Source organism: Pan paniscus, chromosome 18 (assembly GCF_029289425.2).
Source record: "Pan paniscus chromosome 18, NHGRI_mPanPan1-v2.0_pri, whole genome shotgun sequence".
Taxonomy (NCBI): Eukaryota; Metazoa; Chordata; class Mammalia; order Primates; family Hominidae; genus Pan; species Pan paniscus.
The window spans coordinates 75847857-75908804 of record NC_073267.2 but is presented as its reverse complement, the minus strand read 5'-3'; the positions used below and the strand labels follow the sequence as shown (position 1 = coordinate 75908804).

At 49.9% G+C, this 60948-nt stretch overlaps 1 protein-coding gene across 1 annotated transcript; it reads right to left on the bottom strand.

The window, feature by feature from the left end:
• Window positions 1-1565: 1565 nt before the first annotated feature.
• On the bottom strand, window positions 1566-39809 carry CDH5 (cadherin 5). Its single transcript, XM_003823693.6, has 12 exons — window positions 39517-39809; window positions 26747-26975; window positions 19312-19600; window positions 17873-17989; window positions 16791-16955; window positions 15722-15909; window positions 13929-14176; window positions 10120-10262; window positions 8215-8339; window positions 7768-7873; window positions 5321-5566; window positions 1566-3691 (listed from the first exon to the last, which is right to left on the bottom strand). The coding sequence occupies exons 2-12, from the start codon at window positions 26954-26956 to the stop codon at window positions 3174-3176; spliced, it is 2355 nt and encodes a 784-aa protein (XP_003823741.4). The 5' UTR covers window positions 26957-26975; window positions 39517-39809; the 3' UTR covers window positions 1566-3173.
• Window positions 39810-60948: the final 21139 nt, after the last annotated feature.

The window sequence follows — 60948 nt, the reverse complement described above, 5'->3', positions numbered from 1 at the left end:
CCTCTGCTCCCCTTGCCCACTTTCGGTAGGCTTGGGACCCAGGGTTGGCTGGAGCAGGCATGTGCAGTGTGGTGAGAAGATTCCAGGCCACTGGGTTTGGGGTACGATAAAATGTACAAATTCAGAGGCAGGCCCTCCTCCACTACGAAGATCACTCTTCCTACCTTAGGGTAAACAGGTTCCAAGCAGAGGAGGTGACCAGGGTGGCCAAGAGCTCAGAGCCAGGCCCCCTTGAAGGTTGGAGTGACAGAGATTGTCTCATCTGGAGGTGTCTTGGGGATGGGGAGGCTTCTTGGAGAAGAAAGTAGTGAACAGATCTCATGGGCTCCAGGGATTGGACAACCGTGAGTTCAGGGAGCAGGTACTTCAGACAGGTGGGAAAACAGCTTAAAAACCAGCTGGAAGGGGTGACATTGGCAGGAATGGCTGAGTAAGGAGCACTTCTCCCCGAGAAAAGCAATGAGAATACTGGCCAAAATTGTCAAAACCAACTTTTTCAGAACTCTGAAAACTAATTCAATCCAGGGTGTACCTATTTTTTTTTTTAAAAACAGCTAAATATTGGTAAGAACAGTGAGCTTGATGGCATTGTCCTTTTTTTTTTTTTTTTTTTTTTTTTTAAATAGAGACTAGGTCTCACTATGTTGCCCAGGCTGGTCTCAAACTCCTATATTCAAGCAATCCTCCCTCCTCAGCCTCCTAAAGTGTTGGGATTACAGGCATGAGCCACCACACCTGGCAGAGCTTGATGGCATTTTAACTTGCCCTAGTCCCATCCCCTTCTCCTGAGACCTATGGTAGCCTTGAACCCAGTGGATTCATAATCATGGTGAAAACCAGCAGCCTAGAGACAAACAGATCAGAACAGGGTTGGAGCTTCTGCAAAGTCTAATTCCCAGATAACTGTCATTATTCAACTTGTCTGGTAGTTCCCTGGAAGAAACTCCACTTGCAAGGCTGTGTTCTTTTGATCTGACTTGATACCCATTCAATACACACAGCCTTTTCTCTGAGGTTATTTGTTGAAAGTAATCAGTGGCAATTGTTTAACGTTGCAGCTGCCTGAGGCAGTGATAGTGGCTGGGGCAAATAAGAAGCTAAAAAAAATTTTAAAAGGAAAAGTTAAGGAATGAGCTGTCCATAGAGGCTTTGAAAAGCTTTGGCATATTCCTAGGAATCTATAATGTCCCCTTTTCTGTAAGTTCCTCTGATGATGGTGGTGGTGGTGTGTGTGCATGTGTGTGTGTATGTGTATTTGTGCATGCATGTGCATGCTTGTATGCATGTTTATATGTTTGTGCATGTGTGTGTGTTTCACAAGTGCTCTCTCAGCTCTAGAAATGGAAGAATCTCAAAGGTTTTCTTTCTCTTTTTTTGAGACAGGATCTCACTCTGTCACCCAGGCTGGAGTGTAGTGGTGCGTTCAGAGCTCAGTGAAGCCTTGATCTCCCAGGCTGAAGTGATTCTCCTATCTCAGCCTCCCAAGTAGCTGGGACCACAGGTGCCTGCCACCATGCCTGGCTAATTAATTTTTTTTTGGTAGAGATAGGGTCTGCCTATGTTGCCCAGGCTAAAGATTTTTCTTTATTTAGGTATAAAAAAATACAGTACTTGTCATGCACCAGTTTGGCCAATATATAGACATTATCTGTAGAGCAATTACTACAATTATAGAAAATAGAAGGTTACAGGAATTATTTTTCCAACTAAAAAACCTGAATTAATATTGTTAGCCTAAATAACAACCTGCTTATTATGCAAAAACCCTTCATCTATATGTCTGTGAGAGCTAGAAACTTGTAAGTATCATTAGTAAAAAAATCATTATAAGAAGCTAGTTATCGGTTAAAACAAACAAGTCAGTGTTATCTACAATCCCTTGCAGTGTGAGGGGCTTTGCCCAGAGGGAACCTCGGTCCATGATGAAGGGTGAGCTGGGTGTCTCCTTCCCTGCCCCTCTCTGTTGACTGATGCCACTTCTCCAAGGTGTGTTTGCAGTGAAACGTTCCAGTGGAAGATGCATGGGTGACCACAGAGGTTGGGCAGGGCAGGGCCTTGCCTTCTGCAAGGTGTGCCTGAGGGTCAGTTCCCTGAGATGTGACAACAGCGAGGTGTAAAGGCACATGGCTCGGCTCCGTCATGCAGTCATGAGTGGGTTTGGACATTGTCCAGTCTTGCTAAAGGCCACATCTTGGGTTCCTCTAAACCAAGGGATAAGGAGTAGACAGAGAAAAGAAAGAGAGCATGGACTGGCGACCAGGTGAGGCAGAGAAGGGGAGAGGTCTTCTGCTCTGGGAACATCTGCCCCTTCTCAGGCAAAACTGGAGGGGTGCTGAGGAGTCTCAAAGCAAGGTCTCAGCTCTTCCAGGCCTTCTCCAGAGGGGGTGGGTGTGGAGGTGGCCCTCACCCTGTGATCTGTCACTCCTGATCTCCACTGCCCCTCCAGAATGAATTCACAGTTGCTTCAAAGTTTAATAAGCCATTTCCCTGAATGTGGTTCAGTGCTCAGTACAGCACAGTTACTGGCATGGCAGGCCAGTGAGGTCACTTCAGGATCCAAGGTCAGGAGCTGCCATGGGGCCCCTTCCTCCCTCTTGACAGGCTGGAGAGGGGTTGGGGAGTGGTGGGGCACTTGGAGTGGAGTATGGAGTTGGAGCAGGGCTAGGGCTCCCGAGAGAGGGCATGATGGTCAGTCTCCCTTGGGAATGGGCTGCAGAGAATCCTGCCCCACAAGTCAAGCTGTCCAGGCCTTTGCCTCCAGGCAGATAGGCACCAGGACCTCACCAGCCTTACCAGGGCGTTCAGGGACCCTAGAAAAAGACCCTGCAGCAGTTAAACACAGTCTGTTTTGCTTTGCAGCCTTGGGGAGCCAGAGGAAGTCTTTGAGTTAGACGGCGGTCTGTGGGTGACAGGGTTATGTGGATGTCTGAGCCCAGACAGAACACCAGCCTGGATTTGCCAGCATTTGAGAATAGTCATCACTGACATATATTCCTGGATATTTCAGGAACCTGGAGTTTGCTATCCCAAGGCTGATGAGGTCTCTGGGACCCACGAGGAAGGGGTGCTGGGCTGGGGAGTCACTGCCATTTTTGGAGGCTGTGGTGCCTGGCGTCTGACTGGCCTGGGCTGCAGGGGGTTTGGGCCCCCAGGCCCAGAGTGACCTCGGCCGCCTAATACAGCAGCTCCTCCCGGGGGTCCGAGCCATACAGCTCAGCCAGCATCTTAAACCTGGGTCCCCAGTCGTTAAGGAAGTCGTAATCCACGTCAGAGTCGGATGAGTCGGTGCCCAGGGAGCTGAGGGACTCGGCTATGGACTCGGAGCCCTCGTAGCCGTAGATGTGCAGCGTGTCGTAGGGGGGGCCGTCGCCGTCGTGGTCCGCCTCGTCCTTCTTCACCTCGATCATGGCTGCCATCTCCCCGGGCCCTCCGTGTGCCCCAGGCGCGTGCCTCGGTGGCTTCTGCACCTGCGCATAGAGGGAAGGCCGGGCGTCCAGCGCGGGCCGCGGGGGCTTGGCCCCGCCGCGGCGCACCGAGTTGAGCACCGACACATCGTAGCTGGTGGTGTCCATCTCGCCGCCGCCCTCCTCGTCGTAGGTGACGAGCTGCTCGTGGATCTCCGGCACGCTCTTGCCGTGCGCGCGGGCCTGCTTCCGGAGCCGCCGCCGCAGGAAGATGAGCAGGGTGATCACTGCAGCCAGGGAGCCGAGCGGCAGAGTCAGACAAGGCTGGGGGCCTGGGCGGCCCCCCATGCCCCCATCCCCACTGCCCCCTGCAACCCCACCCCCACGCCCTCCCAGCATGCCCATCCCTTTGACCCCCCCCTTCCCCTGCAACCCCATCCTTTTGGCCCCCCTTCCCCTGCAACCCCATCCCCGCCGTTCCCCCATACCCCCATCCCCGCCATCCCCCTACACCCCGTCCCTGCCGCTCCCCCGCACACTCATCCCCACCTCGCCCGACACTCCCACCGCTGCCGTTCCCCCACACCCATGGGCAGGTGCGGATGCTCAGCCTGTGGGAATCTCTGAGGGGTGTGGCTATGTGAGGGTCTTGGATCCCTAAGGAGGGGTAGACCTTGAAGTGCAGAGAGCTTCTAAAATTAGGCTCAGGCCTTCTAGCTTTGAGTTACTGAACAAACTACTATATACATAAGTAAAGCTGGGATGCCCTGGAAGGCAGCCCTGCCCCCCAGCCTCAGTTTCCTTGTCTGTAAAATGGAAATGATGACCTCCCTGCTCTGTTTATATTTGGGAGGATGGTTGTGAGGTCAAATGCAATTCTATTTGTGGTGGGGATGCCATCATCATCATTAATTATTAATAAAGGAGAAATCTCTGCTGGAGAAGTCCCAGAAGTGGGGCATACCGAGGCCACTCTCAGGAGGGCTACAGGCAGGAGAGGCCTGGAATCTGTATTGCAGGTGCCCCGTGGCTGTATCCAGGCCTTGCCATGAGTGCCAGGGTGATCTCTAATCACCTGAGGGCTTCCTCTGGAGGATCAGCCCCTGCTGCGTCTCATGGCAAGTGAAATGCAGGATACAGTACATCACTGTGCTCCCTCGGTGGGATGATGCTGGGGGGTGGCCCCACGCTGCCTCCCGGCAACCCTATGGGAGGAGGCTCCAGTTCCTCACGATGGGAACATTCCACCTTCGCTGGCCTCCTCCCTTCCCAGCTTCACTCCCCCTCTGCCTTAGGAGGTATCCAGGGAAATAAACCACCTCCCAAATAAACCACTTCCACCCCAATCCTCATCCCAGGGCTGCTCCCTGGGAAATCCAAACTAAGGCCTACAATGCTCCTAACATTTCTGAGGCCCAAACAAGAAAAAAAATATGTATCAAGGCCGGAGGAATTCTATAAAAAGAAAGAAAGCACGTGGAGACAATCTAAACTAGAAGTTTTTAAACTTTCCATTTTAGAACTGGATCCTTTTTCCTTTTTCAAAAATAGGTTTTATGTAAATACATGCCCAGAACAATGCCTGGCACACAGTAAATGCTGAAAATATCTAAGTGGAAGGAGTGACTGTTATGTATAAGTTATTTTAAAGTGATACTGGCCTGATGCATGGGGGAGGAGTCCTGAGTCCCACCCCCTCCTCCTCCCTGGCTCATCCCCCACCGTGAGCACCCAGGTGGTTGGAGCTCACATCCTGCATCCTGCACATGAACTGGCTAAGGGCTGCATTGCAGATTGGAGGCAGGGTTGGGCCTGAACCTCTGGCCTCTACTTTTCCTGTGAAGCTTCCCCGCCTCCCAACACCTTCCATCCCCTTCCACCCACTGTGTCTTCTCCCCACCCTGCCCAGCACTGACCTGTGATGGTGAGGATGCAGAGTAAGATGGCTACCACTGCCTGGATGCTCACGCCCACCTGGGCGGCCATATCCTCGCAGAAGGTGAACTCGCCCTGCTCGTTGCACTTGCACACGGCCACGGTCAGCGTGCTGGTGCCCGTGCGACTTGGCATCCCATTGTCTGAGATGACCACGGGTAGGAAGTGGACCTTGGTATGCTCCCGGTCAAACTGCCCATACTTGACTGTGATGTTGGCCGTGTTATCTGGAAACACCAAGGCCTCGGAGTCAGGCTTTGCCATCTGCACAGATGGGGAAACCTGGCTCCTCCAGGAAGCCCTCCCTGACTGCACCAGCCTGCGTGCTCCCTGGGCTGCTTTTCTGCCCTTTGCACCCAGCGCCTCTTGTTTCAGCCATCTGAGTGCAGGTCTGTTCCTCCACAGAGGGGATATTTTGGGGCAGCTGCTTTGACCCAATCTCCAAGAATGCCTTGGTGAAAGAAGGTCAAATCCTTTGCCTTCTGTATTTGTGGGCAACTGATGCCTCTCCCCTTCCTCTTCCCTAACCCCACTCCAGTAACAGGAGGTTTTCTCTTTCAGCTCAATTAATTAATGCTCCGTTTCAAGCTTTGACAAGCAGTGGGGAAAAATAAAGTTTTAAAAAGTCTTTTAGCATTAGGCTAATTTCTAAGGCAGCTTCTGCTCTCTCTGAAAATCCATTGTTACATTGTTGAAAACAGTAAAAACAATGGGCATGTCCCTTGGGGCACAGAGAAAATGATTACATATAGAATTGCGGGTTTCCCAGGCAGTTTGGAACTGGGAAATGCTTTTGTCCAAATATTGGCCCCGCCCACCTTCCCAGATCCAATCAGTGGTTTCCTGTACCCAAGAATCCCCCAGGGAGCTTTAAAAACATGCTGATTTTCAGACCCCTATGCTCACACACACTTCTTATTCAGTGGTTCTGGGCAGAGGCCAGATAATCTGCCTTTTGCAGGGTCCCAGGAGGTTGTAATGTCAACGATCAGAGAAGGATCCAGGAACTCCCTACTCCAGGATTTACTTAGCTACACAGGCTCCACACACTGGATTGAAAAACCCAGGAATCCATCTTTTCGATTTTGAATGAAAGCCAATTATATTTCATTATTCATAATTACATTTCAGCATTAAGTCTATTATATTTCAAAATAAACTATATGTCACTGACACTTATGGGAGAAACTAGAGATTTTGACATGCAGGATGTTCATGATATAAGTGAATTTGACACCAACAGACTTGTCTCCTATTGTATATGGGTGTCTTTGGGGTGGCACTGAATCTTTCTACTGTATTGCAGATCCCCACTCTGAGATGGGACTGAGGTGGACATTGGAGAGGGGGTGACATTTTTGCCACATTATTTACTTCTAATGACAACTGGGTGTTGAATGGTCTGTCATTGACTGTCAACACATCAGGGCCACCTTCTCCATCCCACAGGAGTCTCCTTAAGGACTGGTCTGTGGTTGATCCCTCAAGTCTGCCTCCAACTTTCAGGGACCCCACTCCCCAGTCTTCCTTAAATGTAGTAATGGGCTGCTGCAATACAGCCATCCTCATCCACCATAGTTTTGCCCATTAGGGACAGGCAGGAATTCCATCCCATGCTAGGTGAAGGATCACTCTATTTAAACCCAAGGGGAATTTTCTCTATTTTTTTGAGGAAATTTCAGAGGCCATGGAAGCTTGCCTACTTGTGGCTGGAATGAAGTCAACTCAGCATCATCACTCAAGTCAGCACCTACTCCTCAGAAGCTCTGATTGGCTGCTAATGACATCACACGGGCCACCCTGCTAATTGTGAGTAATCATTGTAGCTGAATTAAAACAAAGCTCACTGGATCCTTGGGATTTAGGATTTCACATTTCCAGTTTTGACTCTTTGGGAATGACCTCAAAGTTCCATGTTTAATGTGCAGTTTTGCTGACCCATAGAGCCTCCAGTATGGGAGGGGACTCCTTGGCTAGTTCTTGAACTGAGCTGACTGCCTGCATCCTCACATCTGTTCTGTACTCCTCCTTGCAGGCGATGTGGACTTGGGAGTTTGGATGGAGTGTCTCTGACCATTGCATAGACCAATTGTACAATGTATGTGGCAGAAATTGTACAAAATATCTAATGATTTGAAAATCCCAGTGGGAGCCTGCCCTCAGTTTGTTGGCCTGGTCTTTGACCTTGGTGCCTCAAGACTCAAATAACCTCACCCCGACCCTGTTAGAGCCAACTGACTGCATTTGTTCTTTTTTTGGAGACAGGGTCTCGCTCTGTCGCCCGGGCTGGAGTGCAGTGATGTGATCATAGCTCACTGCAGCCTCAAACTCCTGGGCTCAAGCGATCTTCCTGCCTCAGCCTCCTGAGTAGCTGAGACTACAGGTGTGGGTCATCACGCCCAGCTGAACTGATTACTTTGATGCCTACCGTGATTATCCGTGAGGGTAAAGTTGTTCTCAGTATTCAAGGTGAATGTGAACTTCACGTTTCGTGGTGTTATGTCCTTGTCTATTGCGGAGATCTGCAGGACCAGCTGGAGTGTGGAAGACAGGAGATAGTCAGTGATGGTGGTGGGGTGGTCTGAGGTTTAGCGATGGAGCCTTTGGGTTTAAGTCCTGACCATGGCTGTTTCCCACCTGCAACACTCACCTATTTAGTTCTTCATAAAGCCACTCTTTCTACTTCCCTGCCCCGCCAATCTACTCCCCATATATTCCCTCTGAGCCTCAGTTTCTCCATCTGTAAAATGGGCATAATGTTATTTTCCTCAAGGCTATTGTACAGGGGAACTCCTGTTGACTCTGTTGAGCAGTTCTGCCCCCCAGCCTGCCCCAGGGTGGTGCTGCCTTCCCCTCCCGCCTGAACCAGACTCACCTGGCCATGGGCAGCGTTCTCACACACTTTGGGCTGGTAGGGCTTGGCAAACTCCGGGGCATTGTCATTCTCATCCAAAACTTCAATGTGGACTTGCACAATGGATTCTTTTCCTGTGGGGGTTCCTGCAGGGGAGAAGACTGTCACCATTATGGGCTCAGCTGATGCTGGCCTTGGGGGGTGGAAGATGTGTGGAAGGAGGGCTGCCCTATGGAGGCCACTTTTTGCAGGAGGAGGCTATGGAACAGAGGCCCAGGATGGTGTTCTGGATAAAAGGAGTTTGGTGGGGGGAGGTGTTAAATCTCATCCATAAGGTTTACTGAGGTATTACTTTGATTATGAGAATCAAAAAGGTAAACCACCTAAGTGCATTAAAAAAAATTGTAATTAAATTCCTAAAATTAAAAATTTAATTATTTGATTAAATACATAAAACATAATAAATTAATCATAAAAGAATTGAAAAGGTAAACAACCTAAGTGAGATTGGGTCAGTAAACTAGGCTACTGGAAAAGACTGAAATGGATGGCCACTGACAATGCCTATGTCACTTACATCTTAAACATATAATTAAAAAAAATTTGAAGGCCGGGTGCTGTGGCTCACCCCTGTAATTTCCTACTTTGAAAGGCCTAGAAGGGAGGATTGCTTGGGGCCCAGAGTTGGAGACAAGCCTGGGAAACATGGTGAGACCCCATCTCTACAAAAAAAATTAAGACATTTGCTGGGCAATGTGGTGCACGCCTGTAGTCCCAACTGCTCAGGAGGCTGAAGTGGGAGGATCATTTGAACTCAGGAATTAGAGGCTGCAGTGAGCTGTGATCGTGCCACTGCACTTCATCCTGGACAACAGAGTGAGACCCTGTCTCTCTCTTAAAAAAAAAATTAGTACCATGAGAAAGTGGTTCTGGAATAAGGTTAAGTAAAGGTTAAGTAAAAATGTGGAATATAATATCTTACACAAACATTACAATCTCATGTAAGTATAAAAATATGTATAAAAATAAAAATACATGAATGTGCTAATAGTAACTGTCTCTGCATGGTGGCATTGGTGGGAGGAGTATTTTCTTCTCTTTTTCTGTATTTTCTGTATTTTAAACCATTTAAATGTAAAGAGTCTATGAATGGGATTATGTGGAGGAGAAAGAAGCAAAGACTGATCTGGCCAAACATGCAGGAGTCCATTACAGTTTGGGGCAGCAGCTGTGCTGGCAGAAGTGAGTCTGGGTGGGCCCGGCAGGCGCCAGGGATCCTTGGCCTAGCGGGCTCCTGGGTAAAGTGGGAGTATTAATAGTTCTCCTGGAGGGTGATTGTGATTTTCTAATATAGATAAAGGATGCAAAACTCCAACTCTTGCCCCTCCCTCTGGCAAAAATTACACAACTTCTAGAGAACCTCACAATCTCAAAGTTGGAAGCTGCTTCACATTTTGAATTCTACCTATTAACTGGTGCATAAACACCCTCTGAAGGAACATTTCCCAAACAGCCATGATACTAAGAATCATGGGACCCTTGTTAAATGCACATCTCTGGCTCACTGGACCAGAACCTGCAGGGTGGAGTAGAGCTTTATGCTTAATAGGTGACTTGGGTGATTCTCGTCACAGAGACATCTGCGCAGCCTGTTTCATGACAGTGGTTTTCAAACTGTGACATGCATGAGATTCCGATTCAGTGTGGGGGTGAGGCCCGAGATGCAACAAGGTCTCAGGGGATGTTGATACTGCTGGGTTCAAGGACCACACTTGGGCATGGAAGCTCTATAGCATCCCAACCAGCGGGTGCTTCAGCAGGCACTTCTAATACGTCTAGAGACCCCAAATTATTGATTATGCCAGTTTTGGAAGAATGAGGGAAAAGGAAAAGAATCCAGGTGCCCTGGCAGATGTGGCCACTCACCAGTGGAATCCAGTTCTTTGGCCTCCACAGTCAGGTTATACCAGGGGTAGACTTCTCTGTCCAGTTCTTTCTCATTGTAAATGTCCCCCTTTTTTGTGACTCGGAAGAATTGGCCCTTGTCACTGGTCCTGCGGATGGAGTATCTGCCCAGGGGAGAGAGTTTCATGGCTTTCCATTGTTCTTTGCTGAGTCTACACTCCTCAGCATGATGGACAAGGCCCTTCTGCATCTGTCCCCTGCATCCCACTCCATGCCCCTCTCTCACTGCTCATTGCACTCTGCCACTCAGACAAGAGCGGACCTACACAGAGGGATTCAGGATAGCAAGATAATGTCTTTGATCTTAGTTACATTGCCATCACTGGACTGGAGGTGGTACCTGAGACCATCAGATGCACTTTCAGAGCTGAACAGGTGACATCACACCATAGCTGGGACTTGTTTTAGTGATTAATGAAAAGATCATTGGGCAAGAGCCAGGAAGGAATACAAAAAGAGCTGGAAGAGATAAGAAGTAATTACAAAGAAATTAACTTTGTGAAATAAAAAACTTAAAAAGTTCTTTCAGAAATCAGGAAAAATCTATGGAAAGATAAATATATATGTTTTGTGTACATAGGAATAATAGTTGCTATTAATGAGGAAAATCCCAGAACAAACAGAACAGAAGAAATAACAAAAAAAAAAAAAAAGAAAAGAAAAGAAAAGAAAACTTTCCTGATCTGAAGAAAGGCTTGAGTCTACAGATTATAAGATGTCATTGACATCAGGCATCATTGAAAAAAACCCCAATATTTAGGCATATCCTGATGACACTTACAAATTTCAAGGCTGTGTGAAGAAACTGAAAAGAGTCCAGACAGAAAGAAATAATTTCCTTATGAAGAAAGAAAAATCAGATTTGCCTCAGATGCCCCCACAAAATTAAATACTAGAATACATTGATAGTATTTTTGAAGGGAAGTGTTTATAATCTGAGGATTATATGAATACATCTAGATGTTATTAGAAGGCAAGGTTGGGCATGGTGGCTCACATCTGTAATTTGAGTGCTTTGGGAGGGGCTGAAGCTGGAGGTTTGCTTGAGGCCAGGAGTTCAAGACCAGCCCAGGTGACAGAGTGAGACCCTGTCTCACCAAAAAAAAAAAAAAAAAAAAAATTAGCCTGGTGTGGTGGTGTGTGCCTGTAGTCCCAGATACTCAGAGGCTGAGGTGGGAGGGTTGCTTCAGCCTAGATGTTCAAGGCTGTAGTGAGCTATGGTTGTGCCACTGCACTCTAGCCTGGGTGACAGAGGAAGAACCTGTCCCCCCCACCCCCCAAAAAAGGCAAAGAACTAAGATATTTGTGTCCTGAATTTTTTTTTGAAAACTTACTGTATCTAACTAAACATCTCAATATAAAGTAAAACCTGGCATGGGAAGAATTAAAACAAAACTATTGATTTGTTTATCATACATAGAAAAGCAACGGGTGTGTGTATGTGTATAATAGTTTTAACTAGAAAATATAGGTCCAAGAAAACATTTTAAATTTTGCAGACAGAAGTAAATCTCAGTGGTAGAAATAAAAATGGATGCACCTCATCCAAATATCTAGGAGAAAAAAAAATAAAGAAACATAGACTGTATAGCAAAGATGAGGAAAAAGAAAAAAGCCATTAAGTTTGATAAATGAGAAATGTAAAACAAGATAAAAGAAGTAACATCAAACATATCAATTATGATGAAAAATGTAAATAGGTTAAACACAAAGCATTTCAGTTTAGATTAAAAAGCAAAGCCAAATGCATTCTTGTTTTCAAGAGACAACTTAATGCCAAATGACCTGGAAAAGTTAAAAGTAAAGGTTGGAAAATTTGCATTAGGCGAATATGAATAACAGGAAAACAGGACTAACAAATGTAACATCAAGAAACAGAATTAAAGGCAAAATATTTAAGCAGAACAAATTGGCTAATTACATTCGGATGAAAGTTACAAACCATAATGAAGATAAAATAGTTGCAAACCTTTGTTAACTGAATAGAAAAATTTAAATACATAAAGTCAAAACTTAGATATTCTAGGAAGAAGTGGACACAAATACAATTGTATCACATCACAGAACAAGCTAAAGCAAAACAAAAAAAAAACACCCTATGACTTGTAAATGAAAATAATCAAGTCAATCTCTTAAATAAACCCTTGGATCAAAGGAGAAACAAAAATTATAATTACAGGCTATTTAGAAAAGAATGGCAATGAAGAGTAGTCCCAAAACTTAGGATATGAGGCCAAAATGGAAGAACATATTTTGTCCTTAATAAGAAGACTTAATACCCTTGAAACATTAGCTATACCAAAATTAATATATAAACACTAATGTTTATAATATACAAACACTAGAATTCTAATGTTTAAAAAAACCTGGATACAAAATTTTAAATTTCACAAAAGAAAAAATGAGAGTTGACAAAAAGTTATATCAAATAAAAAAGCAACATGGGAAGGACTTTTATGTATATCTAAGATCTAGTGTAAAGCTATATGGTTTGGATCTGTGTCCCCACTGAATCTCATGTCGAAATGTAATCCCCAGTGTTGGAGGTGGGCCCTGGTGGGAGGTGGATAGACCATGGGACAGAGTTCTCATGAATGGGTTAGCACCATCCCCCAGGTTCTATTCTCAAGATAGTGAGTTATCATGAGACCAGGTTGTTGAAAAGTGTGTAACAACTCTCTTCCCACTCCTGTTCTGGCCGTGTAAGACGTGCCTGCTTCCCCAGGACTGTAAGTTTCCTGAGGCCTCCCCAGAAGGAGAAGCCACTATACTTCCTGTTAAACCTCTTTTCTTTACAAATTACCCAGTCTTAACTATTTCTTTATAGGAGAATGAACTTATACAAGCTAGTAGAATAAAACAGAATAGCTTTGCTATAGAATGATGGATAGGACAGAGAATTAGAAGTAGATACAGGTATATACAGAAAACTTAGCATATAATGAAGGTGGGAAAACGATGACTTATCATTATAATATTTAGTAAATGGTGCTGGCAAAATCAGCTATGCATCTACAATAAAATAAGATTGAATTGAATTTATACTTACTATTGCATATTATATGGCTCTAAAAAGTATCTGTTGGAACTATATCATTTTTTTCTAAAGATTGTAAAAGAGAAATTTAGTTAAGATGGAGAGCAAATATCGATGAAACGAGCATGGCATGATCCAAAAAAATTTTAAAACAATCAAACATCAAAAGCAAACAGACAACAACAAACCCACCATAAATGCATCCACATGTTTGTGTGGACACGAAAAGAAAGGAGCAATAGGACCAGGTTAGGCCACGAACATGAGTTATCTGAGAGTGGGGGTTATCAGTGTTTTCTTGGTAGATCTCTGTGCTGTTTCACTGTATAAAATGAACACTTCTTACTTTTGTGGTTTGGGAAAGATAGATTCAAGAATACAGTTTTAGTGAAGGGGCCTCTGGTGTGTCGTCTGATTGGTTGCTTTCTTGACTGTCAGATCTTACCACATAGGACTGGTGAGAGCTGTGGTGCAGAGAATAAGCCTTCAAGGCCGGACAGAGGACAAGTAGCTCTGGATGCCCAGGACCATGCTAGGTGGGGGAGCCCGGGCAGGTCAAGATGCCAGGCTGCCAAGTGCAAGAGCTTGGGCTTCTGGTCTTGCCTCTGTCACTTTCCCTGTAAGTGCTAGGAGAAGCCAGTTCCCCTCTCTGAGTCCTGGCCTCAGACCAGCAGGCATAGGAACATCCAGGCCGGATTGTCCTTATCATCCTCATGGACACACGCCCCCTTACCCAATGCTATGCCTAGCCGCATCAGGGTCCATGGCCAGCACTGTGCCAATCAGAGGCTTCTTCTGGTTTTCCTTCAGCTGGAAGTGGTAGAAAGGCTGCTGGAAAATGGGGGGCTCGTCCACATCTGTGATGTTGATAATGACCTGGGCTCTGTTTCCCGCGGGAGGGCTCATGTATCGGAGGTCGATGGTGGGGTCTGTGGCCTCGACGATGAAGCTGTATTGCTGGATGTATTCATAATCCAGAGGCTGCGTAAGAAAAAAGGATGGTGAGTGCCTGCTCTGGGCCAAGCATGTGTGTGGCATATGATCTGCACAGCAACCATGCAAGGTAGTACCAGGATGACACCCATTTTATAGATGAGGGGCCCATGGCCTTGACAAGTGATATTTCTGAGGTCATCAAGACAGCGGCTGGGCCTGGTGTCTGTCTTCAGCTGCTCCCCATTTCATCTCAGCAGCCTCATGGCCATACCCACAACCCTGGCTGTGTGCCTGGCCCTATTTCCAGCGTTTGGGACATGGAATGGATCAACTATGGTCCTGCTCTTAAGGGCGTCACTAGTGGTTCTACCCACAGGTCCTTAAGGACAGGCTTTTTCTTTGTTCTTGAGACAGAATATTGCTCTTGGTGCCCAGATTGGAGTGCAATGGCACGATCTCCGCTCACTGCAACTTCCACCTCCCAGGTTCAAGTGATTCTCCTGCCTCAGCCTTCCAAGTAGCTGGGATTACAGGCACCTGCCACCATGCCCGGCTAATTTTGGTATTTTTAGTAGAGATGGGATTTCACCATATTGGCCAGGCTGGTCTCAAACTCCTGACCTCAGGTGATCCACCTGCCTCGTCCTCCCAAAGTGCTGGGATTAGAGGCGTGAACCACCCGGCCCGGCCGGACATGCTTTTTCTTTATGCCTTTGCTCAAGATCCTTCTCCTGCCCTTGCCTGCCTAGAAAACTCCTACTCATCCCTCAGGAAGCCAAGCAGAAGGTAATCAGATGCTCTCTCAGAAACCCCTCCCAGCAGAGGTAATTGCTCCCTGTTCAGAGCTGCTGTGTATCACTTACACCTGGCTGTACTTTTTTTGTTCATGCATATGTCTTCCCCATTCGCTGAGACCTTTGCTGACACTGGAGGCTGTGTCTGCCTCTCCTTGGTGTTTCCAAGCCCCAGCATGGGGCTGGTTCAGAGAAGGACTCAGGCCCAGGACTTGCAATCCTCTGCATGGCCATTCCAGAGGCATTTTTTATGCCCCTCACAGGACCTCTCCCTCCTCTTCCAGATTCAGTTAATCTGGCTTCTCTGGCTGTCAGCAGCATCCAGTGTCAGTGGCCATCCATGTCACCACAATTATTCACTGTTTTCTTCATGCTGATGGATTTCTACTGGCCAGGACACATGGCAGGCCAGAAAGTGCCAGAGAGGTAATAACTCCGGGGGCAGCCCCCAGTCAACACCACAGACAGCGGGTATATAAATACCCCAGCTCCTTCACCCTCAGCTTCTCCAACTCTGGGATGTGTTCCACACTTACCCCTCAATGGGTCATTGCTCCTGGGGCTTCTTGGGATCACCTCCCAGATAAACAATTTACATCCAGTCATGGCCTTAAGATTTGCTTCCCAAGTAACTTGGCCTAAGACACTGGATCACAGTCTCCATGAACACATGACCACCTTGGAGCTTTGATGGTCCTTTGATGGTCTCTGGCCCAGGAGCAATGCCAAAGCAGGACCTGTGGGTGCCAAGAGCCCCAAGCCTCACGTTTGACATTGTTGCCATTGGCCTACAAACCTTCATGGGCTTGATGATGCCCTCGTTGTGGGCGGGGTTTGTTTCAATGGTGAAGGCGTCCTGGTAGTCGCCCCGCAAGATGCTGTACTTGGTCATCCGGTTCTGGGGCTCATCTGGGTCCTCAACAAACAGAGAGCCCACAGAGGTGCCCACACGGGTGTCTTCAGGCACGACAAATGTGTACTTGGCTGATGCAAACAGAGCACCCCAAAGGGCCTTGGGTTAATGAGATAGACAAGGCGATTGCCTCTTTCAGCTATTCTAACATATTTTGATAAAAGAAATGGGCATAATAAAATAATCATAAATAATAATACCCCTGGGATTCTCAAGGTAAAGAGGTTCTTCCCTATCTGTATGTCCATCCATCCATCCCTCCATCCAATAAATAGCTATTGAGCACCTATTGTATGCCAAGCACTTTGCTAGGGGACCTATCAATGGAGAAGAGAGACAAGTCCTGCCTTCAGGGAGCTGATGCCATGTACCAGGAAGCCACTTCAGGACAACTGGCCTGTCTCTAGGGTGGCTGAACAACTGAATGACAGTATCAGCACTGGGAGTTGCAAGTGGACAGCCATCTGCCCCAGGGCATGGGAAAAGCTCTCATTAGACATTCTTTGTGGGGTGGGTCAGTGTGTAGGTGGGGTCAGGGCCCAGCCCTGGCTCTGGATATAGAACTTTGCTGTCCCCATGTTCACTGGCTTGTGGGAATTTCTAGCTGGGACCTGAGTCTCAGGGCTTTGATTTTCCCAAACCCATGGGATCTGGGTGAAACTGCTTGTGTCTCATGGTGGGACACAGTACAGTGGTGGCACCCAGCAGGGAGTGGGATTTCCCTCTGGCCTATGAGGGGATTGTGGCAGGGGGCAGCAGGATGGCCTTGGGAATGTGGTATTGGGATGGAAGCAGGGCCCCTCCCTTCACCCAAAGGACTCCTTTGGGCATTAGGCCTACCCTGGGATAGAGGGAGAGGTAAAGGGATTTGTAACTCTTTTCCCAGAGCCCCAAGTCACTGAGTCTGGGGTATCCCAGCCCCCCTTCCCAGGGCCCTAGAGGAGGGGCTCACTCTGGGTGAAGAAGGGGAAGTTGTCATTGATGTCTTGCAGAGTGACCAGCACGGTGGCCGTGCCCGAGTCCCCCCGGAGGCCCTGGGCATCTCGCGCTTCCACCACGATCTCATACCTGGCCTGCTTCTCTCGGTCCAAGCTTTTCGTTATTGTGATAATACGTCCTGCAAAAAGATTCCCAGCAGGAGCCATGTTACCAGCTTCTAGAAAATACCCATGCCTAGGGCCTGCCCAGAGAGAACCTGACTTAAGAGCTTCCCAGGTGGTTCCACTGTGCAACTGGGGCTGAGAACTCTGAGTCTACAACCCACTACCTCCATAGCCTATACTGTGAGGCCAAAGCTGGCCCAATAGTTGGGTTCGGTATTGGTCCTCGCCACCTGAAATATTGTGTTGACAAAGACCATGAGGCCATATCTAGGCTCAGACGGAAAGAGTGCTGTGATAGATTAGTGATGTCTGCCTTGGTGCACTGTAGCATAGTAGTGGCATCTGTGCTATGTATTTGCCATCTCTCTGAAAGACAGTTCCACTGGACTTCTTTCTTGCTCCCAAGAGTCAGTCCTTATATTTTTTGTTAAGTCACCACATAAGCAATTACTATGGGCCTTGCTGCCTTTATACATGATCTAACTCAAACTTTACAGCTACCATACGATATAAATATAAGCATTCCTACCTCCTAGATGAGGGAACTAAGGCTTGCAGAAGTTAGTTGATTTGTCCAAGGTCTCTAGAGGGGGTGAGTGGCAGAGCTGGCTTTGGAAACCAGGTCTGTCTGAACCTGCACCCAGAGCGGCTAGCCAGCATCCTCTGCTGCCCCTTGGCCACTTCTTGGGTAACAAGATCCTGATTTTGTTCCCTGGACTTGAGTCCACGTCTTGGGCACCTGCCTGCTTCCTTCTCCCTTGACCAGCCGCCTTGTCTTTACATATGATACTGACTACTTCCATGGTACAGTGTGGTTCAGTAGCTAGTGACACCTGTGAGACTGGACTTCCCTTAGCACATGCACCTGGAGTATCCACCTCCCCTTGTCCCTCCAAGTCAGTGACTGTCCAGGAGTGTTAGTCACACAGACCAGAATTATCGATGGCAAAATACTCTTTCCCCTTCAGGATTTGGTACATGACAGAGGCGTGGTCTCCCACAGTGGGGTCGTCTGCATCCACTGCTGTCACAGAGATGACCGAGGTCCCTGCAGAGAGAGAATCCTGGGGTTGCTGACTTGTGACTGCAAGGCCCCTTACCCCATTCCTGGAACAGAGCAGATGGGGCTCAGGCTGTGCTCTGTCCCCGCCTCCCCCAGGTCCTGGGAATAAAAGGCTGTTTTGTTTTCTGAGGAGCCTGCATGGGGGCAAAGTGCTGGTGGCAGTGGGGGCCCAGCCAGGTCAACCTTGAAGGGGTCAAAGAGATCAAGTGGTTTGTGTGCTTCCTGGGGAAATGAGGGAGGGGGCGGAGGGTTGGGGTCAGGGAGAGAAACCGAGGACAGCAATGAGCTGCTTCTCCCTCTCCTGGAAAGGTGCCCCCAAAGGGGTGGTGTCATTTCTTGCATCCCCTTGAACTCCAGGATCTCACACTCAACCCAAAGGTCTGGTCCCAGGGCCCTGGCTGGAGACTCTGGACTGAAGAGAGAAGCTCTTTTCTGGCACCCTCTGGAGTCTGAGGGGTACTGAAGAGGTGGAGTAGTAACCTCCTGAGCCCAGAGCCCAGGCTGGTGACATACCTTGGGGCTAGTGCTCTGTCCCCCACACCACTCCTGCATGGCCCCTAGAGATGAATCCTTTTGCCTTAGTGGCAGGCCATGACAGTCTTCACGTGTAAAGGCTACACTCTTGGTGTGCTAGTCCTGACAGTCAGAGGAAGTGAGTGGAGTTTGTTCCAAAGAGTAGTGAGATATGCCTCTGATGGCCAGGGGTGAGTTCATGATCAAAATCAGGGCACAGTCTATGACTAGGGGCAGGACTCAGTCCATGATCAGAATCAGGGCTCAGTCTTAGACTAGGGTCAGGGCTCATTCAATGATCAGGATCAGGGCTTGGTCTATGACTAGGGTCAGGGCTCAGTCCATGATCAGAATCAGGGCTCAGTCTATGACTAGGGGCAGGGCTCAGTCCATGATCAGGATCAGGGCTAAGTTTATGACTAGGGTCAGGGCTCAGTCCACGATCAGGATCAGGGCTTGGTCTGTGACCAGTGTCAGGGTTCAACCCATGATCAGGATCAGGGCTCAGTCCAGGATCAGGATCAGGGCCAAGTTTATGACTGTAGTCAGGGCTCAGTCCATGATTAGGATCAGGGCTTGGTCTATGACTAGGGTCAGAGCTCAGCCTGTGGCCAGATCAGAGCTTGTTAGGAACTAGAGTTTCTTTCAAATCATGTAAAGTGGCAACATAGGCATTGCAATCACTGCCCTGAACTCACTGGATTCCTACCCCAGGCAGTGAAGTGGCTGATGTGAGAGGTGCCCCCAGGCTGGGGATAAGGGAGGGAGGAGGACAGAGTGGGCATGCAACGTACCCACAGCCGACGACTCAGGCACGGACGCATTGAACAACCGATGCGTGAACACAGGCCAGTTGTCGTTCACGTCATGAACTTTGATGGTGAAGCTGGAAGGAGTCTCCAGGTTTTCGCCGGTGTCCTTGTCCACAATGACAGCAGTGAGGTGGTACTCTGAGATATTCTCCCGGTCCAGCCTCTCAATGGCGAACACGTCTCCTGTCTCTGCGTCGACCCGGAAGACCTTGCCCACATATTCTCCTTTGAGCAGGTACTTGGCATTCTTGCGACTCACACTTGACTTGATCTAGAAAAGAAGAGGTGACGTGAGCTGGGAATGGGCGGCGGTGGCTGTGTGTGAGTGTGTGAGTGAGAATGTGTGTACACAAGTGTGCATGTGCATGTGTGTGCATGTGTGTATGTGGTGTGTGTGGTGCTGGCCAGGGTCCCTAAATATGACACTGAGATTTTTTATCAAGAACCTCTGGCAGCCATAAAAAAGAATAAAATCATGTCCTTTGCAGCAACATGGATAGAGCTGCAGGCCGTAATCCTAAATGAACCTAAGCGAACTAACCCAGAAGCAACAAATCCAATACCACATATTCTCACTTATAAGTAGGAGCTAAACAATTGGTACATATGGCCATAAAAATGGAAATAATAGACACTGGAGACTCCAAAAGAGGGGAGGTTGGGATGAGGGCGAGGGTGGACAAATAACCTATTGGCCATAATTCACTATTTGGGTAATGGGTATGCTAGAAGCCCAATCCCCACCAATATGCAATATACATGTAACAAACATGGACATGTACCCCTGAAAATAAAATTTTTAAAAAGCCAAAAAAAAAAAAAAAAGAACCTCTGACTAGTCACCAATGAGTTGTTCTCATGGTGTGAGTTGCCTGGCAGAGCCCCAGCATGCCTAGAATGGTGCCTGAACAGAGTAGGTGCTTAGAAAACATTTTTTGAGTGGAAAAAATATACCTGGTGCCATTGGAAGGCAAAGGATATTTTTGCCCCATAGAAGTCACTTAACCTCTCTAAGTTTTAGTTGCCTCATTTGTAAAATGGAAATATTGCTTCTGATGTTGCTTTGCTCTGAGGAGTAGAACAGCACTTTTGAAGATGAGTTCTGGGAAACACTGAACTCTTCTGCTGTTCCACACAAAGATGGGGTCCTAGCCAGTGGTGTGCTGGCGCTGGATTGTATCAGCTTGGCTTTCAAGAACCAGCTTAAATTTTCAGGAATATTTGTGAGCTGATTGTTAAATACAGCCATTATTACAAATTAAATTATATGAACTTACAATTAAATAAATCACGAAAAACAACGAATTCTCAGAATTCATCGCTTCCTAATTGTTTTGCTACCTTTGACTGTGTTTTGAGGTTATCTGTGTTTATGGTATCTGTATGATGGAAATGCTACATAATGATGTGCTCATGAGGATCTTCTCCTGTCTTGTCTTGGCCTTCGATGACATCACATTGATAGCTTGAAATGAGACATGGTGAGAATATTTACACCATGGAAATTGGCAAGTGCTACGAATCAGAACTTTTCCCCTGGACAGCCAGTTGTCAAACATTTATCAGCACACCCCTGGGCCCAGTACAGAAAATGGTGCATAAAATATTCTCTTCTTGGAGATTTACAATGTACAGCTCTGCAGAAAAGAACTCCAGTGAGCTTTGTGTAACTCAGGATTTTCCATACTTCTTAGACCACAGAACCATTTTTCTGTGTAACATGTACTGTTCATGTCCCAAGGAGTAAGATTTGGAAAATAATATATGTAAAGCATCTTACACCAAACAGGGTTCTATAAATGCTAGTTAATAATTATCAATAATAGAGCCACAGGTTAGAGGATCTCCATTTAAAGAATCATAGAAACAGAAAATATTAGGAACGGTATAGTTCCTATAGAATAGTATTCTATGCATATACAATGATACTCTCATAGAAGGTTAGTATGTCCCCAAAATAGAATTCTATTCAATTAAAAAATATAACTTGGTGCCTGGGAGGCGCCAGGCCCCCACTAGGAGTACAGAGGGTACAGATCCCATTGTGGCTCTCAGGATCTAGGTTTGCAGCCTCAGAGGCTGGCATGCTGAGGAAGTGCAACATTGCTTTTTTTGTTTGTTTGTTTGTTTGTTTTTTGAGACAAGAGTTTAGCTCTGTTGCCCAGGCTGGAGTGCAGTGGCACGATCTTGGCTCACTGCAACCTCCGCCTCCTGGGTTCAAGCGATTATTCTGCCTCAGCCTCCTGAGTAGCTGGGATTATAGGCATGTGCCACCGTGCCTGGCTAATTTTTCTATTTTTAGTAGAGACACGGTTTCACCATGTTGGCCAGGCTGGTCTCAAACTCCTGACCTCAAGTGATCTGCCTGCCTTGGCCTCCCAAAGTGCTGTGATAACAGGTGTGAGCCACCACGCCCAGACTTTTTTTTTTTTTTTTTTTTTTTTTGAGACAGGGTCTCGCTCTGTAGCCCAGGTTGGAGTACAGTGGCTCAGTGTTGGCTCACTACAACCTCCCCGTCCTGAGCTCAATCAATCCTTCTGCCTCAGCCTCCGGAGTAGCTGGGACTCCAAGTGTGCACCACCAAGCTCGGCTAATTTTTGTATTTTTTTGTAGAGATGGGGTCTCGCTATGTTGTCCAGGCTGTTGTCAAACTCCTGGGCTCAAGCAATTCTCCTGCCTTGGCCTCTCAGAATGCTGGGATTACAGGCATGAGCTACTGAGTCTGCCTCACATCATTTAAAGTCAAATAGAGCAAGGGCTTTTGTGTGAAGGCATCTGGTGAGGACTCTTTAGAAAGGCTGGACTCGGGGTGGGGGCATGGTGGCTCATGCCTGTAATCCCAGCACTTTGGGAGTCCAAGGTGGGTGGATCACTTGAGGTCAGAAGTTTGAGACCAGCCTGGCCAACATGGTGAAACCCCATCTCTATTAAAAAAAAAAAAAATTAGCTGGGTGTGGTGGCACGTGCCTGTAGTCTCAGCTACTTGGGAGGCTGAGGGAGGAGGGTCATTTGAGCCTGGGAGGCAGAGGTTGCAGTGAGCCAAGATCACGCCACTGCACTCCAGCCTGGGTGACAGAGCGAGACTCTGACTCAAAAAAAAAAAAAAAAAAAAGGCTGGACTCCTCCAGAGAACTCAGAGAGGCTGAGGTCTCAAGAAAGAAGAGGGAGATTCCAGAGGGTATGGCCACATCCCATGAAGTCTGGAAAGTGTCCCCAGGGTTTAGCAGCAGTGCAGTCATTGGAGCCCTCAGTGAGGGCACTGACAGGGGTTGATAGGGTGGGAAGTTAGATGATGCAGCCTAGGGAAGAGTCTAGAAGGGGAGGAAGTGGAGACAGGGAGTGAGGATCGCCCCCTTGGTCGGGCAGGGTGGGAGAGAGGTGGGCAGCAACAAGCATCTTGGAGCAAGGCTGTGGCGTGCAGGGGGCAGGTGGGTTCATGAGGAGGTACTAAGGCCCAGTGGCCAGGATGCATGATGAACAGCTGGACTAGAGGCAAGAAGCCATGCCTCAGCTCTGTAACCTGTGACCTGCGAGGACAGTGGAGACTCAAAGAGAAGGGGACAGTTTGGGGCCCTGTGTGAGTTGCTCAAGGTGAGGATAAGATGGTGGCCTTCCAACTGGGCTCTCAGTGAGTGTGTTAGGACCCACCAGGGCAGGGAGGATGGAGGGAGGAAATCAGCTTGGATCTGTGTGATTGGAGTTCTGCATACAATTTCATGTGAATATCCAGTTTCTGTTTTCCTTCCCTTCAATTTTTCTTCCCTAGACTTTATTTTTTAGAACAGTTCCAGATTTACAGAAAAATTGAGAAACTAGGGCAGAGAGTTTCCAGATGCCTGCTCCTCTTTTTCCCGGAGTATGAACATCTTACATGAATGTGGTGCATTTGTTATAATTAATGGACCAATACAGATGCATTATTATTTACCAGAGGGCATAGTTTATGCAGAGTTCCTTAGTTTTTTTTTACCTAATGTCTTTTTTCTATTCCAGGATCCCACACTGGATACCACATTCCACAGAGATGTCATGTTTCTTTAAGTGCCTCATGGCTGTGATAGTTTCTTAGACTTTCATTGGTTTCTGATGACCTTGACAGGTTTGAGGAGTATGAGTCACGTATTTTGCAGGATGCCCCTCTGTTGGAATTTGTCTGATGTTTCTCTCATGATTAGATGAGGGTTATGGGTTTCTGGGAGCCTCCACTCTCCCTACTCCTGTTTTCTAAGATCACTGTATTTAAACATAACATCTTAATGCCAAAAACCCATATTTGTGGGTTCAGAAGGCGGCTCAGGACTTGCTCCCATTGTCCAGCCAGGTCTGTAAACAAAGGCTCCAGGCTCTGACCTTGATAAACAGGGACTTCCTTCCCTCAGATTACATCCTCAGGAGCCGGAGGTGATCCTTGGAGCCCTGTCCTTGTCTTTTCCAGGCACCTTGTTTCTTCCCAGCGTGACGACCCCTTGTGGTTCCTCGGAGACCCAGCCCCATGCCAGGGGCCAAGTGAATGCTGTTGGCAAATGACAGCAGGCCTGGCGTTCTTCCTGCTGCTAGAGACCCTTGGGCGAGCCCTTGAAAGGTAGCCCCCACTTTCTACGGACTTTCCCTGACTCACTCCATAGATTTTCCTTGAGGTCAGACATTCTTTTTAGAGGCTGATTCAAGGCACAATTATCCCACTGGGAAGGATGCAGGTGGATTGACGACATTTTCCTGTATGACACAGAGCTCGCATTTGTGTTGAGAGTCAGGAATGCTGGTTTTCCTAGGGCGGCATTCTCCTGGGGCTCTGTCCTGGTCTCCTAGTGTGACCCTGGGCAAGTGTCTTCCCCTATGAGTGGCCATGCTGGAGGACTTCAAGATCCCAGTTATTGTTGGGAGCCATGGGCACAGCCAGCTGGTTGTGGGTGGGGCTCCGAGTGGAGATTCCCCAGCTGGCCCCATTCCCATCCAATTTTGTCAGATGCTACACAGATCTTTCCTAATTTCCCAAATGGGAAAATTTCATGGCAGCCATGGTTGGCCCTGCCCTAAACCCTGAACCCTGGGGCCACACCGGCCTTCTCAGTCTGAGCATGGGATGGCCCTATAGCCGGTCCACAGACCAAGGTCTGCTGGGGCATTTCTGGTGCCATGGCCAGACTGGGCCTTCCCATCAAAAGTTCCTCTCCAGCCTGTTTCTCTACAGCCAGAGGGCACCCCCACACCATTTGTGGGGTTCTTTGTCTGACATATGCTGCCCCTCTAGACCAGGATGGGTAAACTGTTTCTGTAAAGAGCAGGGAGCAAATATTTGTAGCCTTATGGTCATTTGGTCTTTGTCACCACCACTCAACTTTGCCATTGTAGCATGAAAGCAGCTGCGGGCAATCTGTAGATGAATGAGTGTGGCTGTGTTCAAATAAAACTTTATTTGCAAGTCCAGGCAGTGGGCTGGATTGGGCCTGCAGGGGGTAGTTTGCTGATCCTTGCTCTAGACCACCCTCTCCATGAGGGTGGGGACCATGTCTGTCTTAGCCCACTGTTGTTATCTTTCCGGCACCCAGTCCGGTGCTTGGAATGGTCCTTCCTTTCTCTAGCACATTGACATGTTCTTTTTTGCACCTGTCATTTAGATTCCAAGAAGCTGACAAAGTGAGATTTTAACGCGCTCAAAATAAACTTTCTTCCTCATTGAAAACTCTGAAAGCACACGGTCCATCTACCTGTCATTGTGTGTGAAATTCCACTACTAGGGCCATTCCTTTCAATTAGACTGGACAGCTTTGACATCAATGACAATTTGACATGGTAAGGCAATTCAGCAGTTACTCAGATATGCTCTGAGCTCTAGGAGGATGGGCTTAGGATAGACATGTTTTAAAGGAGGACAAAGTGAGGGTCAGAGTCTGAGGTCCTGCCCTGGAGGGCAGGCTTGGGTCAGGTACCTCATTACGGGTGTTGTGGAATATGGGGAGCTGTGTGGGGTCACAGGGAACCAGGGATAGCCTGAGAGAAGGGGTTTTTGAGGAGGTTCAAAGGCCTAGACTGGAGTTGGCAAAAATATGGCCTGGATGATTAACTTCATCTTCAGCACAATTTTGTGGAAGGCTGCACAGTTCTTTTCCGATCTTTCAAATGGGAAAATTTCACGGCAGGTTTGGCTGGTCCTGTCCTAAACCTTGAACCCCCAGGTGAGCATCATCAGCTTGGGCACTGGATGGCCCTTCTGTTAGTGATATCTAGTTTACAGACCAAGGTCTGGGAGAAATTGAACCATAGAGTTCACCACCACCTCCACCACCATCATCATCACCTCCATTATTACCACTATCAACACTTATCTTTCATCACTACCATCATCACCACCACCATCTCCATCAACACTTATCCTTCACCATTACCACCACCATCATCACCACCATCACAACCACTATCACAACCACCACCTTCCCCTTTACCATCACTACCACCACCACCACCACCTTGTCCTTCCCCATCCTCACCACCATCACCATCACTATCATCATCACTTCCATCATCACCACCATCAACATTTATCTTTCACCATCATCATCATTTATCTTTCATCACCACCATCATCATCACCATTACAACCACCACCTACCCCTTTATCATCACCACCATCACCATGATCACCACCATCACAGCCACCACCTACCCCTTTATCATCACCGCCATCACCATGATCACCACCATCACAACCACTACCCATCCCTTTATCATCACCATCATCACCATCATCACAACCACCACCTACCCTTTATCAGCACCACCATCATCACCATCGTCAGACCACCGCCTACCCCTTTATCATCACCACCATCACCCACCATCACAATCACCACCTACCCCTTTATCATCACCACCATCACCATGATCACCACCACCACCTACCCCTTTATCATCACCACCATCACCATGATCACCACCACCACCTACCCCTTTATCGTCACCACCATCACTGTGATCACCACCAACACCTACCCCTTTATCATCACCACCATCACCGTGATCACCACCATCACAACCACTACCCATCCCTTTATTATCACCACCATCACCATGATCACCACCATCACAGCCACCACCACCATCACCACCATCACAACCACCACCTACCCCTTTATCATCACTACCACCACCACCATTCTCACCACTCCCACCATCACCTTGGCCTTTCCCATCCTCACCACCATCACTATCACTACCACCACCATTGCTACCATTACCACCACTACTTCTACCACCACGACCTCTACCACTATTGCTACCACCTTCACCCTTATCATCTCCACTCCTACAACCACCACAATATCTATTACCACCTTTGCCACCATCGCCATCACCACCACCACTTGTCACTATGGGCCAGCTGCTGATGGCTTCTCCTGTCCTGGGGCTTGAGCCTTACCTTGCCTACATGATGGGGCAGTGAGGTGTTTTTCTCTTCATCAATGTGCATCTGGTTCCAAATCCAATCTCTCTTTTGGCGCCGGTGGGTGGGCAGCAGGCTGTGGGTGTCCCGTTGGGCAGGGTTAGCACCTGCTGCTGCCACTGCTGCCACTGCCAGCAGGCCCAGGCAGGCGCCCGATGTGGCGAGGAGCATCATGAGCCTCTGCATCTTCCCAGGAGGAACAGATCTGGGGAAAGAGGAGACACATTCAGACTCTGGCCAGTGACGATGAAAGGAGTACTTAGGCACAGGTATTTTGCATAAGAGCAGCTAGATATAATGTCAAAAGCCTGGGGCAAACACAATCTGCGGGTAATTAACATTATTGTTCCCCCTTTCAGGGAGCAGTCATGCACTCGGATGAAAGGTCGGTTTTAGGACAACATGAATAAACAAGCACATTTAAGATAAATTTCCCTACACTTCCTTGTACCTACTCCTCACCTTCTGCCTCAGGGTAGAACAGCTGCCTTCTGCTTATTCTTCCCCGAAGCTATGCAAAACCTTCTGACCTTTCAAGAAGGTTTGCGTCCTTTCCCTAAAATTTCTTCCACCACTCTGACCGATCGCCCATATATGGTGGCCACTGCCTAAGGGTGTGAGCAGCTTCCATAGGGAACCAAACTCCCTTTATCTGTTCACTCCTTCATCCTTCACTGTCTGCTGACACCACAGAACCAGACCCCCTTCATGCCTTGATGAACTCCGAACTGGGGAGGGTGAAAATAGACATGGAAACCATTTCTACTTGCGAGTCACATGTGCTAGGATGGAAGCAAGTGCAGGGGATATGGGAGCCCAGAGGAGGGCCTGTGGGGAAGGTCTCCAGGAAGAGGGTGTGAGGCTGATGCCAATGGCAGCTCCTAAGTCCCCAGGCATTGGGTGCTCAGGTTATCCTCATTGTTCAAATGAGGAAACTGAGGCACACAGATGTTAAGTTCACATTGGAGTAAGTGGTGGGACTCAGACAGGAACCCAAGTGTCTGATAGCTAATCTTTATCAAGCATTTATTTTTTGCCTGGCACTGTTTCAAGCACTTTATATATCTTATCTATTTAATCTTCCCTATCATCTTCCAGGTTGGTGTAATTATAACCCTCATTTTGCAGAAGAGGAACAGAGAGGTTTCAGAACATTCCTGAAATCACCCAAACTGTAAGGAGCACAGCCAGGATTTGAACCAAGGTTGTCTGGCCCGGAAGTTCAAATCCTTTCCTCCTGACTTCCCTTGTCCCAGCAGCTGCTATGGGGTAAGATTTAAAGCCTTCTCTCGGGAAACATCCTCCTGCCTGAAAGCCCCTTTGACAACTTTGCATTGATTCTGTCTTCAGAAGGCTCTTAGGAAAATCCAACTGTCTTAACCCTGAGGGCCAGCCCTTCACTCCAGATCTTACAGTGAGTGGTCAGCTTTGCTGTCAGAAGAGCAGGGGTGGGTGGGGTGGTGAGTTGAGGGTCTGGGTTCATAGGAATGGCTTCATAATTTGTGTGGCCCGGTGCAAAAGAATTTTAAGAAGGCGACAGAACATTAAACCAAGCATGATGCCCTTTGAAGTGCAAGCCCTGTACAGTTGCACAGGTTGCACACTCTTGAAGGCAGGTCTGTGGGGTAGGGATGTGGATCACCCAGAGATCAAGGCCTGGCTTCATTCTGAATTCCAGGAAATGGGGTTTTCTCTACAGCCCCACGAGGAGTGCAGGCTGTGACCTTGGCCATTAGCATGTTCTCTCAGCCCTGACTCTATCTCTCCACCCTCTGGGGTCCCTGTGTTACTGACCTGCAACTCCTGGGATGATGTAGAGGAAGAACAGGTGGGTGGGAGAGGGAACCAGGACTCACGTATGGAGACAGACAAGGATCTACAAGGTGCTGGATGGGATGGCCTCCTCCCTTGACTGTCCCCTGTCTGGCCAGAGGGAGAGGCTGGACTCTGTACATCACAAGAGGTTTGTAAACTCTAGTAACATTTCCCCTGATTTGCTGGCGCCGGGCTGACCTCAGGGAGGGCTGAGGGTGTCTGTGCTGGGCCAGCTGACCTCTGGGCCCACGGATTTTAGTATCGACGGCCCCTGCCTTCTGGTTCCTGCCTCTGGCCCTGGAGGAAGTGGACTCCCAGGGTGGGGATAGGCCCCAGAATGCAAGTGCCATATGCCTGGGAGAGGCCCTGACCCCTCTGGGCCTCAGTTTCCTCAGCCATAAATGAGGGGGTCAACCTGGAAGAGACTTGAGGCCCTTGAAGGGATGCTCTAGGCAGGAGGAAGGTGGTGAGGAAAGGCTTGGAGAAGAAAGGGGGCAGGTTAGGAGTCCTGGCCAGGAAGCTGGTCCCTGACTCAGGGGAGGTGGCAGGCATGACCCCTGCCCCAGCCTCACTGGGCCCAGACCCTGTGGCTCATTTCCTTCTTTGTCCAGAAAGGAAGTGCAAGTCTTGATTCTTTCTTCCTGCCTCAAGTGAGAAGTGACTCAAAGATGACAAAGTAAAATGGACAGAAGTGAAAACGAGAAACAGGGAGAGGGAGAGTTCTCAGGGCTCTGGGCAGGACAGGGTGAGCGCCCAGGCTCTGAGCTGATAGATAGGTGCTGGGTGCCTACTGCATGATGGGCTCCATGCTAGGCAATGGGGGTGCCGCAGTAAGTAAGACACACTCCCTTGGGGAGTGTGCAGTAATGGGAACAACAGGAAAATAAATAAGTCAATGAGGAAACGTATCAGCTGGCGATCAGAGATGTTCAGGGAATTACAATGGGAGGTGCTGCAGAGAGTGAGGGGGCAGCTGGCTGAGCCTGTGAGGCCAGGAAGGCCTCTGGGAGAGTGGACGTTTCAGCCCACATCTGAGTGCCAGCCACAGGACTGACAGGAGAGGGAAGAGAATTCCAGGCAGAAGTGCCGTTGCTGGTCTCTGGGTACCTCAACATCCGAGCCCACCTCTGTGCAGGCAGTGGTTGGTTTCCTTAAAGGAGCCCACCTCTCTGAAGCAGTCCCTTCATAAAATCTCTTCAATTGGCCTCCCAGGGTTCGCTCTGTTTCCTGCTGGGAACCCCATCTCTAATACAGTGAGCAGGAATGTGGTTTTCTCTTTCCTGGGGCCTATTGGGATGGGTTAGTGATCCCTGGGGCTGACCGCAGCCAGCAGTCAAATGGATAAATAGAGTCATGTGCTGCAAAATGACTTTTTGGTCAACAATGGACTGCACATACGAATGTGGTCCCCTAAGGTTTTAATGGAGCTAAAAATTCCTCTGCCCTAGTAACACTGTGATGTCACAGCACAAGCCATTACTCGTGTGTTTGGGGTGACGGTAGTGTAGACCAACTTTATAAAAAATGTTATATTAGGTTGGTGCAAAAGTAATTGTGTTTATTTATTTATTTATTTATTTATTTATTATTTTTTCCTTTGAGACAGAGTTTCGTTCTGGAGTGCAGCGGTGTGATCTCAGCTCACTGCAACCTCCGCCTCCCAGGTTCAAGTCATTCTCCTGGCTCAGCCTCCCAAGTAGCTGGGATTACAGGCGCGTGACACCATGCCCGGCCAATTTTTTTTTTTGTATTTTTAGTAGAGACGGGGTTTCACCTTGTTGGCCAGGTTGGTCTCAAACTCCTGACCTCAGGCGATCCGCCGCATCAGCCTCCCAAAGTGCTGGGATTGCAGGCGTGAGCCACCGTAGCCGGTGGCTTTTTTTTTTTTTTAGACGGCAACAACAGCAATTACTTTTGCACTACCCTAATAGTAAACTAATTTCTTATTGACGAAAGAAAAATATTTTTAAGTAAATTTAGTGAAGCTAAGTGTACGGTGTTTATTAAGTCTACAGTAGGGTACAGTGACGTCCTAGGCCACTCACCACTCACTCCCTGACTCACCCAGACCAATTACTAGTCCTGGAAGCTCCACTCATGGTATGTACCATAGAGAGGTGTACCATTTTTTATTTTTTTATTTTTATTTTTATTTTTTACTTTTTAATTTTTTTGAGATTGAGTCTCCCTCTGTCGCCCAGGCTGGAGTGTGGTGTGAATGCGGCTCACTGCAGCCTCAAACTCCTGGGCTCAAGCAATCCTCCCACCTCAGCCCCACAAGGAGGTATGTGCCAGCACATCTGGCTAATTTTTAAATTTTTTTGAAGAGATAGTTGGGGTGGAGGGGTTTGACTATGTCGCCCAAGCTGGTCTTGAACTCCTGCCTCAAGTGATCCTCCTGCATTGGCCTCCCAAAGTGCTGGGATTACAGGCTCCTTTTTTATCTTTTACATGGGAATTTTATTGTATCTTGTCTGTATTTAGATATGTTTAGATACATCAATACTTGCTGTCATGTTAAAATTGGCTACAGCATTCAGTACAGTACCATGCTGCACAGGTATGGAGCCTAAGAGCAATAGACTGTACCGTACAGCCTAGGTGTGCGGCAGGCTATACGATCCAGATTTGTTTGTGTAAGCACACTCTCTGATGTTTGCACAACAGCGAAATCACCTGAACTCGTTTTTCAGAATGTGTCCCAGTCATTAAGATGCACATCACACACCGGGGCCTGTCGTGGGGTGGGGGGAGGGGGGAGGGATAGCATTAGGAGATACACCTAATGTAAATGACGAGTTAATGGGTGCAGCACACCAACATGGCACATGTGTACATATGTAACAAACCTGCACGTTGTGCACATGTACCCTAGAACTTAAAGTATACTAATAAAAAATAAATAAATAAAATTAAACAAAGAGAAAATTTCAGGGTGAAGAGGGTCAAAACTAACACATTCAGAATAAAATGAGGTTCCTTCCTTGATTTGAAAAAAAAAAAAAAAAAGATGCACGGCTGTACCTACACCAGACTTCAGCAAAGCAGAGTCCACCAGTCACAGGCTCGGACCACGTGGCTCCTGGGGGGACATTAACTCCTCAGTGGGCTTTGCCTGGCCCACATAACAAAGTGTTCTCTGAAGGTGCAGAAAAGCCCCTTGGATTCTGTTCTGTGTCCAGCAGGGGCCCTGCTGCTAGCTCTGGAGAGAAGTCCCTTGGAGCACATGGGCCACCCTCAAGCTCCTGCCCTCTGACAGGGCTGGGACTGGCTCTCGCAGAGTCACCCCACAGCACCTGTGTGTCATTTGCCAGGGCAGAGGGAGGTCTGGGTGCTCAGCTCTCATCAGTCAGCTGTTGGTGAGGGGCAGGACCTTGGGTTGGGGGCATTTGGGAGCTGGGGATCACATAATCCCATTTGCACCCCCATGCCAGAGCCTTGAGCACCCTCCCAAGACAGCTTTTTCTCGCCTGGGATGGTGGAGGAGGGCTGACATCCCTGAACACTCCCCCGAGGCACACGTTATTTTATTTAAACCTTGCCACAACCCTTCTAGGTAGTTGTCTGTGTTCCCATTTTGCAGGTAAAGAAATAGGGGCTCAGAGAGGTAGCGTAAGTCATCTCAGGTCACATAGCCGGAGGAAGTGGAGCCAGGATTTGAACTTAGGCTGTCTTTCCCCCAAATTAGTGCTTTTTGCATCATGCCACTCTCTCTATCTCTGTGGTGACATTCACATGTAATAATAATGAACTATTCTCAGTGCTTGGTCTTCATCCATGCCAGCGCATTTAATTTTCACACTATCCCCAGGATGTAAGACTTATCATTCCCATTTCACAGATTAGGAAACTGAGGCTCAGAGACAAACAACTCATGAATAGTTGTCACCAGATCGATCTTTTTCTAAATCCTAGGCTCCTTCTATACTCAATCTCAGAGACACCTGTGGGACCTTCCCATCTGAAAAGCCACATTTATTTGTGTCTTTTGCCCTTTAGGTTAGAAATTTGGCCACTAACTTTGGGAAACTGTGGCGGGTGGATCACTTGAGGTCAGGAGTTCGAGACCAGCCTGGGAAACATGGTGAAATCCTGTCTCTACTAAAAAATACAAAAATTAGCCTGGCATGGTGGCGCATGCCTATAGTCCCAGCTACTCGGGAGGCTGAGGCACGAGAATCGCTTGAACCTGGGAGGCGGGGGTTGCAGTGAGTTGAGATCCTGCCACTGCACTCCAGCCTGGGCAACAGGTGACAGAGCAAGACTTCGTCTCAAAAAAAAAAAAAAAAAAATTGGCTAACCAAAATGGGGGCTGCAGGGAAGGGTCTTCTTGGACAGATGTTCCTCCCCATCATGATGCAGAGGAAACCGGGCCAGTCAGATCTGCTGCAGCCACAGCTGAAAACTGAATTTCTCTTGGCTGCAGCCTCTGGAGATGTGGTCATAGCCCTTTTTTCATTTTAGCCTGTTTCCTTTCGGCAGGTAAGAGTCACATCTCTCGGTCGTTCTCAGCAGTTTCCAGAGAGACTCAAGCTGTTGCCAGGGAGATTTGGGGCACCCCAGACATTCAGAGGGTCTGAGGATTTTGGAAGTGATTTCCATGTTCAGAAATTCCCAGCTGAGCAGCCCAGCAACTGCCTGATCACAGTGGTGAGCAGGGAGGGGCCACACTTGGCAACTCAGATGTAGGTTCTGAGCACGCCGAGGCCAGGTACCTGCCATGTCCCAGGCATCCAGGATGCTTGTCAATGCTGCTGTCCCCAGAGCCATGTGAGAGGGTTTGGGGGCAGTTCCAAATGGAGGAGGATGGGCCCTCTGTACCCTCCCTCAGTCTGGGGAGGTCTGGAGGACCTAAAATGAGAGGACGGAGTCAGTGGCCCGAATCCCCTGGTGAGTGGGCGTGGAGCCCAGGATAAACAGCAGGGGAGCCTTGGAAAATAAGGGGGACGACTGGGCTCCACCATGCTCCCATGGGAGGTTGGGACCGCAGAGGCCTCTGGGGTCCAGGTCTCTATCTACCGTGGGTGGGGCCACTGGGATCAGAACCTAGACACCTAGGCCAAGCCTGGTGACCAAGGGGTCCTCCGAAGGCTGAGTCACCTGGGCAGCCTGAGAAAAGGTTGGGGCTCCTGCGGCTCTTTCTGCTCCTCTCCAGCTGCCTGTCTGGGTCTGCAGGTGCCTGGTGAGCCTCCAGGCATAGCTCCGGCCCACAGGACGTTAACTCTCTGGGAAGCTCCCCACCCCACCAGGTTTGGTCGCATCCTCCCTGCCCGTGCACTCGCTGTCCTCTCTCCTCTGCCTGGATTTAGGACACATGTCACCACTTCTCTGAAGCTCTCTCTAGAGTCCTGGGGTTATACAGTCATGCAGCAAACATTTATTGAGCATCTACTATGTGCCAGGCACTTAATTCCATGCAGGAATAAACACAGGCTCCACTTCCATGGGAGAGAGGGATGCCGGTCATGTGGTGAAAAATGCAGTTTGAAATTGTGACATGCGCTTTGATGGACAAATCGAGGAGGCTGTGGGAGCATACAGACTGGGAGGGCCCTGATGGGTCTGAGGACCACAGTCCTAGGAGTGAGTCCTGCCTCTCACTGAGGCACTGTGGGACATCACACAAAGCTCCCTTTGGTCCCTTTCCCTTTGTGGGCATCCATCTCTCTGGGGTTCTGCCTCCAAGGGGCTGTGAGATGGGCTCAGCTCTGTGCTGAGTTACAGTGTCAAAAAGAGAGGCTAGGGATACAAGAGAAGAGGAAGGGAAGGGAAGGGTGGGGAGGGGAAGGGCTAGAGCTGCTCTTCTTGGGACTGCCTGGGACCCCTGGCTTCATAGCTAAATAAGACATAGGAAGTCTGGACCCAGCTGGGGGCCCCTCAGTGGGCTGGTCCAGCCCCTCAGCCCCTGGGCTGGTCCTGCCCCTGAGCACCAGGAAGACATCCTGCCCCTCGACCTGACCAGAGCCCCACTCAAGCCTTAGATTCCAGGGGCCAAGTCTGGGCTTTGCAGTATAGGGGGTTTTCAATAGGCTGGAGGGCCTCAGGGGTGGGGCAGAGGAAGGCTCCAGGTCCAGGACACACACATGACATCTGCAGGCCTCATGGACCTGTGACACCCTCAAACATGCCTTCACAAGTGCACACCCCTGACCACAGGCACCTGCCCAGGCCAACTCCTGCAGGGCTCCTCTTTGCAGGCCTGGCTGCTCTCCTCCCTGACCCCCAGCACACCCACTTTCAGCTAGGATCCCAGCCCAGCCTCCTGCAGGCTCTGGACTCCAGCCCAGAGGCCTGGGGTCAGGGATGAGGGGCAGGGCGCTGGGAGGAGCCGGCCTAGAACATGCAGGAGGTGTGCCTGCTGGAGTGGGGGCACTGAAGACCCAGCTCCGTGTGTGGCCCTGGGCAGCTCTCCCCACCGCCTTCCTATTCCACAGCTCAAATCTCAGTCCAGGATGGGGCTGGGACCCAGTGACCCCCAAACTCTGTGGGGACTCTCAAATGGTCTACTTGAGCTCAGGCATTTAAAGCTGCATATTGGCGGCCACAGACTTTGGGAGGATGAAGGGTGAGGCCCTGGGAGCTCGGGAATGGGGTTTGGCCAGGCAGCTATGACCTGGCCCCTTCTGCTTCCTCCTGGTTTGTGGCTCAGTTTGGCCCTGGGATAGGCTCCTGTGGGTTCCAGACCTGTTCCTCTCCCTGCAGGTTCTGCCAACAGCCTCCCCACTCCCTGCAGGAGGAAGTCTAGCTCCTCAGCCAGCCCTTAAGGCCTAGCATGGTTGTCCCCTGCCCACCCTGCCAGCTCTCCTCTCCTCCACTTCCCTGCCCCTTCCAGCCTCGAGGAGAGCTAGGAGTTTCTGAAATGCACAATGCCCTTCCTCTCAGCGCAGGCTTTTTGCCCAGGCTGTTCCTTCTGCCTGGAATGCCCTTCTTTGCTGTGTTTCCTGGGTTAACGCTTTACTTCTTCTCAAGGCCCACACTGCTTACTCCATGAGGTCTTCTGATTGCCACCTGCCACCAGCACAGCCTCTGCCTCCTGGTCTATCTGCCCAGGCAGGTTCTGGGCCTAAGAGTTCACTTCATGCCATACCTGGGTGCATGAACTCAAGGCCCTAGACCTGGACGTGCTGCCTGTCAGCCTGGTGCCAGCTCCAGTTCTGGTCTTGCCACCCACTCCTTCCCCACTCACAGGATTTAGAAACAAATCTGTATATTTTCAGACAACACGTAGGGTGGTCAGAGTAGGTACAATTGTTGGTATAACTTAAAGAAGCTCCTCCTTGTTCCCAAATAGCTCCTCTGATGGCTCATGGGATAGGCTGCCATGGGACTGCCCAAAAGACCACCGATAGGATTTTGATCCTTTACTGACAACAAAATTATCCTTCTTAAGAGTCCCTGGCCAGGCGTGGTGGCTCACACCTGTAAATCCCAGCACTTTGGGAGGCCGAGACCAGTGGATCACCTGAGGTCAGGAGTTCGAAACCAGCCTGGCCAACATGGTGAAACCCCGTGTCTACTAAAAATACAAAATTAGCTAGGCATGGTAGCACATGCCTGTAATCCTAGCTACTTGGGAGACTGAGGCAGGAGAATCACTTGAATCTGGGAGGTAGAGGTTGCAGTGAGCCAAGATTGCGCCATTGCACTCCAGCCTGGACAACAAGAGCAAAACTCTGTCTCAAAAACAAAAAACAAACGAACAAAAAAAGAGTCTCCAATGAATATGCAAACACCCCTGATCAGGGCACCTCTTAAGACAGGGCTGGCAAAACAGAACTCAGCTTGCCACATGTCCCTTTCCACACCTATGGCAGACATCACGAATCAATCACTCAAAGACTGTATTGAGGATCCTCATAGACTGTATTGAGGATTCAGGGGCTGAGTTCAAGTTCATTCCCACTGAATGAAGGTAGAGGGTATCAACTGGCCAGACCTATTTTGTGATGTGAAACAAATTTGTGCTGGAATCTCTGGGCTCCGGGTCATCTAGTCTATCCCCTTGCCTTCTAAAGGGACAGCTCCAAACTTCAAGGAGAGAACACCCATGCTAAGGAGGCTTCCAGACTCCTCTGGGCTTCCTGACTTTGTCTGGGACTGTCAGGGCAGTGCGGGGAACAGAATGAGGCCCTTGCACCTGCCTATTTGAACCTGCCCAGCTGCTCGGGAGCTGTGTGACCTTGGGTTCATCTCTTGCTTGCTGAGCCTCAGCTTCCTTATCTGTAATGGAGGCAACAATAGCTGCCTCCCTGGGCAGGAGGATTAAATGAGATCATGGGTGCAAAGCCTGGCACACAGTAGGTGCTCAGTAAGGGTGCAGGTGTCTTGACTCCTATCTACCCGCCCTCTCCAGCCTGGTGGGTGTGGCTTTGACTGGCCAACTTACGCTTGACCTCATTTCCCGGCTTACTCTGGGCCCACCTCCTACTCTTTCTGTTCCTCTGCAGAAGGAAATCTTATTCACCACCAGCCCGGCCTGCCCCTGAGTCCCACTTCCTCCTCCTTCTAGTATCTGGACGTGCCAGGATCTGACTGTTTTGCTATGGTCCAAGGTAGACAACCTGGAAATCCCTGAATTAGTTTAGGGACCATCCCCTACTCTCAAGAGATGGGAAGACTGAGGTGCAGGCTGCAGAGGGGCTGCCCAAGGCCTCCTAGCATCTGGGATTCCCACTCTTCCTCCAGCAAGCCCTCCATGATTTACCCACTTAACACCAGCTTGAACCTGGATCAGGACAGAATTTTTAGTATCTCCTCAGCCAGAGGTGAAGCTCCTGAGGCCCTGCCTCCTAGAACATTCCTTCCCCTGGTATCACTGGGCTCCTGGCTTGTCCCTGTGCCTACCTCTGTGGCCTGGACTGCTCTGCTTTCCCCCTCTCTGAGCTTCACTGTGGAGTGTGGCATGGACGGTGGGTCAGAAGGGACCGCACTCACACCCTGCTTCTACCTTGCGTTGGTTGTGTGACCTTGGACTGGCTGCACAGCTTCCCTCATTCCTTGATGGTCCCATCTGTCAAATGGGAATTCTCACAGTCACTTCAGTGTGACTGAGGGGGTGCAGGGAGAGGATGCAGGGAACAGTCATGGGTCCATGTGGGCAAAATGGGCCTAAGATTCTTCCTGGGACGGTGTCCCCTCTGTCCCCTGGGTGTCCCCAAGTCAGCAGTGAATCATCCAACTTTGCAGAAAATGTGTGGCCCCCTCTGGCTTCCTGCCCTCATGTCCGGCCCTTGTTTGGCAACACAATAGCTCGGGCTGAGGTGGCAGGCGGGCAGCTTAACCCCTTCCAGGCCAGTATACACCTCCCCTACCCCTCACCACCATAAGCTGAAATTGGTATGGCTGCTCAGGGGCTCAGCAGCTCTTGGGCCCCTTGGTGGATACCTGCTGCTCTCTAGGGCAGGCAGAGGAGAGTCCCAGGCTTCCCACCACCTGAGGATGGACCAGGGCTTCTGGCCCTGGCTCCAGTGGCCTGTGGCAAAAGAGCCTTCCAGGTATACCCTCGACTCCTCAAAGCTGCCTCCCTGGGAATGCCCTTCCTCTCTTGTCAGAATCCTATCTGCCCATCACACATGAGAAACGTCCACGCTGGGGAGGGAGCCTGACATGGAGCAGGGGCCCAGAGGTGCTCGTGATGTCCTCTCACTTGCACCCCCTTCCTCGTACCTGCTGGGCACCTGAGGACCCCTCCATGATGGGGTTTGACCATACCTCAAGGGTCAAAATCTTTATGACATTCACAGCCAGGATCGGCTGTGTGCTAGCTGGTAAATCCAGCCACTATTCCTTAAAGATCTCATGTTATGTGCCATTCCCAGCACCAGGGATGTAGCTCACCTCACTCAATTGACTGAGGAAACACTGTTTCCCCATTTCACAGACGACACACTTGAGACCTGGGGAGAGCTGGGGCTTTGGAGTACGAGATCCTGGTTCAAATCCCCACACCAGCTCATATGTTTCCAAAGCTCAGTTGCTTTCACTGAGATGTAAAGAAAGAATGTATCTACCTTGTGGAGTTGTTAATGGTAAAATAATGAGCCCCACACCATCCCTTGTTCCCCACTGTGGTTTGGAAACTCTGGGTAACTTTCCCAAGGTCACCCCAGAGCAAATGGGAGAGCTGGGATCTGTACCCAGGGCAGCTGTCTCCAGGCCAGGCTCTTGGCCCAGACCTCCTGCTTCTGGGGGACTTCATGGGCTGTGGGGGTCTTGGGGCTCTTATGCTCTAGCCTTTGAAAGGGTGCTGGCGGGAGGAATGGTGGACCACTGTCCAGACTACAGCTCCCTTGACACATAGTGGGCCCCGATGGTGTTTGGGCAGGGAAAGGCCCAGAGGGAAAGGCAAGACCTCAAGTGCTCAGAGCCAAGCCTCAGCTTGCCTATCCTGAAATGGGGGCACTGGCTGACCGAGAGGGGCCAAGGCTCGGAGCTCCCTTTTCAGGGCCCCTCCCCAGATCCCAGCATAGAGCTTTAGTGGCGTATGGGTAGGGGGCTGAGGAGGCTGGTGTCAGGCCTTGGTAAATCCTCTCCAGTAAGGGTAAGGCACTGAGGGGAGGCCAAGGCCTGGGTGCCAGTCCTCTGCCCCGGCATGCTGGGCAACTGGGGCAGAATCCTGCCCTCTCTGAGCCTGGCACTGATGAAGGCCAGTGGGCCTTTTTGAGTTGAAGAATACACTTCTGGGAGAGCCAAGCCCTTGCCCTGCCCCCCTCAGCCCCGAGATGCCCATTTGTGCCCTTGGCACTACCTCTGGGTGCACCTTCCCTGACTCTGCTCTGAGCCACGAGGAGGCCCAGCGTGCCCTCGAGGAGCCTCTCTGTCATGGGAGTGGGACGATGCCCATTCTACAGATGGGGAAGCTGAGGACTCTCCCATCTTGGGCGCAGGGTGGCGGGTTTGGGGTGGAGGGGAGTGTGGGAGCCCCCACTCACCGTGCCTGTGGGCTGAGGGATGTTTCTGTTCCGTTGGACTGCCTGTCCGTCCAGGGCTGAGCGTGAGTGGAGCTCTGTGGAGCCTGTCAGCCGACCGTCTCTGGAGGGGAGCCACACCCCGCTGGCGAGGGAGGCCTGGCTGCCTCCCCTTCAGGTTTTCCAGCTGGCCCTGGCCCACTTCCCCCCGGGATGGTTTCCTGTTATTGTTCCTTTGTGAGGGCTGGGCTGGCTGCAGATAGGCAGGCCCCGCGGTGGGCGGCTGCCTCGGCCCCAGATGGCTGTCTCCACAGAGGGCTGGCACTGGACCCTGCCTGGGGCACCCCACTTGAACCCCTACTCCCGGCCTCAGCTCTGGGACTCTGAACCCAGCACCTGCAAAGAGCCTGGCTGTGGGGACCCTTGGCTGCAGCATCACATTTAACCCTCCTTGGAATGCTACAGGCAGGTGTCATCACCCCCATTTTATAGCCCGGGAAGCTGAGGCTCAGCGGGTTTAAGGTGCTTGTCCACCCAGCTGGGGTATAACAGAGCCAAAAATCTAGCTGGGGTCAGCCTAGCCCCAGAGCTTGATTTTCTGTGGTGATCCCATGATGTCTTTGTGGGAATGGACTTTAAAGGTGATAGGGAGGCTTCAGGAGATGGGAAAGGGACAGCAGCTCTTGGCTCTGGAGGACCAGGTTGGCTTCTCCTGGTCGGAGCGGGCATGGACTCCAGCTCTAAGGCGCCAGCCTCGCTCTGTAGGGGATGTTTGCATTTAGGGATATTGGTTGGAGTCAAGTGACGCAGCTCTGCTTCTGATGTGACCTCTGGCCCGTTGTGTCATCCTGGAGCCACAGTTTCCTCATCTGTAAAATGGGGATAATCACAGCCTCATCCTCACAAGGCTTTTGACATAAGCGAGAATCAAAGAGGGGTGTGGAAGACAGTGACGCTGAGGCTGGATCAGAGCCCAGAAGAACCAAGAGGCTGGGGGGAAGGGAGGGGCCAAGATTCTGCTGACCAGGGGAGACATAGGAGGAGCTTCTAAAAACTACAGAGGACTGGGCTCACCCCAGATCAACTGATTTGGAATCTCCCAGGGCAGATCCTGGGAATCTGTCCTTTGAAGAGTTGCTTCTGTTTTTCCATGGGTGAATGGTTGGGAAGTCCCAAACTTGTTTTATTATATAGCTGGGCAAGCAGAGACCCTGAGAAAGAGAGGGCCCAGGGCCGTTTAGTAAATCAGAGCACGAGATGGGGAGTGAGATGGAAGGATATTTTTGGAGGAGGAGGGGATAGTGATTCCTCTGTCTCAGGCAGGTTGAGTTTGAGATGCTCATTAGATACCCAGGTAGAGGTGTCAGGCTGGTGGGGGAGACAGGGGTGAGTCCAGCCTGGAGTCGAGGTTTGGAACCCATCAGCTTATGGCTGGCATCTGAGGCCATGGGCATGGATGAGCTTGGAGGGAGGGAGGACTCAGACCCTCTGACATTTGGGGATCCATTAGAAGAGGGTCCCACGATGAAGGAGGAATGCCAGGAGAGGGCAGAGGAGGAGGGCAGGGGAGTAGTCAGTGGGTCAGCCTGGGGAGCATGAGGACTGAGACTTGACTTTGGATTTGGAAGATGAGGTCATCAATGACTGTGACCAGAACAGGTTAAACAGGAAAAGGTAGACAAGACAGATTGGAGGGGCTAGAGAAAGGGGGACGGGGACGTGGAGTCACGTGTGACTGTAGCTCCTTCCCCAAGTCTTACAGTGAATGGGAGCAGAGAAGTGGGAGGGTTTTTTTTTTTTTTTTTTAACTATGGCAGCACGCTCATGTCCCCAGGGAGCATCCAGCAGACGGGAAGACAGATGATGCTGGAGACTGAGGAGCGACCTGCTGGAAGGAGAACAGTCCTTGGGGCGGAATTCTGAGTGGGATCCAACACATTCAACAGCCGATTGTGGAATGAACAAACAACAGCTCAGCGCTTCCTTCTCCAACGGGATTAACTCTGCTTTCTCCTGCCCAGAGGGTGGGTTGGCCGCAGAGGAGCCAGGACAGTGCTCTGTCCCCTGTGTTCCAGTCCACATCCCCCTCACCCCCGCCTGTCCTCATAGTCTACGTGCCCATGGGGACACACTGGCCTGCGCATTGCTTCCTGCTGGGTCTCAGACTCGGGGCTGTGGCAGATGGGGATGGGGCCTGTCCTGGCACCATCTGCCAATTCCCTTTGTACTCCCAGTCCATGAGGAAGTTGACTCTGCCCTGAAAACGACTGTTCCTGTGGTCCATAAACAAAGGAATGGTGAGCCAGGCATGAGCTGTGGGCCCCAGGGTGGGGCTGGGGGTCACCATAGCAGAGGTAGCTGAGACTGTGGGAGGGAGGCTGGTGCCTCCTTGGTCCCCCTGAGGATTTCATGCCTGATTTCTGGCACTGCCCAGCCTCTGCTCCAACCTCTCTGGAGGCAAAGGAGGTAACAGGAGGGCACAAGGCCAGGAAGTGCCATTGGGAGCAAGGAAGGCGGCCGGTGGGCTAGCAGGAAATGGGATGGTCTGTGAGACCAGATTAGTAGCAGAGGAGGAAGCAACAGTGGAGGCAGTGGGGGTGGGATGGCGGGTGGGACGACAAGGCCTGGGGACGCCCACCTGGCCTCTGCCAGGAGGAAGCCTGACCCTACAGGGAGCGCTGCTCGGGGAGGTACAGGTGTGGGGGTTGCAGACCCAGGTTTGGATCCTAGCATGACCCGTTGCTGCCTGCATGACCTGGGCAGCCGACTTGCCTCTCTGAGCTTCTTTCCTCACCTGTGAAATGAGTTATCTGTTCAGACTTTGCAGGCCGTTTGGAAGATGAAATGAGACAATGAAAATAAATGACAGGACCAGCAAGGCTTATCGAGTGGCTGTTTCTCAAAGTGTGGTCTTCAAACCATCCATCCTGGGACAGGGGGAGTGAATATGCAGATTTCTTGGGCCCCACTCCAGGCTGATGGGGTCAGAATGGCTGGTGATAGAATTCCAGGACTTATGTGTTTGTAGCTCCCCAGGAAACGTGTTTGTGTTGTTACATTTGAGGACCACAGCCTTTGTGTCTGCTGCTAATGCACTAAGCTCTCCTTGGGACTCCTCATTCAAAGCTCAGGACAACCCTGTGGGGGTGGTACTACTGTTAGGCCCATTTTACAGATGGGAAAACAGAGGCTGGGAGTGAAAGCCTTTCTGAGATCAGAGTTTGTCAGTGGTGGGGCGGAAATTCCGAGCCACGCTTCTGTTTCCAGAGCCCAGCTCCTTACCCAGGGAGCTTTCCTGCCCTGCTGTAATTGAGTCGGGACACAGCAGGGGTTCCCCAAATGAGACTTCCTTTTCCTTCCTCCCCACAGCGTGAGACACCCAAGGATGGGGCAAGAAAACGATGCCATCAGCTTGGCAGGGGCGGTCATGGTGAAGCCCTGCAGCCTCACGCCTCAGGACTTTGCCCATGCTGTTCCACCTTGTGTGTTTCCTTCTCTCTCCTTCCTCGCCTGCGCGCAGAGCCCCGGCAGAGCCACCCAGATTTCATTGTCTCTACGCTCCACTCCCTCTTCTGAGTTCCCAGGGCACTTTATACAGACCTCATTCACAACCCTCCTCTCCTTTCCCACCGGGATTGTGTCCTATTTGGATGCTTATCCCCAGCACCTGGTAATAGGTGAGTGCTCCCCAAATGTGAACTTGAAACTGTGCCCTCATTAGAACCGGCAGTCAGCCCACCGCTCCCCGGGTCAGAGAGACTGGGGGGAGAGTCGAGTGTTTTGTGTTCCAACGCAGGTGATGGTCTGATGGCAGAGGGCTTGATGAGCCCATCTGCTCAGTTACGGGCAAAGGAAAAACCCTTTTGCCCAGCTGGCTGTGCTGTGCTGAGGGGCGGACACACCTCCAGGGAACATAAAATAGGGCTCACCTGAGGTAGCCTCAGAAGGGGCTCAGAAGGAGGAAGAGCAGGAAGGAGGAGCAGGGAGGGGTCTCATCCTCAGCTGTGATTCTACAAGGAACAGAAAGCTTGTGATGAGAGCTGCAGGCCCAGCTGAGAACTCCTCCGAGCAGGAACTGGGCTGGGCTCACTTTGGGGTGCCTGGATCTGAGCTCAAGGTGGCCGTCAGGCAGGGATGAAGAGCCCACCGTTTGAATGAATGAATGAATGAATGCGTGAATAGTGAATGAACGAGCGGATGAAACACTGGTATGTTGAGGCAGACACGAGGTGCGGGGCTGGGTGTGTGCCTGTGTTCTGTGGTATATTCTGATGGACAGTGGGTCCTTTTTCCTAAGGCTTCAAGGAGTCACCAAATCAGTCAATCAGTCAATCAATCAATCAATCAACCAGTCTCGCCATCCTGGTTGGTGCCCAGTTCTGCGCCAGGCTGGGAATGGGGATCCAGGGTATTAAAAGAGGCAGTTCCACTACAAGCTCTGAGGCTGGGCTGGAGTTAAAGTCACCAGCACTACCTGAGCCCCTCCTATGTGTCATCCCTGTTTCAGGCTCGGTCTCTTATTTCTAATACTTCACGGGGTCCTTGAGAGAGGGTTGAGGAGCCGCCTGTTTTACAGAATTCAGTAACAAGCCCAGTGTGGCACTGCCCAGTTCACACCAGGCTTATGTGTGTCTGCTGAACCTTGCTGAATACTCGAGATCCAATCTGAGGCTTCCCTCCTTTGAGCCTTGCCCATGCTGTCCTCCCCCATGCTTTCCTTCCTCCTTCTGCAACCCAAATCTCCCAGCCCATCAGTGCTCAGATCAAACATGCCGGCCCCCATGCAGCTTCCAGACTCCTATTCTGACAAGCATCTTATCCCCGCGAAGCTTTTGCCACACTCTGTCTGTCTATGCATTCCATCTCCATTTTCTCATGTAATGATGCTTTGCAATAGCCGTGAAAGATGTAAGTGCTATTTGTTTTCCCATTTCCCTGATGAAAGAGCTGAGGCTCAGAGAGGCTGAGTAACTTGCTCAAGGTCACACAGTGTCTGAGTAGCAGAGCCAGGATTTCAACCCTTATATTCCTGTTTATATCCCAGTTTAATGCTCACTCTATAGCACCACCCTTCTTCTGATAACTTGCCATTGTTCACCAATGTTTTATGTTCCTTTGTTATTTAAAAAATACATTTGGTGCTCAGGCTTTTCCTAGCCCTGTGCTAGGCATGGAGACGTGGAGGTGACTTGGGCTGGGTCCTTGTCTTTGATGTGCCCCAGTCTGGTGGGAGAGACAGACACCAAGACATGCATGAACCACACTGGGTGGGGCTGGGTTGGTGACAGAGGTGTGCACCCTGAGATGAGGGTGCCCGAAGGAGGTGGCCTGGGAGCTGCCGGAGGTCTGGGTCCCCAAGCTGATCTGAAAGAATGAGCAGGAGGTCACCAAAGGCGGAGCACGGGAAGGGCTCTGCAGACAGCAGAATTGGCAGGGTCAAAGGCAAGGAGGCCTCTTAGGGAAGGAGAAGACATTCCAAGGGGTAGGGGAGCACTGAGGTGCTGAGAGGGGAAGAGGGACTGCCTGGGGAGGAGGCCAGGTGGTAGAGGGCCTGTCACACCACACTGAGGAGCTCAGGCAGGGCACCGCTGGGGGCCTCAGGTAGGCCAGGGACCCAAGGATCCCTGGATTTTAGGAGAGGTGCCCCCTGTCCAGTGCACCGTGTCCCCATGCAGCTGCCTGCTGGCGGGGCCACCTCCTGTGGGCTGTGGTCAGGCCAGGGAGAGGCCACTGGCTGGGGAACCGCAAGTGATGGCGGCTCAGGATGCAGCCACTGGAGCTGGGTGAGGAAAGGGCTAAGTGCAGCCTCTCTTTGGCCAGGAAAGGCCGATTGAACGGGGTTTGAATTCCCGACAGTGAGAACAATACCTTGCCGCAGCCGCTGGGAGGGAGGAGGCTGCCCAGAGCACTTCCCCAGATGTTTCTCACTTTTCTCTCACAACATCCTAAAAAGGCTGTTACGGAAGTGGGGCTCCCATGGGTGGAGAGAAAGTGGTGCCCTGTGGTTACATGCTGGGGCACATCTGCTACTTATGGTCTGGCTGATCCTGGACCAGCCACATGGCCTTTGGTGCCTCAGTTTTCCCTTCTGTAAAATGGGAATGATGGCGTGCCTTCCTCCCAGGGTTGCTGAAAGGACTAACTGAGAAGATGCATGTAAAGTGCATAGAATAGTCTCTGGTATACAGTAGGTGCTCAATGCATGTTTGTCATGACAGTGATGCCACAGACACGTTAATGGTGGGGGCACCTGTGAGTGTGTGAGGATGACCGTGTATACATGTGAGTGTGTTAGCATGGGCATGGCATGTGCATGGTGTTTGGCAACCATGTGGCTACACATAAATATGTAAGAACACGCATGGAGTGTGTAAGGCGTCCACATGGATGTGACCACATGTGCTGTGTTCGTGGTGCATGAGTGGGCTGAGAGGTGCAGTCAGGTTGAGGCCTTGGGCAGCATCCTCCTCCTCCGTTGTCTGGAGCCATTGGTCACCCCATGCCCAAGCCTTCTGTGTATCCATCACCTGCAGAAGCCCAGAGAGGGCAAGGCCTTCCTTGGGGTGGCCCAGTGAGCCAGGCAGGGCAGGGTGGGACCAAGGGCCCTGCCTTGTTGTCTGGAGGGCAGGCCTGAGTCTGGAGGAAACCTTGTCCAGCGGAAGCCAGGGCTTCCTGTTTCTAGACCCTACATTCCTTGTGCTCTCCACGGAAGCGTCCTGGAAAACAATAGGTTGGAGGCTGCACCATCTGTGGGGCAGGAAGGTGGATCAATCCCTCCCACCTCTTGATGGGGCAAGCAGACACGGCTCTGGCACCAGCCCTCAGCTGGGCAGTGTGGCAGCAGGCCCAGAACCAGGCAAGCCCAGGCCATCTGCCTCCTGCCTGTCTGGGTGTCTTCTCCAGGCCATCTCCACACCCCTCAGTGCACACTGCACTCTGTGGCCTGAGACGAGTCCCCTGGGCAAAATCCAGCTAGGGGAGGAGGCGTCTGAGCTGGTCCTGGGGAAGGAAGCTGCTAGGAAAAACTCAAGTCCGATTGGATGGGACTGACTGCACAGGCTGGTGGAGACCTCGAGGATCCTCCAGCTTCACCCACCTGCCATGCCACTGAGAACCAAGAGCGAATAAAGAGAGGTTCCGACCAGCCAAAAGAAGGAATCTTTCCAGCCTCTGTGCTAAAGCTCAGAGACATGCCTGTTAACTCTTGGTTTATGTACAGTCCTAACAAGTCAGGTTCTCCAGGGCAGAGGGGCACAGTGGTAAGAGCAGTGGGCTTGGAACCGGAAGCCCCAGTTTTCTGATCCCATGCTCTGCCGCTGACTGCTCACCAGTGCTTTTTGTCTCAGTTTTCTCCTTTGTGAAAAGGTCGTACCTTGCCATGTTCTGCTGAACTCACAGGCAGCCGGAGTGGGTCACATGAGTAACATTTCTCCAAGTGCTTTGTAAACTTGGATGCCTCTTCCATTCCGAGAGAGGGCACAGAAGCTCTGGGCTCCACCCCTGCGTCTTGCCCCATGCAGCGCTTCCATTCGGCTCTTCCTAAGTTGTATCCTTTGTAATACATGAGTAATCAAAAGTAAAGCCCTTTTCTGGGTTCTATGAGTCATTCTAACAAATTATCGAATCTGAAGGAGGGCTGCGGGCAACCCCCGAAGTTGTAGTTGGGCAGGCAGAAGCGTGGCTCACTTGGGGACCCTGCTTGTGGCTAGTGTCTAAGCCTTTATTAACCTGTGAAGTCTGCACTAACTCTGGGTAGTTAGGCTCAGAAATGGCTTGAATTGTTGGAAACCCAAGTGGTGTTGGAGAACTGGATAATTGGTTGTTGTTAGGAAAAAACCCACACAGCTTCCTTTGCGTCAGGCATGGAGCCTAGTCGTTTTTTTTTTTTTTTGTGCTGGGCAGTTGTTGAGGGTGATAGGGTCTTGCTCTGCTGCCCAGGCTGGAGTGCAGTGGCGCAATCATGGGTCACTGCAGCCTCAACCTCCTGGGCTCAAGTGATCCTCCTGCCTCAGCCTCCTGAGTAGCTGGGACTACAGGCACGTACCACCAAGCCCAGATAACTAAAAAAATTTTTTTTGTAGAGATGGGGCCTCACTGTGTTGCCCAGACTGGTCTTGAACTCCTGGACTCAAGCAACCTAGTGTTCTATATGCACCAGCTTACCCACTCTCTCTCTTTCTTTGCAAGACAGTGGTTCTCAAAGTGTGGCCTCAACCAGCAGCATCAGCAAATCCTGGGGTACCACCCCAGACCTGCCGAATCAGAAGATCTGGGGGTGGGACCCAGCAATCTGTGTTACTAAGAGATTCCAGTGATTCTGATGCATACCCAAGCTTGAGAACCGCTGCCTTGGAGCAGAGATCCTCACTTCAGGCTGTGCCCTGGAACTGCCTGGCCAGCTCCCCTCCCCACATCCAAGTAGTATCTGGGGAAGGCACATGTAGAGATTCTGATTTAATTGGCCTGGTGGGGGCTGGACTTCACTATTTTATTTTTTTTGAGACAGAGTCTTGCTCTGTCGCCCAGGCTGGAGTGCAGTGGCACGATCTCGGCTCACTGCAACCTCTGCCTCCCAGGTTCAAGCGATTCTCCTGCCTCAGCCTCCCGAGTAGCTGGGCTTACAGGTGTGTGCCACCACAACCTGCTAATTTTTTGTATTTTTAGTAGAGACGGGGTCTCACTATGCTGGCCAGGCTGGTCTCGAACTCCTGACCTCAAGTGATCCCACCCACCTTGGCCTCCCAAAGTGCTGGGATTACAGGCGTGAGCCACTGTACCTGGCTGACTTCACTATTTTGTAAAGCTCCCCAGGAGGTTAATATGCTCCCAGGTCTTCCAGCATTACCTTAGGAGGTAGCTACCTCTCTTAGCTCCATTTTGCAGGTGCATAGGTTCTGGGAGATTAAAGGGTGTGCCCAAGTTATATAGCCATGTAAAGGGATGGGGAATTCTAAATCCCTGCCTTTCCACTTCCCCTCCTTCCTCCCATTCATTGCTTTTTGCTTTATTTAGAACTGTGTGGTTTCCCAAGCAACTTTCTTTGGAAAATTAAACAATTCCTGATGTCGCCATCTAGTGGCTAGCGATGAGAACAGATGAGCCTCTTCTGGACTTGGCAAGACGGGGCTCCCGGAGGACACACGTGGGAAGAGGAAAGGCCATCATTCATAGTTGCTCAGGCAGATGCTTTTGGGACACTTGGGTTCATTTTCCCAAAAGGTGTCCTTTCAGAAGGACAGTGGAATGAAGATGGGTTTCGTGTTTAAGAGCTATTGGGAGTTCACTCATGAACCCCAGGAGAAGCATGAGGTGTGGTCCCCAGGCAGGGGGAGGCACAGAGGGATCCGGGATGTGGGGGATTCACTTGGGCAGGAGAGCTTGACCTTCCTGCAGGGGCTGGCTGACCTTTGCTTGGGCACTGATTCATTCCACCATCAGCCACTGTGGGCCAGGCCCGAGGCTGCACTCGCCTTCAGACATCAGGGGAGAAGCACAGAATATTCCAGGTGCTCAGTCCTTCGTGATCCAAGCTGGTCTGTTCTTGGCCATGGGCAGAAGCTCCTGTGGAGGCTGATGGGGCGAGGAGAGGGTTTTGCTTCCAACTGGGGGACCTGAGGTGGCTGTGGGGGAGGGGGACAGCTTCTTGGAGCCTGTGCCCAGGGTCTAAATAGGAGCCCACAGGTATGACTCAAATCCAATGGCTGCTCCCCACCCTGCTGGCTCTTGTGGGGCCAGACAAGAGGCGCCAGAGGATGTCTCAGGACTGATGTGCTTGGGGTTCTCACCATGGCAGGGCATGGAGAGAAGTAAAGCTGTCTGAGAAAGGAGGGAGTGACTGACTATGCTCAGGGCACTCACAGGGTGGAATTCTTTTGTAAAAATAAATCTCAGTGGACAAAAGAGATTTAAGGGCTTGTACTATTGGAAGGTAAAGCCTCTAGCCTGGAAGCTTACCATTAGATGTCGTGTCTTTGCTTCTTCATGTAAACGCTGTTTTAGCATCTGTTGTGTATCAATCTCATCTGATTGCAGCCTCTTTTATTCCCAAACACATACTCACATCTCATGGGAGGCAAAAATTTCCAAGGAATACAGTTTGGGACACATTGGCCCCAAGGGAGGTCTCCAGTGGTATGCCACAAGATTCTATTCCAGGCCCATCTAGACCAGCATTCTTTTAAAAAATTAATGAATGAATTAATTATTGAGACAGTCTTGCAATGTCACCCAGGCTGGAGTGCAGCGGTGTGATCATGCCTCACTGCAGCCTCAACCTCCTGGGCTTATGGCAGCCTTGACCTCTCAGGATCAAGCTGTTGTCCCACTTCAGCCTCCTGAGTAGCTGGTACGAGAGGTGTGCACCACCATGCTCAGCTAACTCTTAAATTTTTTGTAGAGACAGGGTCCCTCTATGTTGCCCAGGCTAGTCTCAAACTCCTGACCTCAGCTGATTCTCCCACCCCAGCTTCCTAGTGTTGAGATTACAGGTGTAAGCCATTGTGCCTGGTCTGGACCAGCATTCTTTATCATCAACTTAGATGAAGACGATTGTCTACTGATCCAATCAATGGGCTCTTTAAACCCTGATGGGATGGAGGATGGGCTGGACAACAGGGTCAGGATCCAGAGGTCTTGTCAGGGTGAGGAAATGATTCAAAATATCAATAGGAAACATTACAAGGATGAGTTGAGGGCCCTGTATTTGGGATTGGAAAAAAGAAGTCAAAAGCAGCTGCCCAAAGATGGGAGACAAATATGAGAGAAACTGAGGACCACTTGGTCAATGGTTGGGATAATAATAGTATTAATAAAATAATGATAGCTGACATGGACGACCTTATTTGACCTTCACAACAATGCATGAAATAGGTATTATTATTGATCCCTATTTGACAGATGGGAAAATTGAGGCTCCTAGAGGCTAAATAACTCAGAACCTCCCTCAGGGCCTGCTGGTACCATGTTCATTCTTTCAGGGCAAGCAGAGAATGTACAGGAAACAACTATGGGAAAGTTTAACCTAAAATAGAACAGGGTTGGGCGCGGTGGCTTACGCCTGTCATCCCAGCACTTTGGGAGGCCGAGGTGGGCGGATCACCTGAGGTCAGCAGTCCGAGACCAGCCCGGCCAACATGGTGAAACCCCACCTCTACTAAAAATACAAAAATGAACCAGGTGTGGTGGCAGGCACCTGTAATCCCAGCCACTCGGGAGGCAGAGGCAGGAGATTTGCTTGAACCTGGGAGATGGAGGTTGCAGTGAGCTGAGATCACACCACTGCACTCCAGCCTGGGTGACTGAGCGAGACTCTGTCTCAAAAAAAAAAAAAAAAAAAAAGAGGAAGAAAAAGAAAAAAAAGTAGAATAGGAAGCCATGGAGGTAGTGAGCTCCCCATCCTTAGGGGATGTTCAAGTGTAGGCTGGAAAACACTGGCAGTGCTGTTGTGGTAAGGATGTCAGCAACAGATAGGGTCTAGAAAAAAATAATATTTAAGGTCCCTCTTTCCTCTGCAATTCTATAATTCTGCTCTAGCAATTTATTTCTTTAAAGTCAAGTTTATGATAAGGGAGGACTATATTTTTTCCACGTGGAATGTATGCATTATTTATAATACTTTGGGGTTTCTTCTATGACAAATATGCTCACTATATTTCTGAGTTCTAGGACTTGTGACAAATTTTACATGACCATTTAGGGTTTACATTTTCAGCTGATTATTAAGACATTTATAGTTTTTGCACATTTATATTTATGACATTGGGTTGGTCATATTTATGATGTACTGGACGCCTAGTCATTGGTCAGGAAGCCCGGCTGAATATCTTAACATTGTTTCTGCGGGAAAACGTGTCTTGCTTTATGGTAATTCATTTTATGATGTGGATTCAGAAACTCAGCGAATTTACTCTGGGAGAAAAAACTCAACAGCTACGCAATTTGGGGAAGTCTCATAGATTTAGAGGCAGATGACCTCGAGTTAGCTATGTGGCTTGGGTGAGTTTCTCAACACTTCTGTGCCTCAGTTTCTGTACTTAGTAATCTGAGCTAGGGAGTGGGAGGGAGGACACACCTCCCCAACATTGCCGAGGTGGTGGTTTCTGTTTTGCTCTTACTTGGCACATGGGTGGGACTCAGCCCTGAATCTTCCCTCTCTCTTGTCCTCCTTGGATTTGCTGGTGGTACCTTGGGAACCATGTGCCTTGAAGGCTGCTTTCCCGGAGGGGCTCCAGCTTTTGGGAGGATTCCTAGGAATCCTTCCCAGGAATCTTGCCAGGCAGCATGTTTTCAGCACTTTAGAATTTTGCTCTGGGCTCCAAACTAAACTTGTTTCACCTTAAATAAAAGAAATCAATCCTCACAGCTGAGCTGTGCTACGACATTGATTTAGCATACATTTTGACATAGCCTGGCTAATAAATAAGCAGAAAGGCAATAAACATTAGGGAGAATTATCTGTTAGGGAATTGGGGTGGGCAGCTGGGGAATGGAGTGGTGGTGGTGAATGCCCCCCTGCCCTCCGCCTCCTTCTCTGCTTTCATCCTGAGACCCTCATCAATTGTGGGGTGAGCAGCAGCAGCAACAGCAGCAGCAGCAGAGATTCCAGTGGCGCTGCCTTGGCAGGTGGTGGATTTGGGGAAGTGGAGAGGGTCTGGCAGCCTCCCTCAGTGGGACTCTTGGTTCTCAGACCTGGCTGGCAGAGCGAGGAGACCTGCCTCTCTCTGGCCTTTGGTGCCCACCTGTGAATCCCAGCCCCTGAGCTGTGTGATCATGGGTATGTGAATTCACCTCTCTGCGCCTTGGTTTTCTCACCTGGAAAACTGGGAACACTTTCGGCAGGCACTGAGTGAGATGCAGGGACAATGTTATCCATAGTCAGCATGTTAATACATGTCAGCCATGGCTGTCCCACCATGGAGGTTAACGAAGAAGCTGTCTGCCAGATGTCCAGCACCTAGTAGGCACACTGTAAGCAGCCAGTGTTACTATTCTGGGAGGTGGGTTAATCAGCTTTTGGGGGCCCTGCCCTCAAGTCTTGGGTCCTTCCCCTTCCTCACCATGCTTGTGTCCTGCTGTGCCCCTGGGAACATCTATTGTCACTTTCCCAATTCCCAGGCTCAGAGTTCAGTTGACTTCTACTGGACGTACTCCCTCCCCAGCGCCCCCCACCACTGTTGGCCTCTCTGGGCTCTGTGGGCACACTGGGGTCTCCAGCTTCTCTTCTTGCGTAATTGCATTTGATTTTCATAGTGTGTTAGTGACTTAGTTACCGGTTAACAGGAACCTCAAATAAATAACTCTCTGCCCCATCTGCTTGCTGGTAGGTGATGAGGAAGAAACAAATGTGAATTTGAAAAGTGATACATTTCCCCCAACATGATTTCTGTCTCCGGTCATAAATGTCAGATAAATGAATCTGTTTTGTGAAGAATTAGCATATTGGTTCAGGGAAGCATCTGCTGGGCTGTGAATCACGAAGCCTTGGAACACTCCCTGGCTCTCCCCTGCTTGCTGCGCGGTGCCTGCAGGCGCTGCCTCCCTGCTTGAGTACTGGGAGCCTTGGCAGAAGGGAATGGGGCAACCTCTGCCATCCAGCACTTCCCCTCTCCACCAAACCCAGGCCCTCCCAGGTGCTGTGCCTGTTGGTGCAGATGACTTTGGTCCCCCAGTGTGACCTTCCCCAGAACCCTGACCACAGCCACCCACCCCACCCCTGGCTTCAGAACAAGGCAAGGTGAAGCTGGCATTTTAGCTCCATGGTTCCTGGCTGTGTGACGTTGGGTGAATTGCTGCCACTCTCTGAGCCTCAGTTTTCTCAGCTATAAAGGGGAATAGTAATGCCCAGGACCAATGTATCCATCTTAGGCACAGGAAACACAGTTCCTAGGACCCAAGCTACTTTTAAGGGATGCGGTTGGCAGAATAATGGCCCGTGAAGAGGTCCGCATCTCAGTCTCTGGAAACTGACAATGTTATGCCACATGGCAAATGGGAATGAAGGCTGTATGTGGAATTAAGGTTGCTGATTAGATGAGCTTAAATAGAGGGATTTTCCTGGGATGCCCAATGTGATTACAAGGGTCCTAGAATGTGGAAGAGGGAGACGGAGACTGAGTATCAAAGTAATGTAAGAATGTAATGTAATGTAAGTAATGTGTAAGAAGAGGGAGGTAAGAATGTGTGTAATGTAAAGAGGGAGGTAAGAATTTGTGTAATGTAAGTAATGTGTAGGAAGAGGGAGGAGGGGTCCACAAGCCAAGGAATGTGGCAGGAAAAGGCAAGGAAGTGGATTCTCCCATAGAGCATCCTGAAAGGCACGCAGCCCTGCCAACACCTTGGTTTTAGCCTAGGGACACCCATTGCGGACTTCTCACCTCCAGAATTATGAAGTCATACATCTGCATTGTTTTAAGCCACTAAATTTATGGTAGCTTGTCATAGCAGCAAGAAGAAACTAATACAGGCTGGGTGCAGTGGCAAACAGCAGGACCTTGGGAGCCTGAGGCAGTAGGATCACTTGAGGCCAGGTCCAGCATGGGCAACATAGTGAGACCCCATCTCTAAAAAAGCTTTAAACAATTAGCCCAACAGGATGGCATGTGCCTGTAGTCCCAGCTACTAGATAGGCTGAGGCAGGAGGATCACTTGAGCCCAGGAGTTCGAGGTTACAGTGAGCTATGATTGTGTCACTGCACTCCAGCCTGGGCAACATTGCGAGACTCTGTCTCTAAAAAACAAAAATATAAATAAAAACTGAAAAAAAAAAAAGAAAGTGAATACAGGGACATACAAAAATATTCTAATTTGTTTTAAAATCAGAAGAAAAAAATAAATATAAGCCAGGCTTAGTTGTATATGTGTTTATACCAAAAAGCATAAAGTATAATCTTTATTTTTAATTTAATTTAATATTTTTGAGATGGAGTCTCTCTTTGTCTCCCATGCTGGAGTGCAGTGGTGCGGTCTCAGCTCGCTGCAACCTCCGCCTCCCAGGTTCAAGTGAGTCTCCTGCCTCAGCCTCCCCAGTAGATGGGATTATAGGTGCATGCCATCATGCCAAGCTAAGTTTTGTCTTTTTAGTAGAGATGGGTTTCACCATGTTAGCCAGGCTGGTCTTGAACTCCTGACCTCAAGTGATCCACCCGCCTGGGCTTCCTAAAGTGCTGGGATTACTGGTGTGAGCTACTGCGCTCAGCAGATAAAGTATAATCTTTGTTTTATGGAGGAAGGGGCCCACAAAGGCAAAAGTGCCGAGGGCTCATGGTCCATGCAGCCATCATGCATCTTGCCTTGCAACCCGCAATGGGCTTAAAGGAGAGGGTGTTGGCAAGGCACCTGCTAGGATGCACGGATCACACACCAGGAGTCAGAAATGGGGGCAGCTGTTGTTTTGTGTTGTGGTCAGTTTCCCTTCCAAGTACTAAGGCTCCCCGTTGGGGGAATGCCTTGACCTAAAGCTTTGCACCCCACTGCTGGGACCCTTTATCTCCTGGCAGGACCTAACTGACCCAAAGTTCAGGTGGGGGGCCAACCCTGGCTTGCTGTGTGCCTACTGGGGGGGCCTTCCTCCTGGTCCCCCTTGCCTGCATCCATTGCTGAGTGTCCCACAATAACACAATTGGCTGAGCACCTACTCTGTTCTTGGACTGGAGGGTGGGAGCCTGAAATCTCATCCAGTGCTCCCTCTGGAATAGTAGCATCTTTGATTTTTCAAAGCCACACAGTGAGGCAGATACTGATCCACCATCCCACCAGAGTCTGTGTGACTCCATCCCACTCAGCAGGGCTCCTCTGTCTCCTGATGGCGAGAGTCACCTAGGAACTTGTAAAAAACACAGTGCTGCAGCCCCAGCCAGCCCCGATGAACCTGAACCTCCTGGGAGGGGCTGCGAAGCTGCCATATGGTTACCGGGGCTCCAGGTGAGTTCTGTCCTCAGTAGGGAAGACCCTACTGCACCCTACTGTACAGGGTGCATGCTCACTTGCAACAAGGGAAGGGGACAAACAGAGAGCATGAACATGTGAACTTGGTATGTTCTATGTGCCAGGTGTGGGGCTGGGGAGGGCTACCTTGTGTTACCACGGCCATCTTTCTAGGTGAAAACAACCCCATTTTAGAGATGGGAAGACTGAGGCTCAGGGAGGCAGCATGAAAACGCTGAACCATGGAGGTTGAGGCAGGGTTAGGTGGAGTGCAGAGTCCTGGGGTTGCTGGAGCTGAACCAGGGCATGCGGCCACTCTGCAGAAGTGGTGGCTCGAGCCAGGGTATCCCCTGGCTCGGTTTCTCTTCCTGACCCTGACACTGATGCTTGGTGTAACTTTGAGTCCATCCTTTCTTCTCTGGACCACATTCCCTTGTATTATGAAGCCATTTGGCTTGGTGGTAAGATTTCCCACCTCCGGAACCTTGTATGTGCTGTTCCCTCCGCCTGCAATGCTCTTCTCCCCACTTCTTTTTAAAATGACTTTGACTGACAAATCATAATTATATACATTTATGGAGTACAGTGTGATGTTTTCATACATGTATACAATGTGAAATAATTAAATCAAGTGAATTAACATATCCCTCACTTCATTTGCCTTTTTTTTTTTTTGTGGTGAGATGTTTGAAACTTACTCTCTTAATTATTGAAATACAGTCACAAGTCACCTAACGACAGGGTGACATTCTGAGAAGTGCATTGTTAGGTAATTTCATTGTTGTGTGAACATCATGGAGTGAACTCACACAAACCTAGATGATACAGCCTACTACACACTTAGGCTATATGGTAGAGCCTATTGCTCCTAGACTACAAACCTGTACAACATGCTTCTGTAGTGAATGGTAAGTATTTGTAAATCTAAACATATCTAAACATAGGAAAGGTACAGTAAAAATACGGTATAAAAGATAAAAAATAGTACACCTATATACAGCAGCTCCATTACAATCTTTTGGGACCCCCATCATATACGTGGTCCACTGCTGACCAAAATGTTGTTATTCACATGACCGTATATGACATATATGATTGACAAGAGCCACCCTGTTGTGCAGTAGATCTCAAAACTTATTCCTCCTCTCTCTGTGACACTTTGTATTTTTGATTTTTTTTGAGATGGAGTTTCCCTCTTGTTGCCCAGGCTGGAGTGCAATGGTGTGATCTTGGCTCACTGCAACCTCCGCCTTGTGGGTTCAAGCAATTCTCCTGCCTCAAACTCCTGAGTAGCTGGGATTACAGGCGTGCACCACCACACCCAGCTGATTTTTGGATTTTTAGTAGAGACGGGGTTTCACCATGTTGGCCAGGCTGGTCTTGAACTCCTGACCTCAGGTGATGCACCTACCTTGGCCTCCCAAAGTTCTGGGATTACAGGCGTGAGCCACCAAACCCAGCTGACACTTTGTAACTTTTAATCAACAGCTCCACATTCCCTCCTCCAACTCTTCCCACTAGCCCCTGGTAACCACTATTCTATTCTCTACTTCTGTGAATTCAACTTTTTTTTAGATTCCACATGTAGGTGAGATCATGTGGAATTTGTCTTTCAGAGCTTGGCTTATTTCACTTAGCATAATGTCCTCCAGGTTCATCTACATTGCCGGAAATGACAGGATTTTCTGCTTTTTAAAGGCTGAATAGTGTCCCATTTGTGTATGTATGTCACATTTTCTTTATTCATTCATCCATTGATGGGCACTTAGGTTGATTCTGTATATTGGCTGTTGTAATAATGCTGTAATGAACACAGGACTGCAGGTATCCCTTTAACGATTTTATTTCAGTTCCTCTGGGTATATATGGAGAAGCGAGATTGTTGGATCATATGGTAGTTCTCGTTTTAGTTTTTCGAGGGACCCCCATACTGTTTTCTATGATGGCTGTGCCAATTTACATTCCCATCAACAGTGCACAAGGCTTCCCCTTTCTGCACATCCTCGCCAACGCTTGTCTTTTATTTTCGTGTTAATGGCCATTCTAACAGGTGAGAGGGGTGGCATCTCATTGTGGTTTTAATTTGCATTTCCCTAATGATTAGTGATGCTGAGTATTTTTCACGAACCTGTTGGCATTTGTACGTCTTCTTTTGAGAAATGTCTGTTCAGCTTCCCCACTTCTTGCGCGGCCAGCTCCTTCTCACTCTTCGGGTTTCTGCTCCAATGTGCTTTCCTCTTCTGCCTTCCCAACCAGACCTTACCCTGCCCCGCTCAGCCCCCTTCTCAGCCTCTGGTTTGGCCTTCGGAGCGCTTACCACCATTTGTAGTTCTGCTTGTGTCTGCCTCTGTGTTTCCTGCCTGTCTCCTATCTGGGTTGTGAGCCCCACAAGGTCAGGAACCCTGCATCTGCTTTACTATCTTTGGTGTCCAGTGCCCAGCCCTGCCTCAGGCCCACGGTGGGTTGAATAAATGAGTAAATGAATGAATGAATGAATGAATAAATGAATGAATGAGTCAATGAGTGTTGTCTGTGCCAGTTGGCAAGACACTTGGTCTGGCCCCACTGGGGGAGACGTGATCTGGGCTACCCAGGGGTCCTTGCTCCTTCATTGGACATGGCTCCTGGAAGCAGCACAGCCCTCTGGGGTGGGACACCCCAGCCGAAAGCAGGTGGGGGGAAATGGGGGAAAGCAGGTAGGGGACAATGGATCTCCTGGGCAGCTCAATGGAAGGGTTAGAGTGACAAGAGTGTGGGTGGGAGAGTAACATCTCCTTGAGGCCCCATGTATTGGGCATCCTTCTGAGGTCTTGCCCATGCATAAGCTCATGCTCCCCACTTTCTCACTTGTCCTTCTTATCCATTCAGCAACAGTTCCTGAGACGTTTTGCTTCTAATATCTCTTGAGCCCATGCCTCCCTCTTCATTCACTGCCTCCACTCTCCTAGCTATAGCCTCTCTCTATGGAATGAGCCACTGCAGGGGCCAAGCTTAGCTGCCCTCCAACTCCCCACCTCCAGTCCAGACTCCAGCCTGGTTGTTATGGTGATCTGTCCCCTATGCAAATCTGGGGACATCACTTCTTCTTTTTCCTTCCTTCCTTCCTTCCTTCCTTCCTTCCTTCCTTCCTTCCTTCCTTCCTCCCTCCCTCCCTCCCTCCCTCCCTCCCTCTCTCTCTCTCTCTCTCTCTCTTTCTTTCTTTTGACGGAGTCTACCTCTGTCGCCCAGGCTGGAGTGCAGTGGTGCAATTTCCGCTCACTGCAACCTCCGCCTCCCAGGTCCAAGCGATTCTCCTGCCTCAGCTTCCCAAGTAGTGGGGACTACAGGTCTGTGCCATCATGCCTGGCTAATATTTGTATTCTTAGTAGAGATGGGGTTTCACCACGTTGGCCAGGCTGGTCTCGAACTCCTGACCTCAGGTGACCCGCCTGCCTTGGTCTCCCAAAGTGCTAGGATTACAAGTGTGAGCCACTGCACCCAGCCTGGACACATCACTTCCAACACCCTTCCATGAGTGGAAGCCTTTCTCCACTGCCTTCAGGACCAACGAGTACCCACCTCCTTGTGAGCCCAGTACCCAGCAGATGGTGGATTAGTACTTGTTGAATGAATGAGTGTGGAGATCTCAATGGGCTTTGCCTGCAGTCTGCATTTGCATCCGCCCCCCAGAAAGAACAAACTGAGTAAATTCTGGAAATCTGTGTCCCTCTCCCACTTCATGTATCAGAGAATGGCATGATGAGGAGGCAGAAAGGAAGCTGAGAGGCTGTCAAGGCCAAGAGACTGATTTTACAAATGGGTCAACCAAGGCTCAGAGGTGGGTGTGACTGTCCCGAGTCAGGAGCAGAGCTGGGAGGGAGCACTGGGATGGGTGTCAAGAGACTGGATTCTAGTTCTGGCTTTCACACCGACTGGCTGTGCAACTCTGCGAGGAAGATCACTGCCCATTCTGGGCTCAGCCTTCACATCTGCAAAATGGAGCAGCTGAGCTTCGCGATGCCCTCCCTTCAGCTCTGACAGTCTGAGATGTGGGGACTGCATAGAATATCCTTACCTCCTGTGTGTTTTCTGGGTGCTGAGAATGTCCCGGGTATTCTCAGAGTCTAACCACGGGACTGGATATTCTTCCAGAGAACCTAGGTATTTTCGGCTTTCTTCCCCCACATGAGGAGTGGTCAGGAAGGATCAGAGGGAGGACCCTGCCCCACCTGTCTCTCCTCACTGTGGGTTTCTACTCAGGCCCCACAGCACAGCCCCATCAGGGCTCTCTGGAGGGGCTGGGGGAGTGGAGCACCTTTTTGACTGCTGTTGTCTAGGAGGTTTGAACTGAGACTGGGTGTGCTGTGGAGGACTTGTGTTTTACCTGGGGCGGCCAGGAGGTGGCTCTGGTATCTGCTTTGTCTGTCCAGGGCTCTGGACAGAGGGATGTGTTTGTTTCCTGGGATGCCATCATTGCTGTCCTCCACCCAGACTGTCCCCTGTGGGCCACCTTTTAGCACCTGTCTCTTGTTGCCTCATCATTCTGCTGGCACATGTGTTCACTGGCTTTCAGTCAGTCTGTGAGGCTGCTTGTGTGCCTCTGAACAGCCTTCATGGGTGCTTGTCTTTGGAGCTTGGAGATTTATTAGAGCTAAAACTGGAAGGCCACAACTTCAGAGAAACCTCTTTTCATTAATTAAGTTGGGGGACACTCCTGGCTGTCTTCATGAAAGGCTTTGGTTGTGGGCATTGTTCATCTGTATTAACGAACCTGTGTGTCCTTGCTTTTAAAAAAATTCTTCTTTTCTTTTTAGAGACAGAGTGTCACCGTGTTGGCCGGTCTGGTCTCAAACTCCTGGCCTCAAGTGATCCTCCTGCCTTGGTTTCTGCCAAGTGCTGGGATTACAGGTGTGAGCCATCGCACCTGGCCCCTGTGTGTCCTTAAGTGTGTTTATCTTTTATATGTGTGAGTGTGTGCCAGCCAGATGTGTGCCCCTGAGCGTAAACATGTGTTTACATGTTTGTTGCATCAAGAAGTTTCTTCCAGGCTATGTTTTTTTTTGTTGTTGTTGTTGTTTTAAAAGGATCCCTCCTGCTCCCTTCTCTGTCCATTCTGGGCTTTTGGCTGACAAGAGCTAGTGGCCCATGGAAATGCTCCTCCTGTGGATGGAAAAGAAGAGTGCAGGCCACACCTTGGATCCTTATTCTGCCTTTGACCTTGGTATGGTTGTGGGCAGAACGGCATCTCAGCACTTGCCATGTGACAAGCCATCGGGGCAGGGGCCTGAAGAGGGGTCGAGCTATGCTTGGGAGGAGTAGGACAAGGGATCTTTCCTCATGCTGTGGAGTGATGAAGAACTCGAAAGTGATGGCGAATGCTTATGGGCCAGACATGGGTTCACATCTGTTTCAGCATGTGTTAGCTTTGTGGATTTTAGGAAAATCATGCTCTGAGCCTCGGGCTGGATCATCTGGGTAATGGCTAGGAGTATGATGCTTCATCGTAAATCCGATAATGGGAAGCTGCTGCAGTGGAACTGTCCCCAACTTTTTTGG

Excerpts from the sequence above, each read along its gene's own strand:
- CDH5 (XM_003823693.6), bottom strand. The coding sequence starts at position 26,956 with ATGCAGAGGCTCATGATGCTCCTCGCCACATCGGGCGCCTGCCTGGGC. Across the intron at positions 16,956-17,872 it reads TTTTGCCATCGATAATTCTG|GACGTATTATCACAATAACG; the intron begins GTCTGTGTGACT and ends ATCTTTTTGCAG. Across the intron at positions 15,910-16,790 it reads CTTCCCCTTCTTCACCCAGA|CCAAGTACACATTTGTCGTG; the intron begins GTGAGCCCCTCC and ends TGTTTGCATCAG.